This window comes from Buteo buteo, unplaced genomic scaffold (genome assembly GCF_964188355.1).
Source record: "Buteo buteo unplaced genomic scaffold, bButBut1.hap1.1 HAP1_SCAFFOLD_76, whole genome shotgun sequence".
In the NCBI taxonomy this organism is placed as follows: Eukaryota; Metazoa; Chordata; class Aves; order Accipitriformes; family Accipitridae; genus Buteo; species Buteo buteo.
Window position 1 is genome coordinate 132,557 of NW_027439240.1, and position 68,920 is coordinate 201,476.

At 51.0% G+C, this 68,920-nt stretch overlaps 2 protein-coding genes and 1 pseudogene across 2 annotated transcripts; all 3 read left to right on the forward strand.

Moving 5' to 3' along the window:
* Window positions 1-29,079: 29,079 nt before the first annotated feature.
* On the forward strand, window positions 29,080-33,665 carry LOC142027871 (T-cell activation Rho GTPase-activating protein-like). The gene is made up of 9 exons (XM_075022068.1): window positions 29,080-29,089; window positions 29,674-29,758; window positions 29,849-29,902; window positions 30,219-30,882; window positions 31,116-31,277; window positions 31,362-31,471; window positions 31,818-32,013; window positions 32,241-32,358; window positions 33,631-33,665. The coding sequence occupies exons 4-9, from the start codon at window positions 30,733-30,735 to the stop codon at window positions 33,663-33,665; spliced, it is 771 nt and encodes a 256-aa protein (XP_074878169.1). The 5' UTR covers window positions 29,080-29,089; window positions 29,674-29,758; window positions 29,849-29,902; window positions 30,219-30,732.
* A 9,893-nt stretch (window positions 33,666-43,558) lies between these two features.
* Window positions 43,559-55,993, forward strand: LOC142027872 (electroneutral sodium bicarbonate exchanger 1-like). Its single transcript, XM_075022069.1, has 20 exons — window positions 43,559-43,625; window positions 44,533-44,667; window positions 45,136-45,271; window positions 45,487-45,647; window positions 46,582-46,767; window positions 46,876-46,964; window positions 47,097-47,254; window positions 47,633-47,720; window positions 48,226-48,489; window positions 48,608-48,621; window positions 48,955-49,129; window positions 49,266-49,399; window positions 49,942-50,146; window positions 50,230-50,397; window positions 52,221-52,334; window positions 52,490-52,834; window positions 53,453-53,704; window positions 54,511-54,579; window positions 55,122-55,295; window positions 55,395-55,993. The coding sequence occupies exons 1-20, from the start codon at window positions 43,559-43,561 to the stop codon at window positions 55,578-55,580; spliced, it is 3,120 nt and encodes a 1,039-aa protein (XP_074878170.1). The 3' UTR covers window positions 55,581-55,993.
* Window positions 55,994-58,063: 2,070 nt separating this feature from the next.
* LOC142027876 (olfactory receptor 2A2-like) lies at window positions 58,064-61,531 on the forward strand (annotated as a pseudogene).
* Window positions 61,532-68,920: the final 7,389 nt, after the last annotated feature.

Sequence of the window (68,920 nt, forward strand, 5' to 3'; positions counted from 1 at the left end):
GGTCCCTTCTTCTCAGCCTTTTCGTTCTCCTTCAGGGGCCCAGTCGTTAGCAAGGCATGCCTTGTACAGACAAAGGATCTCTTATTTCACAAGACCTCTTCTTAAGTAAATCCCTCCTTCAGTCCATGGCTTCTCTCTCCAGTCCATCCTCTTTTGTTACTGTGAAATATGTTCATCTGATTCGTGTCACTATAAACAATGCTAGGGCCGCATAATAAAATGTGACCCTCACTGTCTATGTAACCTTTAACCATTTTGTGGATCCTTGTCTAACCGCAGGCCGGGAGGAGACAGATGATATGTGCATAGTTCGTTCTCTTTTTGCCAGCCCAGAGCCGGTTTTGTTGTTAACTATCCTGGAGGAGAACTGAGGCATTTGGATGTGTGTTTGGCCTCAGGGATTGCAGTGCTTGGGATCTCGATGGGCCATTTGTGGTGTGCATTTGTTGAGGGGGAGGTGTCTGTTGTGAACTTGTTTGGGTCCTGGTGACCGCAGCCGGTGCTGTGCAAGGTGAGACCAGTTTCTGGGAGAACTACTGCACCCCCACAACCAGGAGGTGGAGAAGAACACTCCTAGTATGAATATGTAACGAGCGTTGGACTACAAAAGAAGCTGTCTTGTTTTTCGCGGCGCGCGTTGTGGTAGAGCAGAAGGTCCCGGCGCGCCCAGCGCTGTTTGCTTGCCTTTATTCATTGAATAAATTGTTAACTTTGATTGGAATCCTGTTTGGGACTAAATTCATTTATAACAGTTACTCCTTTGGAATCCAGTAAGATGGAGGCCTGCTGCCCCTCTGCTGAGAGAAGCCTCTTGACTGAGGTAAGCACCGCTGCAGCCCTTGGCTGCTCTTCTCGGGATCTGCTCCCTCCCTGTTTCGGGGTTGTTTGTGTGTGTGCCGGGTTTTTTTTTTTTTTTTTTCCTTTGTGTGGCGGGGGAGGGTCCGCAGGGCCGTCTCCTGGGAGAAGCTGCTCGAAGCTCCCCCGGCTCGGAGCCGGACCCGCCTCTGGCCCAGGCCGAGCCCCTCAGCGACGGCGGTAGCGCCTCGGGGAGAAGAGATTTCAGAAGGGGAAGGCCCCGTGAGGGAGTCGGGGGAGTGGGACGTGAGAGGAACCCCTCTGCGGATGCCGAGGTCAGGGAAGGAGGAGGGGATGCCCCCGCAGCCCGCGGGGAGGCGGCAGGCTGTCCCCCCCAGCCCGTGGAGGGGAGCGGGGGAGCGGATGTCCCCCAAAATGGCCGCGACTCCCGCGCTGGAGCAGTCTGTGACGGAAGGACTGCACCCTGCCTGTGGAAGGGACCCGCGCTGGAGGAGTCTGTGAGGAACTGCAGCCCGCGGGAAGGACCCACGCTGGAGAAGTTGGTGAAGGGCTGTCTCCCGCGGGAGGGACGGACCCCCCGGCGGAGCAGGGGCCGAGCGCGGAGTCCTCCTCCCCCTGAGGAGGAAGGAGCGGCAGAGACAAGGGGTGAGGAACCGACCCCAGCCCCCGTCCCCGTCCCCTGTTCCCCTGCGCCGCCGGGGGGAGGAGGTGGAGAGAGCGGGGAGTGAGTGGAGTTGAGGCGGGAAGGCGGGAGGGCTCCCCGGGGGGAAGCTGTTCTCAGGCTGGGTTTTGCTTCCTCGTAGCCTTGTTGTGATTTGATGGGTAGCAGGTTACGTTGATTTGGTTTCTTCCTCAGGTTGAGCCTGTCTTGTGACCGTGACCGCAAGCGGGGAGTGATCCCTCCCTGTCCTTGAATTTGAGGAGCTGTAAGTCAGGTCTTCTGTTCTTCAGGGGTGGGGAGGAGATCTGACTGAAGGGTGCTAATTGTACTTTGTCAGTGGAGCTAGGCTTACAGATGAGGATGGGTTCTCTGAATGACATGCAAGAGGCGCCTGGTGACTCTTGGAAGTAAGTGTAAAAAGGCCATCCATAGAAATATTTTGGCATTTGAATGTCTGCTGGGAAAAGTTGCAATTTCAGCAGAAAAGAAGTATGTTTTTTTGATAGGCGCCCTTCAGTGATATCTCAAATCTGTAATTTAAGCACTAAGAAACGCAACGATTACTATTGTATTGATTTGATACTTTGTTTTCTGGTTAGTTCTTTGGCTTCAAATACAGGCACGCCAATACATGCTAAGCTGGAAGTTAATGTGGAGAGGGTGGTTTTTACTGAGATGTGAAAACTCCCTGTTCTGTAACCAAATCTTTTTATGGGAAGCATTGTGGTCTTGGACTTGGAATGAGCTGAAAGTTAGTGCTTATTTCCACTTGGAGCTTTATTTTGGGTTTTCAGGCTTAATCCCAAACTGGTGATGATGCAAAGGTAAAAAGATGAGAGAGCGTCTTTGTTTTGCAGACTGCTGAGAGGCTGGGCAGTAGGCCTATGAATGTATTTTGCTGACTGTCTGGTTTTGCAGGGTTTAAATGACAGAACTGCTTGTGGAACCCCATTATCGGTGGGCTGACCGGCAACCTCAAGGCAAGGCCAAAGCCGACCATCATCAGTGGCCCGAGACCTCCTGAAGAAAGCTTAGCAGATGAACTAGCAGCAGTGGACAGTCCTGAGGCATTGGTGAAAACATCTTTCAGGTCTGGCGGATATGAGCTTACTTTTGTTTATCCTTGAGAGGATATGTTTTTAAGATGAAGTCTGCAGTGTGGGTTTGGTGGGAGAAATCGGTCCCAAAGGATTCCGCAATGCTGCGTATCTGTACTGAACAACAGTGAAAAAAGAGGTCCATAAGTAATACTGGCTGGACTTGTCCTTTACTTCTCTGACCTCGTTAGCCTTCCTAAAAGATGAAGAACTAGACAGATATAAAGTCTGTAACTAGTCAAAATGGTCAGGAGAGACAGCTCACTCTAGGAAGATGTCTTTGAAGGTTGGCACTGTTTCTTCTGAAAGTGGTTTAGTGGTGAAGACTTGCGCTTTAGGTCAGATGATGTGCTTTATTGATGCGAGGGAGAGCTAACCCTTTTCCTGTTGATGTGATGTCTTGAGAACTGTCTAGCATTAATTTATTTTGCCAAGGAGAAGGATTCTGGCCAGGGGCTTGCAAGCAAGCGATCGCTGCTGTTGTAAAGTGTGTGATAGATCTATTGCTGGGTTTTCCTACCTCTTATTTAATCGTGTGGACGTACCGTTGTCCGATGTTTCTTGGAGGCATGTTTTCTGAAAACGATTTTCTCAAAGTGAGGTAAACTGGAGAAGCCGAGTGATCTTTGACCAAAATGTGAAAATTGGCGTGCCCAGCAAAAGCGGAGTGAGTGGCAGAATTTATTTTTTCCAAGTGTTTTTCGAGCCTTTTTTTGGTCGTTGTTGAAAACCTACGCTCTACTTTTCGTTTCTAGTACACATACATGTGTGCAAGCATGAAATGGTTTTTGCTTTGGATAAATTTCTCTTGACTCCAGTGATTTTGATTATACCTCAGTCTGTCAAACTTATTTCAGTCTTCGTAGAATTGTGATTTTGAAGGCGCTGAAGTTCAAGTCATTGTATTAGGTGGTAATTTCAGATACCTTGTTTATGCTGCTTGACATTTAAAAACATGTTACCACAAAGTGAGTTTGTCAGTCTATATAAATGAATCCTGTAATTCCATGGAGCGTTTTCATCCTTTAATATTTCCATTGAAATGATTCAGGACAAGTGTTTCAGAACCTTCTATGGTTTTATGGTTTTATGGTGAGCCCTGGTATTGAATGGCTTTTAAACACTTTGTGTCTCTGGTATTTAAAATGTGTAATTTCAAGAGATCTAACTCTTTTTCAGCTTTCACTTCTGATACCAGATTCTGGGTATCTGCAGTCCTTAGGTTGCCGTCGTCACGATAATTTCAACCTTTTTATATGCCCAAATAATGTCAGAGCGTTTCAAGTGGCATGATTTGATCATGTGAGTAGGGGTGACTCTTGGAAGAAGTGAGCTTGTACATAGCATGAAGGGTTGGAAAATGTCATTAAGCAAAATAGTTTTGCTCATGCAGTTTAAATGGCTTTATAAACATTACCGAACCTTTGTATTTCACCAGTAGAGCAATTACTGTACAGTGTGGCATTTTTGGAGGCTTTTATAGATGGGAATCCAAACAAATTGTTGTTACAAAGTAAATTTTAATTGTCTAGTTTCATAAAGAAAGGAAGCCCTGTGTGCGCTTGAGCTGTGCAGGGGAGTGGAAGAGAAGAGGGTACGTTGCAATTACTGTCTAAAGACACGAGAAAATAAGAACACTGTGGTGTTTTGACTGAGTTTGGGATCTTGTTGATATTATGGTGCAAACTGGGGCTTAGGAGGCAGTAGCATCTTTTGTATGATGGGCTGCATGTTTGATTCATCAAGGTCGTCTGTGGGTGGTGATCTTCAAGTGCTTCCGAGACAGAGTTTGCCTGGTGTGTCTGAGGGTAAGTGATTGCCTGGCAAGCATGGGCTTTCCTTGTTTCTTGTTTACTAGAGGCTAGTGGAAGATCTTGCTACCCTGTTGCCTTTTGGGGACTGAACTGTACTTTCCAAGTTGTCCGGTTCAGCATGTCTTAATTGGGAATCTGGTGGCTGAATCTCAGGGGGTGCGTGGGGCCACGTTGGGCTTGCATGAACTGGTTTTACAGAGAGAAACACCAGGCCTTGCTTTCGAACGTGACTGCTACGAACTGTAAAATGCAGCGACTCCCTTGCTAGTTCTGATTCACTGCTGTTGGAGCAGTGTATGGCGAAACTATCCCTTCCATGCGCAGCTAGAAAGAGAATGCCTCTCCAGTGTCAAAGGAGTGATGCTTGCTTGTGATTGCATATCTGTTTACGTGAATACATACAAGCAGCATGAAATCCCAGCTGCCACCTCTTGTATTAGATCTTGTTTTCTACTGTGCGGTACTTATTGTTCTGTAGCTTGGAAAATTAGGAGGAGATCTATGTTTGATTTTGTTCCGCTTCCAGATATGAGCTTGAAATGCATTTAAACCTTATGGAAGGAGGAATGTGACTATTTCAATCATTTTGGTTGTACTTTTCCTGCGGTAATAATCCATCTTTAAGATGTAAAGCAAAACCCAAATGAAACCGACCCCCTCTCTATACCCGGCATAAGTCTAGTGCACGATCCCTCCCTAATGAAGAAGTGTTCCGAAGGGTCTTGATTGTCTTATACAATTATTTTACTATCTCTTTTCTGAAGATACCAAGAACCAGCCCCAGATTGGTCTATGCAAGGCTGATTACCTTTCTAAAGAGAGAATTGAAAGAGTTTGTAGTATCATCTTGTTTGGAATATTGCAGTGAGGGAGCAGTTGTAAGTAATTTTGTGTCTTGACTAGTTCTACTTCTCCAGTGCTTAAAATGTAGATTTAAAATCCATTCTCACTGGCATTTAGTCTGTTTGCCTAGTAAAGGCAGGGGAGGCCCCAACTGGAATTACGTTTGAAAATACAGTGGACTATGGAGAATGGTGGATTATCCCCTTTTGACAAGGGAAAAAAGTATCATGAGACACATAGAAGTGATTAGCTTCTTGGCCCACACTTTATGCAACAAACCCGATATATCCACTGTCTTTCTTTGCACCAAGATGCAAGTTCACAATTACAGGGGCTGTGATGCCTTTCTTTTTGAATAGCTGTGCGTGGATCAGCATCCATGTACGTACAATGGTTGGCAGTGGCTGTGGACTGATGCCAGTGTGGAATATTAGGTGGTGGGCGTACGGCCTTGTCCGGGCTGCGTGATCTGGTTGTTGGCTGGAGATGTCAGCGGTTGCCGACACTGAAGCCTGTAACTCGGAAACTCTCTTCCCGGATCTGCTTTTTGATCTGCTTGGTCCCTGTAAAGAGTAGTGGTGGTATTGTTCTTGGTAAGAATTAACAGTGGTAATTACTGAGCTCTTTGGGAGACTGTGTAGTAACTTTACAGCCTGCTTTAGCTTCTGTGTGCCGCTGCCTGGCAGCGCTACCCAAGCAGGCATTTTGATAATGCTGGGCTGGCACCCAGCAGAGGGAGCAGAGAAACGAGAGACAGTTTGGGTGCTGTTCTCCCAATACCACCTAGAAGTTTGTGGAAGTGCTTTATATTGGAGGGTAAGAGAGAAACTGCTGCGTTTGTCCCCAGACTGCTGCCTGGAGTGAACCAAGTCACCAGGGTGGCACTGTTCCAGCGGAAAACTCGATGTGTCCAAGATGTCATCATTTCTGCTAGACTTGATTGGTTTTGATGTACGGGAGAGACGGGCTGTTCTTTTGAGTCCGAAGACCCAGGACACTGGATTGGGGTATATGACTGCGGTGGTGCTTATGGGTTGTAATGGCTGTGCTGGATCTTGTGGCAGGAGAGATCCCATGGTACAAGGTGACGGTGACATCCAGGGAGGAGTGGAGATGCTCGCCTGAGACAAAATGTTCAGTGCAACCTGCCATCCTGGTCCAGGGCCTGTGTGACAGCTGAAGTTGGTCTGGAATCATGGAGTAGTCCGGCTGGCTCCATCTAGCACATGGGGGCTTGGGGCAGCAGTGATTCCAAAGTGATCAGCCAGGGTAGCAGGCAGCTGAAGAGTCAGCAGGTGAGGCAAAGACCCTCTGTCCTGTAGCAGACAAGCCTTACGGGATACCTATGTAGCTATACTGAACTAGGAAGTGATATATATCATCTGTTACTGAGGCCATATGTCCTGGGAACCAGAAAGGCAGATTGAGTTCCTTCAAGGTCAGAGTGTTTTTAAGCTCAAGGCTTGCATGGGTTCTTAATTGCTGTCACCTTTCAAAATACTTCTAGCTTGAGACTGGTAACACCCCTGCTTACCTTAATAGCTGCTTTTCCTGTGTCAGCTGCAAAGTTTCTTTATCTTTCCAAGGAGGGTTTGCTTTGCTTCCCTTATCTGCTTCTGTTCTGCTTTGGGAGTCTTAAATGGGCCTGGCAGCTAATCTTCCTGTATTTCGGGTTCGGTTGTGAGTGATGTAAACTGTTGCTCATGCCAGCGACTGGCCATTTGATCGACAGGATAGAGAGGATGCTGCAGCGCTCCAAATGCGAAAACTTCAGTCACAGCACCGCGTGCTGGGAGTCAGCCCACGAGGCTCAATCATGTGGGTCAAGGTGGCATCAGTGGGAATAAGGGGTACGAGCCAGCCTTCCCCCTACCTTGCCTGAGTCCTAGCAAGAGCCCATCTCTAGTGAGCTGGTGGAGAGGGACCTACAGGACTCCTTTAGCACCTCTCACGTTTTGACACTCTCTGGGCAGCACCGAAGCTTGGCTGTAGCTCCCTAAGCTAGTATGTGAGGTCTGAAAATCAGAGAGGGAGGTGATGCTATGCGGGAGAGCTGTGACCATGACCGCAGAAGAACAGGAGTCGAGGGCTAGTCGTGGGGTAGAATAAAGCCCGCCTTCCCTCCCAGGTCTCAGTATTTGTTTATTGCCTTTTTCATTTGGATTTTCTTCTTCTTTTTTTAAAGAACACACAAAAATGAGAGATGACTCTCACTTGCCCTAACTTGTTAAAAAAAAAAAAAAAGACGACATTTTCTCATTGTTTTTTGTACCCATCTACTGCAGATTCAGGTCTCGCTAAACACTAAAATGTAAGCAGTCTCTCTGAAAACCACCCTTCTCAACATCTTTTTCAATCCAGACTTGTAATAAGGCACTTTACTTGCATTAAAGTTAAATTCATCGGTGTTGTATTCAAACCTGTTGCTTGTTCCTGTTATTTACTGGTAGTCATTATGACGAATAAGAAGGGAAAAATGTTCTGTTCCTTAAGGAAATGGCTCCCATATCATTTGTCTCTCTTGTCTCTTCTTTTAATTGTGGCTCCCTTCTAGGTGCATGTCATGCTTTGTGAGAGCTGTGCACTATTTTCTTGGTGGATTGAGATTTATGAGTCAGAGGGAGAATGATCAGAGGAGAAAGATTTATGCCAGTTACTGTTCAAAGGCTGCATTCTCTCTCTCTTTGCGTATATCCACAGGGGTCCATGAGGAAAGTGTTTTTTCAGGCAGTTGAAAGAGAAATGGACTTCTCTGTCATTTGGGTTTGGGGGTTTTTTTGGTGTCCCAGTCTTCTTGTTCTTCATAGGATAGATGTATTATTGATGACAAGCAAAGCCGGAGATTCTGTCCCTGTAAATATCAGACACATGAAAAGACCCAAGTTGAGAAATTCACATGGACTGTGGAGGCATGGAGGCAGCAGTGTTTTGGGATTACCATATTCCCCAGTGGATATCTGCAAGTGTTGCACAAGAAAGAAACAACACAGAGAAAATGTAGGATGTGACTGATGCGCCGCTATCCCACGTGCTGCCGAACAGAGACAGTCTGTGACTTCTGTGTCCAGAGCGACTGTTTATTAAGGAGAAAATGTACAATTGTTTTGTATCTCCTTCAAGTGGCTTGGATTACGCAGTTTTGCATGCTCACAGCAGCATAATTCCTCTGGGAATGTCCACCCAAGGAGAACCGATGTGGATGTGCAGAGCTCTGAGGTGTCCTGAGAGTTGTGGGGTGGCAGGGCTGCAAGGCAGCAGGAGCATTTCTTTGCTCCCACATGATGCAGAGGCTGCATGCAGAAATATAATAGCAAATTATAGATCTTTGTGGGTCCCAAGCAGCGTGAAAAATCTGCCCGTTGTCCTTTTAGGCAGTAGTGGGGTGGAGGAAGAGATCTCCATAGCCATACCTGGTCTATGGGTTTTTTCCATGTGGGCAATGAAAGGATGTGCCTTGGCATTTTTGAAATCAGCATTTTCTACTTGTGTGTTTTTCCATCCAGCCTGAATTTTCAGTGATATTAAAGCATCTTTTTACCTTCCCTGGTAATGGAAAAGAGTCTACACTGGCACATATCGCATTGTACCCACCTCAGGAACATTGCGCTCGGTGAAAGACCTATGATGTAAATGAGCATCAGACTGGTGGATTTACGGGCAAGGAGTTGCACATACAACTGGACTGCTGTAAAACTTAGAGATGTTTTAAAACTAAAAAAGTGTTTTTAAAACCTGAAATCTGTTGTTTGTTTTGAGTGGGCCCATGTTTAGAGGTGGAAATTTTGAGTACAGTGTAAACCAGTTGGAATTACAGAAATGAAGGATCTCACCCAACTGGCTTACCAGTGGTGGAGATGTAAGGATAAAAATGAAACAAATTGCAAGTTAACCTCTTAACACTTTGTTATACGTGTGACAGACAAATCACTGATCTACCTGTGCTGATTCCCATTTCTCTATGATTCATGTGCAAAACCTCCCACTCTGCAGAGTGCGTGAAAGATGGTCAGCCTTTCAAGCCATATCACTGTGTAATCTTTGTATTAATCACAGAACAATAACTTGAAATAACATTCAGGGTAGGTGAAAACAGCATTGGAGTCTAGCCTTTCTGTTGTCATCTTCACCTCTGGAAAGAAACTAAAAGTCTAAGGTGTGTTGCAGTGAAGCTTACAACTTGCAGTTGAGTGAGTAGGTGTATACTTGTTTTCTCACGTTGAGGTATGTTTCTTCAGCTATGACGTAAATAACTGATCATTTGAAATGAACACGTGCATATGTATTTTATAATCTGAGGTGTGTAGTTACAGGACAGTAAGTTCCATGCTGGTGGATAGCAGTATAAAGATAATATACAGCAGGTTTTTCCAATAGCTCACCTAAGTTTATGACTAGAAAACTGGCTTCCAACAATTACAAACTGAGATTCAGAAGAAAAGAAGCCATCACTACAGTGTGAAGTATTTTCAATGCTAAACTGTGTGCCTGTGTTTTTCCTTTGGAGGCAGGGCTACAAACCATGCAGAAACACACAAGCATACTTGAAGAGCTGCTGACATTTACTACTTCCTAGTAATTTCTTCTGGAGAAACAAACAAAACCCCCATCAAGCCAAAACACACCCTAAGGGGCAATACACTTGTATTTGTCAAGTATGTACAAGTGGAGAAGGACTGTTAAGTACTCAGCTCAAAGGAGTCCTCTTAGCTGCAGATTTTTGAAAACAGTTAATAAAAGCGGCAGCTCTTGCTCTTGAGAAGAGTACTGTCCAGTTTCAGAAGGCAAATCCTCTTCCGCTTTCTCCCTTCTCACCCAGTAAATTCACTGTATCGCGTGCATCTTAGTCCTGTGTTTGTCCACGCTGTGGACAGAGGATGCAGCACCCATCCTGGATGCACCAAATGAGACTGTTTTACCCACCTCGTTAGCCTTTGCACAGGCCTTGTCTCACAAGTGCCAGATTCTGTATGTGTGGGTACCTGTGGGAATCCGATGTATACCTAAGGATTGACCAGTTGATGTTGCCAAAATGAGACAGTATTCAAAGCGAGCTGTGATGAAAATAGCCCTACTAAGATAAGTTGCTTTAAATGACTATGCCTATATGAATGAGTGAGTATTGATAAGCAATGCAGGTAATTAAGAAAGTGTATAAGAAAGGTCTCTGTGCCTACAGAGTGTCTGGCACAGGATGCACGTTAGGCACCTATCCATCAGGTAATTTTAGCAGAGCTTGAACTAAAGCAGACTCTTTTTATTTTCTTTAAAACACTGAGCTTTATTTTTGTTAATACATCTGCCAAGGTTTTGATTAATTTTAGAAGTTCTGATCTCTAATTTGCCTAGTTCTTCAAGCTAAAGAGAACAAGCTTAATCTATGAATATTTACCTTCTGCAACGTGGTAATGCTTTCTACGTCAGCTTTTATGGTATGCAATTTAATTATGGAACAGCTGCATAACAGCTTGACTTAAGATCAGTTTTACAGAAACAGGACAACTTTAGGAATACAGATACGTAGAGCGTATCAATGATGGTTTACTAACTGAAGGGGACATGCAAGAGCATGCTGTGAAATATCATTCACAAAGATATTTCTAAGTGTACTAAGGTGAAATCGTACTGTACTCGGTGAGCAACCTCAAGTAGGATCCATGGTTGTAGTGCGAGGCAGAGGGGCATATGTGTAAAAGCGATGAAATCATACCCCAAGAAGTTATAAATAATAGGGAAGTTTGGTTAATGGGTGTAAACGGTGAATATTGGCAAACATAACTGCAATACTCTTTCTTGGGAAACGGAGAATGAAAGTAGCTCTGCTGCTATTTCGTTGCGAGTTTCTTTGACCTGTGAATCAGCCTGTTGAGCCACAAGACAGCTCTGGAGTAAATTATTGGAATTAATTTTTTTCAGTTTTTCCCTGGTGCTGTTCAGAGCAGAAGGGATGAGATATATACATAGGTATGTATGTTCCAGTTTTGATAAAATGCATTTAAATCTTGAGTGTGTTAAAACTTTGGTCTCGTGGGGAGCAAAGCTTGGGTCAGTTAATGGGTTCTTGGGTTAGATGATGTCTGTCTGGCATTTGATAGCATTACTTGAAAACCAAATGCATGATTTATTTATCCGCTTTAGAGAAGCAGACCTATAGGAACATAGGAAGGCCGAGAATTACATGGACTGCGAAGTATTTTATTTGGGCTTTTGTCCAAAAAACCCCTGCCTTTTCAGTAAACTGGTAAGATGTAAGGGCTCAAAAAATCATCGAGAGAGTGAGTCACCCAGACGGAGTGGAATTCTACCAACGATGCGTTCTGTGGTAACTCTAGTAATATGAGAGGTAGTTGTACCCATTTAGCAGTGCTATTTTTATTTCTTTAAAAAGATGCTGTTGCCTCGTACTGGGAGGAATCCAAGTCCCATAATGGCCCAACATTCCGAAAGTCGACGTGGGGAAGATCAGCTAGTGCAAGTAATTAATCAACAGGCAATACCTGGTGAGGGTGTGTTGGTACGGCTGGTGGAAAGCGCTCTCTCTGTGTGCAGTGGACAGTCTCAGCAGTACCCCGCTTCTTTGGAGGCAGAGAATGACACTGTCGCTCTTGGCATCTGTTTTGTCTGGGATGTTTTTAGAGGAAACGCGTTTGAAAGTGTACTGGCCTGCTTGCACGTGCTGGAGAGGTAGCTTATGGCTGTTGCTTCCTTGGTCAGGAGAAGGAGGCAGCAGTGCTGTGCGTGGGGTAGGTGTGTAAGCAGGGGGTGAGCTGGCAGCAGGGCTCCTGCCTGCGTACTCCAGCCCCAAGTGTAGCCCTGGCCACAGGTGTCCAGATGTAAGTGTGGGGGCACAGCACGGAGGGAAAGGCCTTGCCCCTGTTGCCCCGAGCTCCTGATGCACCACTGCCTCGGCAGCCTCTGCTGCTCGCTCAGAGCCCTTCCGCAAACCCCACGTGTCCCCCACGTCCTGTCCCAGACTGCTTCCCACAGGGAGAATCTTCCCGCCCCGCTCCTTCCAGAAGGTGGAAGGGGAGTGATTTCGGAGACTATAGTCGCTAATACAGACTTGCCCAGCGAGTCGTCATCGCAGGCGTCTTTGCGCCTCGCCCTGTTTGGCAGCCCCTCACTGCAGAGCCCCTCGCTCTGCTGCAGAGCCCCTCTTCTGCCCCCTCCCAGGCTCCCGCGCCTTCCAGCTCAAAAATCCTGTCTTCTCTTCCAGCCTCAGCTCCTGGCACCGATTTCCAACACTCATCTACCAGCTGTACTTAGAAAAATGTCATTCAGACAAGAGCCCCGCAGCTTAAAAAAAGAGGACAAGGCTGAGAAAGATGGACCCCTTGTAGACTTTGTCAGGCCCTTTATTCATCCTGTGATTAAGGTTGGGGTGACAGAGGTGTCGAACTCTGCAGAAGAACATTGCTGCTGTGGCAGAAGGTGCTTCCGAGGTAGGAGACATCTGGAGCCCGCACGAGCGCTGTTTGGAGGGGGGGCCAAGGGAAAAGGTGTTGGAGAAAGAAGGATGTGTTTCTGCATCTGGTGACCTCTGTGGGATTGTGCTTGTTGTCACAGGGTCATTTACTGTGTTGTTTCAAGGATGAGGTCTTCGTGCTTTTAGTCGGTTAGGAAAGCAGCGGTACTTTGGCTTACACTTCACCTCTTGTTTTTTCTTTCATACTATCTGCACAGAGAAGGCACAGGCTGGATTTAAACTGGGGCTGCTGTTTTCTCCTGGAGATTGGTGAAACTTTCCTTGAACAGAAAGCAAAAGGAATTTGTTGGAGCTTTTGCAATAGCAGTGATGTGTCAAGGTTAGAAAAAGTCTAACTGCGAGCGGCAGAGGAATGCACTGAAGACGACTCAATATGAGTGATAGAAGTGATTCACTTTATTTGCACAGATAGGTCATATTTATACAGCTTACGATAATTATGCCTACTAGTCCTAATATGATTGGTACATTGCTAATGTTTATTCGTTACTAAAACACACCTACTTGTGGTTTGCAGCTATGTAGGTTCCGCAATTTTCTCATGGGAACTTTCTCAAAGTTGTCTATGAAACCTTGCCAAGGTCACAGTGGATGCAGTTACTTATCTCATTCTTCAGCATCCAGGTGTTGCTTGTCAGGACAGGCTCTTCTTATCTTCTTTTTTCCCAGCGCACAAGGACACAGTATTTTGTAAACTTATGCTTCGTTCCCACATAGCGGCTGGATTGCTCACATGCCTTTGCCCAGCCAAGAAATCCTCAACATCTAACTATGCATCAGGCTCCAGGGTCTGGTGGTACAGGAGAAAAAAGTTTGCCTGAAAATCAAAAATGTTGTCTCTAGAGTGCAGGAATGCGTTTTCCTTTTGACTGTCATGGGAAATGCAAAGCCAGGAACTGGCCCAGCAGTTAACTGATTTGGGGCTTGATTCTTCACCCTTATGCTGAGCACCTTATTTCAGAGGGCCTATTCGTGAAAGCAGCAGTAGTGCTCACAGAGGAGGATGCTGTTCTGTTCAGTAGAGTGGGCAGAACCATCCCTTCTGAGGCTGCCTGAGCTACTGCTTGCTTTGGAAAGCAGCACAGCAACCTTCCTTCCCCTCTGCTATTTTCTTTGTGGGATTTATTTATTAAAAGTGAACCGAAGGATGTGCTGTGAACAGCAGATTAACATGGCTATGCAAATGAAGGCCTCTGGTGTTTGATAACTTACTGAGTGAGTGTGATTGCCTGGTCACCAGCTGTTAGAGTGAATCCTGGCTGAGAACAGGCAAAGGGGAAAGTCATCACTAGATTAAATAAGAAAAAAGCAAATAAACCCATCGATAACTCGCCAACAAAATACTTACCTCCCTGTCATCCTCAGGAATCCATTTCTTGTAGTTCTGCAATTCACTGTTTTCTCTAGCTGAAGAAATGGTGTCATTATATTGAAAAAAAAAATGCTGAAAGGATATATCCATTAAATAAAATTTACATAGAATGTCTTTGTATATAATGTTTTTTTTACCCAGGAATATGAAAGGTACCTTCTTCTAAAACAGCATGGTTGTAGATTAGTTCATGTATTCCTAAATACAGCTAAGTAAGCTGTCAACTTAAAGATTTGTCTAAGTTAGTAGCATTTCTCTTAAATACAGCCTGTTAATGTTAGCATAAATGAACGGAAGGAAGGAGATAAAGAACGCTGTGCGCAACTGTGACACAAGCTATGTTCAAGTGAGACTACTAAAAGAATTAGTAGCCTCAAACAGAAAGGGGGGAACTGATAGCATATTTCCATACATTCTGTATGGTATGTCTAAATATTTTGATGGTTTGAATATTTTGTACCAGCCGTGGAAACTGGTTTGCTGCTAGGTGACTGTAAAAGTGAGATTTGGTAAATAATTGAAGTTTGATTTCACCGGAGCTCTGATTGTTAAAGTCGCTTTCCTTCGCCGTTTTTTTAAATGATGGCTGCATCAGCCGGACGGATGGCACTGTCGAGGGGCTGCAGCTGAGCACCCCTGGTGCTGCTCCAAGCCTGGATGTCTCACCTCTCCAAGGAAGCTGCACCCAGGAGCACTCTGCCACCTGCTCTTCCAGACCCGGTGTTTCTCATTCAAACTGAGATGACCCGTCGCGTTGAGCCGCGTGCAAGTAATTTCTATAGGATTGGCTTAACATGCAGTAGTGCTGTCTGCCTGCGCACGGTTGTCTTCCACCGCTGGTCAATGGGAGTCTCTGCTGACAACTAAAAATGGAATTGAATGGAAGGGAATTGCAAGTCAAAAGGGCCCTGTAATAATTTTAGAGTGCCTGAGGCACCATGCTGAAGCCCTGGCATTATAAATAAGGGTAATGTACTAGAGACTGAATTGCAATCAAAGCAGCTGTAAGAACGTGGAGTGTGCGCTGAGCTTCTTTAAGGTGTGTGGAGTTAGATTATGATCTGTAGGCAGTGCAGGCAAATCCATATTTGCTCACGGACGTATGTAGGGACCCTAAAGCCTGTGATTAGAAAGGCCGAAGGGATGTGGGGAATGTGAGAAGAAGGCTCCAGAGCCAGGAGTGAGAGAGCTGTATTGGAGCAGCCCGACCCTCTGGTTGTCTCAAAGTGTTTCCAGGGGCTGAACGGTGGAAGGGGCTGACTCTGTCCTCCCGGCTCACCGCGTCTCATCTCCTGGACCGTCTGTGTGATGATGCAGTCTGCTGACCTCTTGCTGCATTTCACGGTAATTACATCTACCTAAAATACTCTGTTTAAAAAAAACCAAACCAACCGCTGTTTATGAATAAGGTTGGTGGGAGGATGGGAAGAATCCGAATGTCCTGGGTGAGCTCACTGTTCCTGACATAAACTGGAGTAAATCCAGTACTGTCAGTGGGCCCGTGAGTGTTAACAGCAGCTCATGGCAAATTGCACGGGCTGCCCCAGAAGGGCTGGAGCTGAGTCGGAGGGTCAGGCAGGGGAAGCGTAAGGGTTGGCCTTGGTGCCTGCTGAAGCTGGGCAGATGCTGTGGGCCACCCTTGGGACAGCTGGTACAATGGCACGGCTTGAATAGCTCGATGGTGAGGCGTGATGGCAGGGAGGAGAGCGAGCGCTTCTTGAGTTGGGACTCACTGTCTGATTTCAAGTGCTGGTGGCTGAATTTACCAGCTCAGTGCCTTTATTCCCTTATAACCCTCTCAGCCACCATGGGCTGTGTGTGTCCTGCTTTGTGCCATGTGCAGGATGACAATCCCTTTTTCTGCAAAGGTGAATGGGCTTGGGAAGAACACCAGTTAAAGGGTGCCACGTACTGCTGCGTTTTGGGTGCAGACATACCCACAAATCTTGCTCCCACCAAATTGCATCCTGCAGGGAGAGTTTTGCTGGTAAATGGGTGTAAATGGGTGCAGGCAGACAAGGGGAGGAGGGTCCCTGCCTGGCCCGCAGCTCCCTCCCTCGCCATTCTTGGGGTGATTTGGGGTTATTTTGCTGTGTCAGTGAGGCAAAGCTGGGCTCTCTGGGGCTGAGGTCAGTGGGACCTGAGGAAGGCTGTGATGGTCTTGAGGCTTTGAAGGGCTCTGCAGCGAGCCCCGTCCCCACTGGAGGGGACGCTGGTGGGGTTCAAGATGAAGGCGTTGGAGCCCTTGCTGTCGTGTGTGCCTGTGTCCCCCCCGGCCCCCAAGGTCTGTCGTTGTCGCAGGGGCTGCGTGCTGCTTTCTGTGTGGGGCCGTGCCCGTGAGTCCTGCAGGGACCTGTCTGTCCTGGCTTCCCCACCAAAGGGCTGCTCCCCCTGGGGAAGGGGAGAGGGGAGTCGTCCGTGTGCCGCCCCACCGTTGCCTGCCCCGCTGGTGGTGACTCGGCCCTGGGGGTGGCTCGGTTCCCCTCGGGGCTTTCCCCGGCTCGGATCTGGGGCTCAGCAGGGCTTTTGCACCTCTCGGGTGCTGTTTTTTGGTGCCCCCTGCTCTCCCTCCCCCTCCCACACAGGCAGGGAGCGGTTCTGGAGAATGAGCTTTTAGTTGAAAAGACAAGAGAAAAGGTCCCATCCAAGCTGGTCTAACCCCTCCCTACCCCCCTCCCCGACCTCCCCTTCAACAAATACCCACGCCTCCTCTCCCACCCCCCACTCCCCCCATCTCCATCCCTCTCACCCCTGTCTAATCCCCACCCCCCACACACACCCCCACGTTGGCTGCAAGAGCCCTGCGCTTGCTGGGTGGCGTTGGCAAGGAGCTCTGCGCCTGCCTCTTCCTCCGCTTGCCTGCCGTGGCAGGTGGGGATGGTGGCAGGTCCATCCCGGCATCCTCTCACAGCTCCTGGGGCTCCATCCTGATGATGTTGAATATTTCTAGGCTCAGCATGATGTTGCTGAGCTCGGGGATGCAGTAGTCAGGGGTGAGCAGCTCCTCAGGCAGCGAGAGCGAGCTGAAGTCGCGGTTGGGGGTGGCTGCTCCGGTGCCACCAGTGTCCCCGGGCATAGAGCTCCTGCTGGGAGCATCCTGGTTGACCCCCACTCCATCCGGGGAGCAACCAAAGAGCACTAGGGCCTCTTGGAGAGGCACTTTCTCAGACGCTGCAAGTTCACCTACAGGCTCCCCAAGGGCTTGATTGTGGGGGTCAGCGCAGGGGCTGGGGGGGACGTCACTGCCTGGGGGTGCCCCCACATGGGTGGCCATGCCACAGGTGTTGATCTTGGCCAACGGCCCCTCGATGTCCTTGTGGCCGGGGATGGGTGTTGGCATCGCTGGGGGGGCTGGGGCCATCCCTCTCCCCTCTCCGCTGGTGCCAGCAGGGTCCCCAGGCATGGGGCCGCTGCTGGGACCATCCTGGCTGACCCCCACTCCATCCAGGGAGCAATCGAAGAGCCTTAGGGCCTCTTCCAGGAGCATCTCCTCGGACACTGCAAGGTCGCCTGCGGTGTCCCCAGTGGCTTGATTGTGGGTGGCAGCGCAGGGGCTGGGGGAGACATCGCTGCCCAGGGGTGCCCCCACAGGGGTGGCCGTGCTGGGGATGTTGATCTGTGCCAACTGCCCCTCGATGTGCTGGTAGCCGGGGATGGACACTGGCAGCTCCAGAGGGGCTGGGGCCACCCCACTCCTCTGATTTTTGTAGGGTGCGAGGTATTGTGGTTGGCCCTGGGGGGTCCCTGGGGCTGTCCAGGCCAGGGGGGCCCCGCAGCCCCCGGGACCCCACAGGGCAGCACCCAGCAGAGAAGCGGCGCCTTGGCCGAGCGTGGCGGTGGCCGGTGGAGGCAGGTGGGTGGTTGTCCACTGGATGCCAAAGACCCGGGGATCGAAGAGGCAGCCACATGGAGCCCTCTGCAGACCTGTGTGGGTGAGGGGGAGCCGTGCTGGGCCGGGGGGACTCTCCAGGGGCACCCGCCGAGCCGGCCCCCGATGGCCGACATCCCCCAGCTCTGGGCCAGGGGCGTGGGGAGCTTGTGGCTGGGGCGATCCCCATGGGGTGAGCTGCTGTGCCGGTGGGACGGGGTTGCAAATCAGGGAGGAGGCTCGCGTCTAGGAGGTGAAATGGGAGAGGTGGCCCCAAATATTTGGGGAATTCTCTGCAGATGAGCTTTCCTGGGCACGCACCGCCCAGGCGAGGGCAAGGATGCTCACCGGGGCTTGCTGAACCCCCATGCGAAAAGTGCCGGGGGAACGGGTGTGATGGGGATGGCGAAGGTGCCAGAACAGACTGGGGTGCCATACCTGCTGGTGGTGCCTGGGGGGCCTGGGGTGCCTGGGCTGCAGGGAAGGGCTGCTCCCACGCGGGCAGGCGGCACAGGTTGGCTGAGCCTAAAAGAGAGAGACAGGAGCGATGGCCGGCGGTCACCTCCGCTCTTGGTCCCCAAAAGCATCCCTGGCCTGCAGGGGTTGTGGTCGGTCCCTACCTTGAGGGTAGAAGGTTTTGGGGAGCACGAAGGGCTGGAAAAGCTGGGGCGCCGGGGGGCCCCAGGGCCCACGCGGTGGGAGCTGCACTGGTGGCCGCGCCATGGTCCCTTCTGGCCGTTGGCTGCCAAGGACTCTTTGGCGTCTCCCCGGAAGGAATGCGGGGGCTCCCTGTGTTCCGCCCCACCCCCAAGAGCCTCCCCAGCTCGTCCTGGGGAGGGAAAGGGTTAAGGGAGGCTGGGGTGCCCCTGGGGCCTACAGGCGGCTCCCGGGGTCTGCGGGTGCAAATCCTCTTTGCTTTCAACAGTATTTTTCCGGTGGGGGAAGAAGAGCAAGTTGATGCAGCCGAGCTGAGCGGGGACCAAGCTGCAGCCGCAGCCTCCTTGCGCCAGATGGCAAATGCATTTGTGACTGTTGCCCGTGCTTCTGTTCGCTGCGTTGACCGGAGCGAGGCAGAAATAGGAAAAAGGACCTCGAGGGCGCAAAGGAAGGTCACGCGGTGTCGCTCGGTGGCACGCTTTCCCCCAGCCCTTGCTCCAGTAGTGCTGTCAGGTCTTTTAGTCTCCTGATGGGAAAAGCAGCAGCTCTGGATCCCCCTCGGAGGGGGCGGCGCTTTCCCTGGGTGCGTGACACCCAGGAGGAGACGGTACCCACCGCCGCGTGCTCCCAGAAAAGCACTGGATTCTGCCCAACGTCCGGTGTCGGGGTGCTGGGGCTGTTTGCGCTCTACGGGACCCCAGGGATGGGGCTAGTACATCCCCTCCTCGTGCTTGGAGGATTCGGCACTAGCAAGGACACCCTGGTACCAAGGACACAGGCCTCTCGCTCCCGCTGTGCGAACAGTGTGTGGCCTGGGGAGTCGGGACAACTGCCGTGAACCGGAGGCCAAAGATCTCTCCTGGCCTGTATCCTGTTAATCAAAGAGATTGCACTCTGTTTGTGAGGCACCTCTGGCTGCAAGATTGTGCAAGGCCATCTGCTGCGTAACTTGTGGCAGGGACCGATGCTGGGGGTGTGAAGGCAAGCGCGCTTCTAAAACCATAAAACTCCGTTTCATTTCAGAGCGCAGCTGAGCCGCCCCGCTCCTCAACACTCTGCCATCTGCACCGCTGTGGCTGGGACCGGGCGGTGCTGCACATCCCAAAGGCCACCAAGTCACACCCGCGTCCCTGCTGCTTTGCCGGGAGCTTCTGCGATGCGAGCGATGTTCTGGGGGCTGATCTCTTGGACTGCAGCTACGCCATCCCTGACGGGCAGCTGGTCAGGAGGGTTGTGTCCCAGGTGGAATTCCAGCTCTCTGACGAGAACCTGGCCAAGGATGCTTTCCTCCTGAAACATGTCCAGAAGAACAAGATGGGCTTCGTCAGCATCAAACTGCTGACGTCCTTGAAGAAGGTAGGCAGCCCGTCGCGTTGGCCAGCCGGGGTGGGAAGTGGCCTCCACGTGGAGGATGCCTGGGTGTCTGGGTGTGCTCTGGCTGTCTGCGGTGAGGTGGACGGGGAGGTCCAGGCTCTGCTCAGGCTGCCTGTGTCCCGGCAAAGCGCTGGTGGTGCAGAGCTGGGCCCTGCTCTCTGCCTTCAACGTGCTGCAGCAGTTTGCCACCCAGGGAGGGTGGCTGGGGAAGCGGTGAGCAGTCCTCAAACCCCAAGCCCAGGGCTGGCTTCACCTCTTCTGCCCGTGGTTCCCCCAGGCTGCTGTGAGAGAGGAGAGCTCGTCCTCCGGCGGTGAGGCTCCTTTACGTTTGGGTTTGGGGCTTTCTCTTTTCTTTTGTTTTTCATCACGACTAGATGAATGAGCAGCGCAGTTTATTAAAGCAACGGTACAGGTGCTTTTGGATTGCCCGTGATAAATAGACTGTCTGCAAAGCACGTGCAGGTGGCAATACAGTTGCCTACAAGCGCATGAAATGATGAAAGAAAAGAGCTCTAAAGAATTCTAAGTTTCCCGGGGAAGCACTCGGTACAGCCGAGTGTTTGAATCTCATGCAATAGGCATCCCTGTGGCGGGGGGGGAGAGAGGCTCAGCTCATCGACTGATCCCAGAAGTCAGCGATGTCCTCCCGACTTGTCTGTGATGGTGTCTTCCCTGACATTTCTCCTCTCTTAAGCCCTTTTATGTTTTCTGAGTTTTTCGGTGGAGCTTGAGTGACTCTAGTCATACATACCTTTCCTTTGATTGGTATAAAGTTCTCTCGGTTTGCTTTTAAAGGTATACGCTGGAGAAAATTCAGAGCATGTGCTCAGTGGGGGGGTGGTCGCACCTTGGAGGTGGGTACCTTTGGGGGTGGAGGTGTGTTTTGGTATTATAATGAGCAGAGTTCACCCAAAAGACCTGCTGTTGTGTGTGAGTACCCCAGAAGTGGGCACGTGTGATAGAAACCAGAAGTGTAGGGCGTTAGCTCGACAGAACCGCCGTTATTTTACCTCCTTGCTTCAGTGGATTCAATGCAGGGACCAAGCGCTCTCATTCCGATCGTTCCGGTTGCCTACCCCTGCGATCACAGAGCCTGGCCGCGGGGTCTCGGCTCCGCTCCACCCTCCGTGTTACTTTTCAGAGTCAGCGTACCAAGCTTCCCCGGTGTTGCTGACGTCCAAAGTTGCAGGTCACGTTGCTTAGGGAGCCACCATGGAACCGATCCTTTACGTGTGCACTGCGTTCCTCCCCGGAGGTTCACCTTCCCTTGAGGGGCGGCGGGGGGCGTGCGTCGTACCGACAAGTCACCTCCAGCAATCATTGCACGGGCTGTCGCTGTGCCCAGGAGGCCCGGGGGTCTCTCCCTGCCCTTGGCGGCCATGCCCTGGGCCCAGCTGCTGGGTGTCCCTGGCGCCTCCTCTGCCACTCGGCTCGCAAGGAGACGCCTGGTGCTGTTCCTCTTCTGTCGGGTCATGGCAGGAACCAAGCGTGCAGCGCAGAGACCGCCCTTATTCGCTGTCCCCTCTCTGCGCCAGAGCTACAGCCTATGTGGCCCCGCAGCCAGGAGGAGCAGGGACTTGATGTGGCTGGACACAACCCCTTTTCGTGGGGCGTAAGGGGGGTGATTTCGGCAGCCGCAGCCTGGTGGCAAGCCAAAGCGTAACCAGAGCCATAGGTTGGGATGGTGGGTGCCAACAGCCCGCCACGGAAGTAAGTCAGGCTTTGAGAAACAAGTGCGCGGAGGTGACCCCGGTGTGGTGGAAGGAAAGGTTGGTGGTATTCAGACGTGGACCATTTGGATCCGTGACCAAAGGCCAGCCAGGCAAAGGACAGACAGCTCTTCCAAACTGTCAAAATAGCCCATTGCTGCTATTGCCATCACAACCCCTTGTCCCACTGAAACCCAGCTGTGCAGCCTTTCTATTAAACACACCCGTTGGCCGTGTTTATAGGGGATACCAAAGGCGCTTCAGCCATGGGTGAAACTTCCACAGCTCACCTGTGACTTGAACCTTTCCGAGAGTTCTTTGCCTACCTCGGTTTGTGGGAAGATGTTCAGATCTTATCTGAAACCCTGGCAAGTCTCCTTTTCCTTTAGGATTTAGTATTTTGAGTACTGAGAGATTAAGAGAGGTACTCTCCTTGCCATTTTGTGCGTTGGTGCCAAAATGGATCTGTACCTTCAGACTCTGTAAATGAGGGCATCTAGGCCACAGACGTTCCTTTGGTTGTGGTGCTGCCAGAGGTGAAAGACAGGGGTTTGGTTCCCTCTGCAGGAACTCTGCAGAGATGTAGAGAGCATGCACGGTTTCCTCACCGTTCCTTACCAAGGCACCAAGGGACATTTGCTACCACACTGTCAGGGGAGGTTTGGACTTGACGTGAGGAGACATTTCTTTCCCAAGAGGGTGGTCACACCCTGAAACAGGCTTCCTGGAGAGGTGGTGGGTGCCCCATGCCTGTCAGTGTTGAAGAGGCTTTTGGACAATGCCCTTAATACCATGCTTGAACTTTTGGTCAGCCATGAAGCGGTCAGGCAGGAGGACTAGTAGGGACTTGTAGGTCCCTTCCAGCTGAACTATGTTACTCTCATTCAGAACGTGAAAAGAGAAAAAGAAACAGGTTTTTCCCACTTTGTTGGAATTTGACAGAAAGTAAATTAAAGATGCCTTGTCCAAAGTTGCACAGCAGTTTAGCAATTGCATTTCAAACCCGTGTTTTGGTAGTTGAAGAAATTACACTGCCAATAGAGCTGTTTAGGAAGAAAAAGGAGTAGTTTTGCGGAGGATGTGTGAAGGGCTCTAGAAAAATATCTTTAAAGAGTCTGTGGGTGTTTCCCATGGAAAGCACTGATTTTGTTTGAAAGCTAAGGCTCTTTCAGCTTGGGCATCTTTTAGTTTTAGAGCAAAACCTTAGTATTTCTCAGAGGAAACAGGAACTTGTACAAATTGAGTCGAATCCTCAGCTTCCTATTTAAAAATGTCTTTAAGGGAAATGTACTATCAGGCCACAACTGTGCAATGGCATTAGTCCCTAAATTAATCCCAGATGCATACCAGTTCACAAGGAAGCCATCTACTTGGTTGTCTGATTTATGAAATCTCCCCTGGCCTGTAAGGCTCACATTGAATCCCATCCTACCATCACCTTTAACACACTTGTTTTACCCATGATTTATGCTTCATAAAATGACCTTCCATAAGTGTTAGCAACTCCAAGTCAGCACCAATTCTTTTGATAAAAATAACCTGCTACGATTGTCTGAGCAATCATAGTTAAATTATACCACCACTTCCATACAGTTCTGTAACAATATTCCTCTAGTGGTTCTGATACAACAGAGCTTCTTTATCTAAACAGTTAATGGCAACACCCATCGATAAGTAAGGAACACATAGATCAATATACTTTTCCAGGGGAAAATATTTTAAAGACTGTCCATTAGTAGAAATCAAAAGGCAAAACCCCTCAAAGTCTGGAGGAAGATGCAAAAGTGCTTCTTTGCAAGAGGGTTTTCGTCCACTCTTACTGAAGTCAACTGAAGGGAAGATCTGAATAAAGCCACGGTGCCTTCTCCCACCCGACTCTGACCATTCACCGAGATCCAGTGCTTAGCGCTGTTCCCAAACAGTTTCCACTGAGACTGGATGAACTGTCAGATGCTACCAAGATTTATAAGCTTAAGCTCCCAGTCTCTCCTGCCCTTTCCACATCCACTTCTTCCCTTTCTGATAAGGCATGAATCATCATCAGAAATCACTCTCCAGCCCATTAACAAACTAAACATTGCACAGGCTCGTAGAAGTACACGGGTGACTATTGTTACATCTGCCTCCATATTAGAGGGATCAGCACTGTAAAAATACCTGCAGTCAGCAAATATTCACGTTGCATTTATGAGCATCTTCATTCCAGTACACCCATTATGAAACAATATTATCGTGGTAGGAAGGCTAGGTAGGTATTCCAGCAAGGAAGACTGCTTTGCTGCTATATTAATACCTTATATTATAGTGCAATAATCCTGTGCTCTACAGAGTCTCAGACTGGTTCATTGGAGCGGGGCGGGGGGGAAGTGTATGGCTTTAAACAGCTTGCAGTATTGGGTCAAAAAAGGCACAGATGTTGCAGCAAATCCTTGAAACAACATAAACTCACTGTGCTCATCTGAGCCTATCCAAAAAAGTATTCACCGTGGCCAGACCAAGGGTTCTGTGCTGTGCCTGGCTAATTCAACAGCAGGGCACCCTGTTTGGGAGAACCACTAATCCTCAAACGTAGCATTAAAGAAGATGAGACCAAGGCTACAGAGACTTTTGTGAAACTGAGCATAAGAAAAGAATCATACCTTCCTGAGCCTCAAAAGAATTTCTGCGAAATCTTAGATATTTCTGCGATGACTTCAGGAGATAATCTTACAGCAAGTGACTCCTAACAGAGTTTTCAGATGCCTTTAGGAATAAGGAAGGACTTTAGTAATCTCTCACCCTCATATGCAGTCTCGAGAAAGCATATGCCTGAGAAACAGAGGAAAACCAGAGTGAGGAGATGGGGAAGTCGAGAACGTTATTCGCAGTAGCTGCTCTCATTTGACCGGATCAAGACTGGCAGAGTGTTAGCAGAGGTATGGAACAGATGTGAAAGCCTCAGACGTTTCTGCCCAGCGGGTAACACTGTGGGATGTAAACGGTAAGGCTGCGTGCATTTTTTTCGCAACACAGTAAAAAGTGAAGTTAAAAATACCAAATCCACCAGACCGAAAAGATTTCCATCCTACTCAGGTGATGAGAGGAAAAAATCCTCTCAGGAGATTGAAAGAGAGGTACTCCATAAACACGCGCATCTGTGGTTCCCAAGCCCATCGTTCAAAACTTCTGTCATCAGTTTATTTTCTCCCATGGGTCTTCTCCAATTCAGTAGCTGTCACTCCAGTGAAAACCGCAACGCAAAGCTGACATTTATTGAAGGTGGGCAGGGCCCTGTGAAGTCTACTGTGGCACTGCAGACAAATCTAAACATCATCTTTACTCACAAATTTCCATTCAGATCAGTGAAAGCAGAATTGCCTCTGAGGTGTGGGAATAATAAAGAGAAAATTCTCCTTTCGGTTGCACTTAAGAACAGGCTTGCAGAGGCACTGGTGGGAAGCCTGCTGGAAACCGAGGGGCCATGTGGAAGTCAAGGAAAGCAGAATATGCTTTCCACCACCTAGAGAAGGAGCATCTGGATGGGGGAGGAGGAGCAAGCAAGAGAGGAGGAGCTGAGACTTTGCCAGAAGAAATAGGAGGCCCCTGTGGTGCTGACCGCCCAGGAGTGCTCCGGGATGTCACGGGGAGGCTGGCACGCTGGTTCGAAGCACAGACCGCTTTCCCCTGCTCCTTTTCCACGCGGGCACCAGGACACGGTAAAGCAAAACCCGGGCAAGGTCAAGCAGGACTCGAGTGGCACGAGTGAAAGGGACAGGTGCCCGAGTGATCTTCTCTTCTGTCCTGCCAGTCAGAGGTAGGGGTGTGTAACCGAAAAAGCCAGTCGAAGAAACTCTCTGAGGCTCAATTTTGGAGTTTTAGAAAGCAGGCATTCTTTATTGCAGCGCTGGATGCATGGGAGATCGTTCTGCCTATCGTGCATATCGTTACCTACAGCAAGGCAAGCTTATATTGTTCTAATCGTATACTTATTTATGTTATCCTTGACATAGTGTCCGCCCTTTGGGCATGCGCAGTGTGGCTCATCTCTTTTTCCTAGTTAGCTGACCTCGGCAGGTTTTAATGGCTGGATGCACCAATGTCTGTCCCAACGGCAGGTGGGGGACAGGGCTCTGCCCTTCGTGAGACCCCCAGCCCCTGGAGTGGTGGCTGGAAGATGGGTAGGTCAAAGGACCCTGATGGGAGCCCTGCAGGGCCTCATCCATTGGACCGACGGGCACCTTCCCTTGTCACACAGAGCATCTCATGGGCTGGAAAAGGGATGCTCTGGAGAGTTTCTGGCAAATCTCTGGAGAAAAGCTTCTTCCCGCCCCTCTCCCAGGGGCTTTCTTGGTTCTGGTGCCCTTCCCAAGGACAGCCCCACAGGTGGGTGCAGCCAGCATGGCAGGAAAGAACAGGCAGCAGCCACAGCGGTCAGCACGGCGGGAAAGCCAAGGATAAAGCCTTATCACCCAAGTGTGATAAAGCCTTAATAACCAAGCGTGCTGCTCCTCGGACAGGAGTATTCCTGCCTAAGCTCACCACACATTGCATTTCCCTGTGGCTTTCGGCAGGATATGAATGGCTCTTCAGTGCCGGTGGTCGCTCCCCTCTTTCAGTGAAAATTGCAGATTTTCTTCCTGTTGGACCCGCCTCAGTTCCAGTCTCTTGGGGGTTGAAAGCTGGCACAGCATGGGTGCCAGAGACGTTCCCACAGCTTGGCTGGCGTCCACAAGGAGGAGTCTGTCTTTAGCCACGATGGTCATTTCCAGGGAAAACAGCTTGTGGTATTGACCAGGACCCTACGCGGACAACAGAAGAGCAAGGATGCGGCCGTTTGCCACAAGTCCAGTGGAGCAGGCTGCTCAAACACAGCCCACGGTGACTTTCTGTGCCGCTGGGCCTGTGGGGACAAAGGATTAAGCCTGAATTACCTGCATGAAATAGAGCTATCGCTAGCCTCGTGCAACGGCACCCAGGAGCTGGTCCTGAAAACCACCAATCCAGGACACGGAAAGCTTTTAACCGCTGTGGCTATTCTGGAATAGACTGTGCCGTGTGCATCCATTTCTATTAACAACCCTTCTCCTGCAGCCGCAAAGGAGTTTGAGAGCTTGCTTATGGCTAAAGGGGGTTGGTGACCTGGGACGGTGGCTGAGGCTTGGGGCTTGCATTGCCTGTGACCAGCTATGAGCACAGAGTGACAGAGGAAAGACTTTCCCTGGGGAAGAGGCACCAGGGAGTGGCTGAGGTGGAGGAAAGCTTCGCCCCGGTTTTGGCTGTAGGTGGAAAGCTCTGGATCAGCACGAAATTCTACGTCTCCTCTAGCATGGCACAGGTACCGAGTCTTCTGTTGGTACCAAGTAGAGGCAGAATGTAAGGCAAAGTGGCTCATCGAATGGGAATGATCTAGGGAAATTTACTTGGCTATTAAAAGCCCCATTGCTCCAGAAGTTGAATCTTTTTTCTCTAGTCCTTTTTTTTTTTGGAAGGGGGTGGCGGGAGGGGCATGGATAATTTATCTTCATACCTACAAAACCACGCATTGTAGCAGTCAAGATGGAATACGCCTTTCTCACGTACCTTTTCTTTTTTGAACACGGTGAGTTCAATCTGCTGATCAATAGCCCACTGCGTTCAATAGACGCCTTGGATTTCTATCCTTCGGCTCAAGAGCTAGACACAACCTTCTGTCGTTGGTGTTAGCACAATTAATGCAGATAATCTGCTATCTTCTCCCTAATAATCTAGGCTACATACTACCTAACAATCTATGCGAGAGTACAACCTGATCCAGTGTTACACGCAACATCAGCACTGTGAAGAGCTGTGACATTCAAATGAAAAAGGAGACATTTTGAACACCTTGTAATAGCTTGCAGGAATACAAAGGGGAAGCACTGTGTAAATAATACCCAAACCAATATGGATTTTTCCCCTAAATTTCTGAACCTCCTGTGACAAGTGATGGCCTATCAAAGTGCATGTCTGCCCCCCCCTGCGCTGCACCACGTGGGATCTGTTCACATTCCCTGGTCTGGGAGATGGGGCAGAGCGGACCCTCCGGCAGCTTGCAGCTTGTGGCACAGAAGCGGGAGGAGAGGCTCATGCGCCGGAGGGTCCTGCTGTCAACCTGGAGGATCTTGACAGGCTGGAGAAAGGGGCTGACAGGAACCTCCTGTAGTTCCCCAAGGGGAAGAGCAAAGTCCTGGAGACCTGGGGACGAAGAAGCCCTTGCGCCAGTAAATGCTGGGGGACACCCAGCTGGAAAGCAGCTGTGCAGACACCTGGGGTGATGGTGGACGCCAAGTGGAGCGATTTCGAGCCAGAAAAGTGCCCCTGGGGCAAAGGCGGCTCCCTGCCTCCTGGGCTGCAGGAGGCAAAGCGTTGGCAAGAGGTGGAGGGAGACGGTCCTTCCCCTCTGCTGGGTCCGTCCAGCCCGCCCGGGGCTCCCCAGTGCCAGGCAGAGACGGCCATACTGGAGAGAACTCTCACCCACTGGGTGGGTGCCCCTCCCACTTTCCGTTGGGCTCAGAATGTTGGTCGTTGGGCTTAGAATGTTGGTCGTTGGGCTCAGAATGTTGGTCAGTTGGAGCCCACAGCCACCAGAGACAGCAGCACGGAGCTGTGCTGGCACACAGGAGCGCTGGGAGGAGGCAGGATCCGGCCGAGCAGCACCTCGCCGGCACCGGCACCTCGCCTCCCATCCCCGCTGTCGCCGAGTGGCCCGCGTCCTTGGTCCACGGCGAGGGTCCTCCTCTCCCGGGCAGGATGGGCCAGGCCAACTGCTGCTGCGGCTCCAGGTGGGCTCTCCCTGTGCCTCGGGGGCACGGCCGGGACCCGCGGTGGCAGCGGCCTTTCTCATGCCCGCCGCTCTCTGCTCTGCAGGGAGGCTCTCGCCGACGCCGAGCTGGTGCTGAGCGCGGACGTGCGGCTGACCCGGGGCCGCAAGAGGAGCGAGAGACGCCTTCTCCTCCTCCAGGAGGAACTGGTGATCGCCAAGTTGCAGTAAGACCCTCAGAGCCCAGCTGCCTTTCCCCCAGCCGCCTTTCCCCCAGCCCTGGCCCTGGCCCCGGGGCAGGGACACCCCGGCACCAGCCCCAGGCCCCGGCACCTTGGTGGGTGCTGGAGGCGCCCATCGCTGTCCGTCCGTCTGTCCCAAGGGCAAGTGGGGGACGGGGCTCTGCCCGGGGGGATCCCCAGGAGGTCACCTCCAGCTCACCGCCTGCCTCTCCTGTCTGCTCTCTGCAGACGCGGCACCAGCGTGCGCCCACAGCTCCGCCTGGCCCTGGACCAGCTGTGGGTGCTGAGCGGCGGAAAGGAGGCAGCGGGGGACGAGGAAGAGGAGGAAGGCGGCGATGAGGACAGGACCTCCGTCATCCTCGTCTGGTCCACCGGCTCCTGTGTTGCCGCTTTTGGGTGAGTCGTGGTGCCACGTCCCATGGTCGGGCAGGAGAGGTTCACAACCGTGCCCACGCCATCCTGTGAATGGCCTCTGCCCTGCGTGCAGAGCCTGGGCAGGGAGCGGGAAGCACGCTGGCAGGGAGGGATGGGGGCATTGCCAGGTCCTGCATCCCTTGGTGCCCTTTGGGTCCCCAGAAGAGAAGGGCAAAAGCAGCTGCTCTGGCAGGACACGGGGAGCCAGGGCTTGGGCAGCGTCTCTGTCCTGCCCCACGGGGCTTTGTCCCACTCCGGCGTCCTTCCCCACGGGGCAGGGCTGCACAGGCGCCCGCCTCTGCCCACGGGCTGGGGGGCAGCGGGTCCTGACGCTGGTTCTCCTCTCTTTCTGCAGCTCCTGGGCGCTGAAGGAGCTGTGGGTGGGCACGCTGCTGGGGTAAGCCGCGGGGATGCTGCAGGCACAGCCGGACGGGGGAACACAGCTCCCCAGCTGGGGAGAGGTGCCCTCGCGGCTGCGGGCAGCTCTCGGGCAGAGCTGCCTCACAGGAGAGAAGGGGCAGCTTGGGGCTCAGCCTGCTCTCTCCCTGTCCCTTGCCGGTGCACAGGACACCAGGAGGAGCCAAGAGAGCCCGCGTGACCCGTCTCCCCTCCCTCAGACCCCTGGAGAAGGAGCTGAGCTGCCGCCACACCGTGAGTGTCTCCCCGGTCTGGGCTCTGTCCCCGAGCCCTGGTCCTGAGGCATTGCTGCTCACCTTCCTCCGCTCCTTCTCTCTTGCCCAGTGGAGGACATTCAGCACCAGGAGCCTGGAGAGGCTGATGGAGGGCCAGGCAGAGGTGAGAATGGCTGCCTTTCACCCGTCTCTGGCTGTGCCGGCGTCTGCGGCCAGCGGGGTGAGCTTGTAAGGCAGAGATGGAGGGAGGGAGCGTCCCACGGTGCCACTCGGGGAGCGTAGAGGGTTGGGGAGCCACCAGGCATGCCAGCACATCCTCGCTGGCGGCGCTGGGGGGAAGCCTGCCGTGTGGGGCAGAGAGCCCAGGAGGGCAGAGGGTCCCAGCTCTGCCGCGCTCAGGCTGCTGGTGCCGGGTGGCAGCTCGCCGGTGGCCCTTTCTGCTGCGGGGCTGCTCTCTAAGCGCAGCCTGCTTCTTGCAGGATCGTCCCAAGCAAGGGCAAAGGCCACCGACAGCCCCATCTATCAAAGCTGGGGGACTTTGCGGCTCACCAGGTGAGTTCTGGAAAGAAGCACATTGTCCTGCAAATGGTTGAGCTGTGCTCACTTGTCCTTTGAGTGTCTCCATGCAGGTGCGGCACCCCAAGGGAGGACGTCACCTGGACGAGCAAGGACACCTGCTGGGCAGCAGCCGCTGGATGTGGTTCTGCGGGGACCCAGAGCCTCTCCTGCTGCCCACAGTTTGGAGGAGGGCAGGGCGAGGGCTGGGACAGGTTGTCCCGGTGGCATGCCGGCTCTCAAGAGCTTCCGAGCTGGAGCCGCTGAGCTGGAGCTGTGGTTCCAGCTGCTGGCTCCCTGCCCATCCTGCCTCAGCCCTCAGCACCGTGCTGCAGGCAGGGCAGGCTCCGGGAGTGCTGGCCCAGCTGTCTCCATTGACACGCTCTTGCTCCATTTTCCTTTTCGGAAGGAGGGAACACCATCAGGAGGAGGAAGAGGATGGGGCTGCCCTGGCCCTTTGCTCATCGGAGGACCCTGGCCGCTGCCCAGGCGCCAGGGCAGGTGGGCTCCGGCTGCAGCAGGGCGCTCTTTGGCCAGCCCCTGGCAGCCCTCTGCGGGGAGGACGGCTCCCTGCCCCGGCCCATCCAGGTAAGCCAGCCTGGGCAGGGGGTCCCCAGCCCTCCCTCCCGCTGCTCCAGAGGGGAGGTGGGTGTCCCCAGGAGCTCCGGGGATGGGGGATTGGGCCCTTCACCCCCAGAAGACGCTTCTGGTGCCAGCCCCCTTTGCGGGGGGCAAGGAGCAGGATCTGGGGCAGTGCTTTGGTCACTGCTGTTGGAAGGCAGCTTCTCAGCCAAGCAACTGTCCTCCTGCCCCTCCTGCAGGAGATGCTGGCTGTCCTGCACAAGGAAGGACCGTCGACAGAAGGGATATTCCGAAGAGCTGCCGGCAGGACAGAGTTTCGTGAGCTGCGGGAGGCCCTGGACCACGGTGCGGATGTCGACCTGGGCAGCCAGCCTGCGCTGCTGCTGGCCGTCATCTTGAAGGTGAGCGCTTCTGACCTGCAGCTGGAAGAGCTCCTGGCTGGCCTGGAGTGTTTAGAGGCTCACCTGGAGCCCCTGGCATTGCAGGACTTCCTCCGAAGCATCCCCGCCAAGCTCCTCGTGACAGACCTCTACGAGGACTGGATGGCAGCGATGCAGAAGAGCGGCAAGGAGGAGAAGGTTGAAGAGCTGAAAGCGTAAGTGTGGGCAGCAGCCTGCCTGTTGAGGAGGGACTGGTAGAGGCCTGGGACTTGCCTGAAAAGGGACGGTCTCCTTAAAAAGCTGTGTCTTCTGACAGCTTGCTTTTGCTGCGGTGGGCTTAGATTTCGGGGGAAAGGGCACGGAGAGGGAGCCTTCCCTTGCCTGGGCTTGGGTGAAATGAGGAGCTGGGAAGCAACGCCGTGCTTCCTTCCTGAAGCGCAGGAGCACTGGCCGCTGGCTGAGAGCACCCGGAAAGCTGCGCAACCCACCTGTGTTGGGCAAGCTTTGGGGACAGCTGTGGGCAACATCTGCTCTATTAACGTTGAGTTCCTGTTCCCTCAGGGTGGCCAAGAAGTTGCCTGGAGCCAATCTCGTCCTCCTCAAGCGGCTGCTGGCCCTCCTCCAGCACATCGGCCACAACGCCTCCAGCAGCAGAATGACCGCCAGCAACCTGGCCATCTGCCTTGGGCCAAATCTGCTGAGCCCACCTAACGAGGACGTGCTCCCCCTTGAGGCCATGCTGGCGGTGACTGAGAAGGTGCGCTGTACTGAGCAGCCGGCTGCAGCCTTGCCGGCCCATCCGAGCTTGGCTGCTCAGAGGTCCCTGGCTGCCTCTTCTCTTGAGCGAATGCTGGTGGGGTGGCTGCCTGCAAGAGCAGCCCCACAACCACAGCCTCCTGCGCAGAGGCAAGGGTCGGGAGTGGGAAAGGCTGTGTGATACATTTTCAGGCACCTGGGTTGAGACTGAGGGTTTGATGTGTGCAGGTGAACGTGCTGGTGGCGTTTCTCATTGAAAACTGCGGTGACATCTTTGTGGAGGAGATGGCTGGCCGCTCCTGTCCATCAGCCGGGGAGTCGGCAGCCCCCATGGACAGAGCCACAGGTATGAGGAGGAACTGAGGGCTGTCCCAGGCTGGGGCTTGGGCTACCAGAAACCTCAATGTCGAGAAGACAGCTGGTGTAGGGCTTTGGGTGGGTTTTGCTTTAGGTGTGCTTTACTTCCAAGGAGTCACTTTGCTGCACGTGCTTTTCCTTTCTAGACCTGCATTTGGAAGAGCAAAGTGGCCCTGCAGGCAGAGCAGACAAGGACCACCAGGCAGAAGCCTTGCTGCACACACCACCCGCTTCTCTGCTGGATGTCCTCAAAGAAGCTGGGGGAGACGCGGTGGTGGAGTCCGAAATGTCAGAGGTATGGCAGCTCCATCAGGGGCTACCCTCCTACCCGAGACACGGTATCCCCGTGTTTGCTGAGCTGCCAGAAACGAACTGAGTGTCACACACCCGTGTGAACCCTGTGTTCCAAAGTGAGGCCCTTGGAAGAACGGGCTAATGCAAACCAGCCAGAGGGATCTTCTCTGTAGGGCTAAGGCAGCATTTTGCCAAACAGTCGCCTGCTACTCCAGGGTGTCCCTTGCCACCTGCTGACTCTGACATTTCTGTTGTAGGCACCCGTTGCTTTGGCTCCAGCCACCCCAGGGAGCACAGTAGACTCCCTGGGATGCACAGAAGGACTAAAGAGCGTTTCAGAGGAAAGAAGGTGAAATGAGTCAGCTTTGGGTAAATCAAGAACTGATTCTAGTTGATCCTGGCTTTACCTACCTAATCATACTGTGGGATGGAAAGGTTTGCAGGCTCCCCCCAGGAGAAGGAAAACAGAAAGAAAAGAAAGAGAAAACAGGCCTGGGCAGAGGAGAAGGAATGCCAACGAGAAAAGAAAAGAAGGAAGAGAGAAGGAGATGGGGACTTAAAAGAAGCAGGAAGGTCCAGCAGGTCAGGAAGCCCAGGTGTGTACCAGGCTCTGCTGCCCATCTTTCCCAACTCTCAGCGCTGCTCCAAGTCAGTCCGACCCGCTGGCAAGGGACGGTGCTGCGCGGGGCTTGGAAATAACTCCATGGCCACTCCCCAGGGGCTCCCCATCGAGCCCTGCTGCGTGGCACAGGGGCCCTGTGCATCTGTGCACGCATGCAGGTCTCCAAGTGCATTACCCGTGGGGATAAGGTGCCAGAGCCATCCCCTGGTTGATGCCAGCCATAGCTCTCTCTTCTGGGCTATGAACAATTCCTCGTCAACGGTGTTCCCCAAAGAAAGGGGAACCAAGTCATGCCTATTCCTGCCTTCATGGGTTTATCAGTGCTCTCTGACTCTGTCGTTGTAGGTGCCGTTTCCCTGTTACGGGCTGAAGCCCTGTGACTCCCGGGCCCGCCCCCCGCCGCAGTTGATGTTTGCAATAAAAGGATCTTTTCTCTCTTCTGAGTGTGTCTGCCATACGATATTCTGGACTAGGTAGATGGGGTTTTGTGGTGAGTCCTCGGGGAGGAGTCTGGGATCTTGCCTTGTCCCAGCATCCTTTCCCGCAGGCATCAGGGTTGAGTTCAGGTGCTTTAGGAGTGAAACCAAAGCACAGACTCACACAGGAGGGTGGAGGTTGGAAGGGACCTGTAGAGTTCCTCTGGTCCAACCCGCCTGCTCAAGCAGGCTCACCTAGAGCAGCTTGCCCTGGACAACGTGCCCTTGGGTTTTGAACATCGCCAAGGACGGAGACTCCGCAAACTCCCTGGGCAACCTGTGCCAGTGTTTGACCACCCAGACAGGAAAAAGTTGTTTTCTCATGTGCAGCTGGAGCATATCATGTGTTTTCATTTGTGCCTGTTGCCTCTGGTGCTCTCAGTGGGCACTCTTGAGAAGAGCCTGGCTCCCTCGTCTTCATTCCCTCCCAGCAGATTTAGAGAGATAGATAGATAGCTAAGACACCCCCCCACACACCCCCAGGCTTTCTCTTCTCCCCACGGAAGTGTGCCAGCTTAAAAGCAGCAGGGAAAAGTCGGCTTCCTTGAGGCTCCTTGTTTTGCAGGTGACCTGGAGACGTGAGGTTCCCCTGCCAAGCTGGCCCAGGGAAGAGAGGCGGAGGGCTGGAGGGCACAGCTGGACTCCTGCTCCTGCAACAGCAGGGACTCGCTGGCCAGAAATGGCCCCGAGGACCCCGGCAAGGGGCTGTGCTCAGTGCTGCAGAGGAAGGCGAACCCCCCCGGGACCTGTGCCAATCTGCCCGGGGGAAAAACTCCTTCCTGAGCCCAGCCCTGGTGCCCCGAGCAGGGTCCGGGGAGCTCCTGCGGGGGAGCGCGTTTGGGGTCGGCAGCCAGGGACCTAGAGAGTGGTTTTATGAGTGTGAGTGAATTTGCTTTTGCAATGAGATGTGTACAGGCATTGCCAGGGCCTGGCTTTACTCTGGAAGTGACTGTTGTTAGCTGCTGCAGAATTGAAGAGACTGTGCTATGAACACCACGCCAATTAGGCTGTCTCCAGACCTGAAGCTGCATTAAATCTCGTGCCACACTAGTCTCCTTTTTCCTTTGGAGAAGTAGGCCGAGTCTTTGAAATTCTGCCACATGACTTTATTTTGGGATGAATTGAAATGCAGTTGTTTCTTTAGCTTTGCTTATTAGCATTCTGCTGGAATAGTGTCAGATCCAGGAGGATTAACCTTCCTCCTTGTTTTGTTCTCTGAGTTGATTTTGGAGAGGAAGGCGTGTTGTCTGTCTTGTGGTGTCGTGTGGTGTTCAGAAGATGCTTGAAACGTTGCTCTTGTCTGTGACCGAGCTCTTTCCCTCAGCGTAATCCCTTTGGACAGCACTGCCAGTAGTGTGCGTACGTTTCTGAGCAGCCTGCAGGTGTTTGATCTCCCGATGGTAGAGAGAGCACTGCATTTGTTTGAGTTTGGCAGCCTGTCATCGCGCCTTGCTTTCTTCCATTCTTTCCACCCTCTTCCCCTCATCGCCGCTTCAGCGTCCCTTCCTGAATCGTACTTTTGTGTCCCTGCTGATTCCTGAAGACTTCATGACCACAGCGTAAGTCTTGGGTGGGTGATATCTGTCCTTCTGCTGTGGCGCGCTGTGTAACTCCTTTCATTAACTTCTTCCATATTAAGCAAGGAGAGGGCCTTTCTGAAGAGGAAGGAAAGTTCTCATCTCTGACCGAGTTCTGGCTGGGGCCCCTGAATGTGGAGGATATGAGAGTGGCTGCCTGCCAGACCATATACCAGCGAATACTTGCATGCCGTAATTCCTTACACTCCACCCTATTTCCTTATTTCCAAGTGACACTTGTGCGACATTTGTTTACTTCTTAATGGGTTCAGCTTTTCTTTGAGACCTTCTCTCTCCCTGTGCATTGTATTGTGGGCCGATACCTGGCAATGAACAACTTTTGAGAAGCTGGCTTACAAAAGATGTCGTTAATAGGTGCGAACACAGTTTGATGCAGGCAGTACCCAACTCCCAGCATCACAGGGCCTAGCTCCAATGCTGTGAAGGCCCGTTCCTCTGCAGGTTTGCACTGTGGAGGGGATTGAGAGACACGTCCTGCCGGTTCCTTCTTTTAGTCCCTTGAGCAGAATGGCATTGCGATAGGCTGGAAGAGAGAGGTGCTGGTTTGAGGGCACCTTGTCAAAAACCCCAGTCCTAAAGGTTAGTGAGGACTGACTGAAAAGATCTGATCTCTCATCCTTTGTATCCTCAGATGCACAAAATACAAATGGGCAGAAAATTGAAAAGGAACAGTCCTTGTGGAAGACTGGATGTTTTTTAAGAACAATAAACTGGGAATTCATCTGCCTGCTAAGTATTTTCTCTGTGCAATGGGAATGATGTTTTGTTGTTGTTTAAACTCTTACAAGGAACGTAGCTCTGTTGCTTTTTGGCTGGGGTGGGACTAACTCTCTGTTTGTTTCACAGCGGTCTGGATCTCGACACCACTGAAAGTGCTGTCAAGGAGTTAGAGGTAGGAGATGAAGCAGGTCCACGGGAGCTTAGCTGAATGTTAGGCTGAGCAAATCTTTTGTTTGTTATGGGACGGAGGACGTTTTGTCAAATGCAGCATTTCAAGTGCGAGTAATGGGGAACTTCTCTAGAGAGTACGAGGGTGAAAAAAATGACGTAAATGAAAAGTGTCATCAACAGGCAGCATTAGCGCGAGTAATGCTTTTATCAGAAATACTTCAAAGAAGCTACTGCCTGTTGAAATTGGACAAATGAAAACTCCTATTTGTGGAGCTCGTTGCACTCCGTGCCTTGCTGGTTCCTGTTCAGATTCGTTCTGCAGTAGCACTTTCCCGTGGTTTCGCTCTCAGCCCCAGACCTGACCACTGCTTTGAACTTCTCAGGCTTGACTAGCTGTCAGACCCTCCTAGTTTTTCAGGAGCTGTGGCAGTACTGGTGAGCTAGCTTGATAGCAGCTAATCTAATGCTCAATTGCATGTGCTTTCCTCATAGCTGTGGGAGCCAGGGGACGTTCTTTTAATGACGCCATTACTTTGTGGCCAAGCTCGGTGACAGCTGATGAGTTCTGTTGTTGTCATCTTCTTCCTGAGACAGAAGAAAGCCCCTGCCATTCCCGAGGAAATGAGACCAATATACTGCCTGCTTAAAAATGCTCCTGTTAGTTAAGTTTAAACAAATCTTCAGAGTACAGTAGTAGCATTGTAAATAGTATTGAAGAAAGTGTGCTGATCTTAACTGATACAGAAAATTATTGGTTCTTTTTTTTTTTTCTTTTTCACTTTTGAAAATACTGAAAGGTATTCCTAGAAAAAGTTTCCCCTTTATAAAGCAGGAGTTTGTTGGAGCTGAATTACAGTTCCTTTGTAACTGAATTGGGTCAATATTCTGAAAAAGGGGAATATGTTTATTTTTGAAACAGGTCAATAGTGCATGTGTTGTGCTGGCAAGGAGGAGGCTTCTTAAATGTAGAACTTCTTAAATTTAAAAGCACACCTCCACTCTCCATAGTAATGCTTCCATGTTAATTCAGGGTTAAGATATTCATTCACTTCAGTTTCTGTGAATCTGTTAGGGCAGCATGCTCTGAGGTGATGGGAGGGAGCAGGGGGAAGAAGGGGAAGAGGAAAAGCAAAATATCTGGAACCTGCTCTTCCATGACTCCTGCAAACTGCAATGTTATTTTTTTCCCAAGCCTGAAAACTGTACTTGACAGTGGAATTGTGGCTATCTTGTTAATATTCTTCCTTCCTTTCTTATTTTGGCCTCTCCAGGAAGCAATTCGAGTAATCCTCGGAAATCTTGATGATTTACATCCATTTTCTACAGACCACTTCACTATCTTTCTGTGTACCCTTTCTTTCCTACTTGTAAAAGAAAAGATCCAATGACTTGTATCTGTTGGGCATTGCTTAATTTGACATTCCTGCCTAGTAGTGCGCAGATCTTTAGCTGGAGTACAAGTCCTTTGAGCTTTGCAGTTTTACACTAGCTGAAGATCCTCCTCAGTTGTTGCCTTCACCAGAGAACTGATGTACGTAAAAAGAATGTTTTGCAGTGTTTTCAGATGGCCACCCCTGCGTTCCAAATCTGATTTAGCCAGAGAAAACAAACGTGTATATGTAAAGTCCCAGGAAGCCCACGTAATGCGATTGCAAGGAAAGCTAGTGCGTTGTTTCAAAAGGTTAATAAAACGTAAAGCGCTCCTTACAGGCGCAGCAGTGTTGGCCCACTAGTAGAGAAGACCGCAGTAGTTTTCTTGTAAGGTACATTAGGATTAAACATTGTAGTTGCTGTAGTGTAAAGGGTTAAGAAGAAGTTACTCTCCTGAGGCTGTTGTTGCAGAGAAAAGTAAGTTAGTTGAAGGAGAAGCCTTTTCAGTCCTAAGGTGTGTCAGTTTGTGAATCGGATCAGGCCCTTTGGCATCATCACCTCCCGTGATTCCGAGTGCCCAGGAGTAATGAACACCCACGTGTTTCCGCCTCCAAGGCATTCCCTTCCAGTCTCGGCAGACTGCGTTATTGCCACCCCTGGTCCTAGCAGGCAAGAACGAGATCATCCTCTTTCCCTGTCAGAAGCTGGTATGTATGAGAGCAACTTATTCCTCTTACTGCCAGGAAGAGAAAGTAGCCCACAGCATTGTCAGAGAGGAGGCACCCAAACAAACGAAGCCTCGTTGTTGGTTTGCTTCGCTAAAGCGCAGCCAGTTTTGCCTGCGTGCTTGAGGAGGGTTTGATTCCCGAGCTTGTATTTCTAGAACTGGGAAGTCCATCCACCTGCTCAGCCAGCACCGGGCCCTGCGGAGAACTGCAAGCTCAGAGGCCTGACGTGATGAGTTGTCCTGCAATCTGTGTGTCGGGCTCCTCGCTGTAGCATACCTCTTAGTTAATCACCAGCTGTGGGAGTCCTTGAAGCCAAACTCAAACGAACAATTTCATCCCTTAAAGGAACTGATTGCGTCAGCGTTTCATCTAGGCAAATCTTGGGCTCCATCTCTGGTCCTCAGGATGTTAGTTTCTGCTAGCAAATGGAGTAAAAGTATTCATGTTACCTGTTTCTTCCTGAGATCAGAGGCACGTAAGGAGACTGCTGCCTGGCGTCACCCATTCTTGCACGCATGAGCTCCTAGGTGTGCGAACTGCACCCCCAGGAAGGAACGTCTGTAACTGTGGCGTTTGTCATGTCAATTATCTTTTGTCCTCCCATTTTGAACTGTGAAGTGAATGTAATGACGCTACTCCTGTGAATCCTAGTCCTTTTCAGTTTTTAAAAAAATTACTTTTTAGTTAGGAAAGCTGATGAGGTTTTATTCACAGGGTTGGGAGCGCCTGGCATGTTGTTTCTTGCGGGAAGATGTCAGGACTGAAGCCAGATACAGTTAAGGAAAGACAATGCTATTAATGCAAGCAACTGATGGGAGAGTGTCACCTGGGTGTGTTTCTTGTAATGTGTTACTAGCGCTTTTTCACCAAGTTCATACGGACAGATTGTAGGTGCTCCCTTCTGCATATACGTTCAGTGTGGTATGACTTTTGAAGCTTTACAAGAGGACTCCTGCTCCTTTGAAATGTTAGTGCTATGTTCTTAAGTCTTATTGTTGTTCTCAGATGTCAGTAAATGGGAGAGAGTATCGAAGATGAGATTCAAACATGAGAATGTCCACCTCGTGCCTTATCCCTACATTTGCACGATGTATCTAGAACTCGGCTCTATTTCAGCACGGCGTATCTTGTGGTAATTCACTATGGTTATGTTTGGATAATGTCTGGAAACATCTATGATCTATGTCTTGCTTTTCCCTTTCCCTTCCTCCACTGTGTCTTTGAATGAGAGGGAGCAAAACTGCGTGCGGTATGGCTGTACCATGGATTTGAAATAGAGCATAGCAATGTGTTCTCTTTTGTCCTGTATTGCTTTTTTTGAAAATGTCTGGAATTTCTCTTTGCCTTTTCACCCACTGCTGACTCTTCAGCTAGTATTTTTATGAAGCAATGCCCAGTGGCTCCCAGCCTTCATTCTTGAATGTCGGTAACTAGGCTGGAGCCAGCACATATATATATGGAACATGTGTTTTTCTTCCTTATGCTTGACTACATTTGTTGACGTTGAATTTCACGCTCTTTGTTTCTGTTTTCCTAAAGAAAGAATGCATTTGTTTTTCTAAATAATGATAGTAATAATGGTAATAATGTCTTTTGTATAATTAGCAAATGTTGTCACCTCCCTAGTGTCTCATTTTCCAGGTTTTCTATGAATTCCCTGAAGAGCCTCAGGCCCCAGCTGAGACCTCTGTGGGACTCTGCATTGAACCTCCTCTGTTGTGAAAACTGAGGTTTTTTTCTTACTGTTTCCTGTTCTGATGATTGGTCCCTGGGAAAGGCTGCTGCTGGTCTGTCTTGTGAGCACTTAGTAGATATTCTGGTCTCCCTTATCAAATGGACAAGTAGTCCAAAGCAATTGTCCCCATCCCACTGGCTTGTGTTATTCACAGCCAGGAATTCTGAAAGAGCTGTATTTGCAGTTCTTCGGTTTCAAGATATCATATGCAAGTCCAGCATTGTTTCTAAGTCATTTATCTTGTTCTCAGGACGTGTGGTGCAATGCAAAAATGTACTATAAAGTTGGTTAAAGAAAGTCCAGTCACCAAATATTCACCAGATTTTACAATACCTCTGTTACAGGTAAAGAAGTAAACAAGGGCAGTGATGAGCTTTTAAGTTGCGTGTGTGGTTCTCTTTTGTGTGTTGTTTTTTTTTTTAAAAAAAAGTGATATTCCAAGTAGTCTGGAGAAGCAGAAGATATATCTAGGCAATGCTGTAGTTGTCCTGTTTCTGGGTGTCAGTCAGGCAGTGTAAGGTGGGAGTGAATTCTCACCTAGAACCATCCAAGTTGAGGGAAACCTTCCTGTCAATTCCAGCGGACTTTGAATGAAGTCCTGCCTGAGGACGTGAGAGCCGTGCTGGCTTCAGTTAAATGTGTTTTCGCCAAGTCTGAGCTGAGCTGTCAAATGGTTTCTTCGCTGTGAGAGTCTGTATGAGGTCAATAGTGCTGAATAATGAAGTAGTTTCCTAAGTGCTGCATGTGTCGAAAACAACCAAGTTAAGCTTCTTTGGAAAGTAATTGTTTAGTGAGATCTCAGGGTGGGTTTGTTTTCAATACAGGTAAGTGTCTGAAGATGGAGTGAATTAGTGAAGGTGTCCTGTCCAAATTCCCCCCGAGGAAATCCCGCTCTCTCTGCTAGCATTACGTTCCTGCTAATGATGTTCCTAGGCCCTCCTCTAAAAATGGAGCCAATAGGATGTCCTGGGAAGCAGTAGTTCTTCTTTAAAACTGTTGAGCATAATTCTCTGGATGGCCTCTCAGTGCTTACCTTCTGTTTGAATAAGGCAGCTAATCTTTTATTCCTGAGTCATTTTTTGGTTTTGGTTGTATAAGCCTGGACAATGTTGCGAAACACAGATGTATATTAAGTCTGACTTTTGTTCTAAAATAGAAAAGTCAAAATCAAATTTTATCAATACCAAGTTTGCAATGTTTTGAAGGTCAAGAGAAGAAAAGAAGTGTCAGATAGTGCTGCAGTGGAAGAAATGGTGAAGAGGAGAAGAGTGGAAGTCGGAGCGGAGGCCTCATGCCCACAGTCGGGTGTGGGCAGGTCAGTTGACTACAAAATAGTCTTCTGGGGCACATATCGATGTTTTTGATGTCTCTTGCACCTTCCTTGTATTTCATTCCTGTGTAACCCTTTGGCCCATTTGTCGTCTTCCTTCTCTTCCCTAGGTGACAGAATCTAAGCAGCATTGCCCACGTTTGGGGAAAAGTTGTCCTGTGCTTTCAGGTTCCCATGCCGTTAACTAAAGCTCTTCCCCTCTCACTCCTTTGTGTTAACGTTACCTGCAGAATCACAGCGGGATGAGAACTGGGCGGCTCAACAAAGCGGTGCACTGGCTTGCACACCTGAGGCAGGGATGACAAGGGAGGAACTGGGAAGAGTTTCCTAGCTGCCTCCCAGCCTGCTCCTCTGAGTCGGCTGATGACTGCTGCCTCTCGGCTTGAGGCAGAGATCTCTGTCTGTGGCTTTCACAGAACCGTTGAGGTTTTCGGGACCTTTGATATCATTGAGTCCAAGCCCTCCTGCTCAAGCAGGGTCACCCAGAGCAGGTTGCCCAGGACGTGTCCCCTCAGGTTTTGAGTGGACTCCAAGGGTGGAGACACCACAACTTCTGTGGGCAACCGGTTGCAGTGCTCGACCACAGTTGCAGTCAGAAAGTTTTTCTTGTGTTCAGCTTTAATTTCATGTTTTGCAGTTTGTGCCCTTTGCCTCTTGTCCTGCCAGAAGGCGCTGCTGAGAAGAGCCCGGTTCCCTCTTCTTCATTCCCTCCCATCAGATGTACATGGATAAGAGCTCCCTGAGCCTTCTCCAGGCTGAAGGGTCCCAGCTCTCCCAGCCTCTCCGCATATGAAAAGTGCTCCAGTCCCTTCGTCACCTTTGTGGCCCTTTGCTGGGCTCGCCCCAGTGAGTCCCAGTCTTGTCCTGGGGAGCCCAGTCTGGACAGAGCACACAGACTGGCCCCAGCAGCCCTGAGCAGAGGGGAAATGATCCCCCCAGGCCTTGCTTTCTCATTCAGTGCTGTCTGTAGGTACATGCATAAATTTGCATGTCTGAGCAGCCTCTCAGGCTGTTGTTGCTGGAAGGGTCTTTCATTCCGTCTAGCTGGCGCTCTAGGCTTTCACCTGTCTCCTGCCTTGCTGCTCTTTCTTCTTGAGCTCTTGGGGTATTTCTCACGGAATGTTAAGTGGTTAAAACGTAACACAAGACATGGTTATTCAAATGCATTTGTCTCTTGTTTCTCTGTGCAGCCTGATGAATATCATGGCACTAAATGACTCATTGTTATTCCTTGTATTGCAGATAACTAATTCTTGTTCCTCAGATGCAGCTGTCCTAGGCGGGTAGTATGTTTCACCGGAACTGTTGACCCAGGTGGAAAAAACAGTCTTCTCGGTTCTAGCTAGCAGCCAGGATAAACTACTGTGTAGCAGGGTTTTTTTCTGAATCTACCCATTGATCCAATAAGATATTCTTTTTCCCTACCGTATTTGTGCCTCCTGTTATCCTCAGGATGCTAGAGCTTCAGCTCTACTGTTAGAAAGAAAAAGAGAGAAAACATGATGCTGCTAGTGGGCTTTGCTTCTCAGGAGGGTGAACGAGCCTGTGAAGGGTTTTCCTTCTGCACACTTTTGAGCCTGACACCTCTCATGCAGGAAGTTTCTCTGTTCTGGAGAGTTTTTGCTCCAAGCAGAGCTGGCTTCTCCCCAGGCACTAAGTTTTCCAAGCGGGAAGGCTCTAGGGGTGCATGGCTTTAAGTAGCTGCCTGGATCCGCATCATAGCTTGTGATTTCACAATGGTCCCTATTGTGTCTCTGGAGTTGGTGCACACTGGGTGCCACTTAGCTCCTCCCGTGAGGGCTACTCCATCAGTCCCTGGGGAATCGGGCCCCCTGACTGACCTGGAGGTTCAGTTGTCCCCGAAACCCAGTGACTGACGTGAGGATGAACCCAAACGGGGGTTACAAAATGACACTTCTGGAAGAGTTACAGGTAGCACGGCCGGGGCTCAAAAGTGCAGTTTTGTGGGTTGGGGTTGTTTTTTTTCCAGTTTGGAAATCACTTTTTTAGACAGGAACCTCAAGAACAAAGCAGGAGGTGGGTTTTTTTGGTCTGAAACACTCATCCCTCTCCTGCTGTATTAAAGACGTCCAGACTCTCGTGGTATACAGTAGAGGTGATGTTATGGGCTGTTTTATTTGCGTATGGGAAGGAAAACCTCCTACAAGTCCGTGGTTTTAGGGCTGTGCCTGAAGGAGGAGGAGGCGGCACGTAGAGGCGTGATGGCTCGTGGACTCGCGTGGACGCAGGGGTGGGTGATGGCTGGGAGGACGTAAGGGAGCTCTCCACCCCCAGCCCCAACTTTTCCCTTCTTGTCGTTGCTAAACAGAGACATGACGAGGAGGCAGTGATTGACCGGGGAAGAAGGAGCAACACTGTCAGTGTTCGCTATGAGGAGGAGGAGTTGGAAGGTGAGTCTCTGCTGAGATCCTGGTAGAGGAGCCACCAGCCCAGCGCGTTTTCCCATTGCACAAAGTCTCTCCTGTGTGCCTTGTCGGGTGTCACATCATGTGCAGCAAAACGTGCCGCGCTTCTCAATGAAGCAGCACAGTTATTGTCACGTTTTTTACTATTACGGCTTTTTAAACGGAGGGAAAAAGCCCCCCGGGAGGCCACGGTGTGAGTTGTAGCCACAGGGCTCGATAATTCACGGCTTTTTTTCTCGCAGAGGCTGCTCCTGGCTTGGAGAGGTCAGGAGAATCATTTCAGGGCTGCAGACGCGGGGCTGTGATTTTCTTTTTTTGTTCTGGAGTTCATTACGATGGGACTGATTTGATCGTCTCTTGTCGCCTCGTGCCATACAGAGATTTTGAAAATAATTAGCTTGTGTTGCTGCTTAATGAGCAAGTCTGAGTGTTGTCCAGCCGAAGCTGGAATTTGAGAAGAGGTCCAATACTTTGGGGGCACTTTTAGATGACCCAGAGCCAACACTTGTTGTTGCTGTGTTGTTGCAAAGCTCGAGTAAAATAGGCTTGGAAAAAAGGAGGTCCAGTGAAAATAACATTCAGGGAAGCTGGCGTTGCTCCTGGGATATATAACCGTGGCTTAGCAAGGCACCGGCCACCTCAACCATTGCCGCAATGCCGAGAGTGCTGCAAAAACCGCTGCTTTTTCGCAGGCCACCGGACCCTGTACGTGGGCGCGCGGATGCCACTGGTTAGGCAGAGCCACCGGCATCACCGACGCCACAGCCAGAAGCATCGGGAAGGGGAACGGGAGAAGGACTCTGCCCCGATGGAGCAGGGCTACCACTGTAAGTCCCACCGCGGCATTTGCTAAACTCCTGGGGGCAACGTGGGCGCTGGGGCCTTCTGCAAGCAGGTCCCCGTGGCTAGTTTGAGTGAGTTGCTGTTCTTCCGAGGGAAAGTGGCCGTATTGAGCAACACCCTCTTTTTCCCAAGTTTTCTTTTTTTTTGTTGTTTTTTTTTGTTTGTGTTTTTTTTAATGCAGTTAAATGCATAATGGGTTTAGGCTCGTCTTCCTTAGAGGGATCCTGGCTTTAAAAATGGCAATGTGGGGAAGGAAAGCAGCCCATCATCATGCAGAGGTGGACTAGATGCTTCTCCTTCTCCACGGCTCTGTGCAAGCCCAGACAGATGCAGAGGAGAGGGGCCAGCCCAGTGTTTATGGCTGCACTGGTGCTGATGGCCACTTTGCACGTGAGCGTGACGAGCTGTGTTCAGGCGCAGTAACGGGATGGGTCTTTGCCTTCTGCCCCCAGGCTCCCCGTCCCAGCGGGTGCAGTTCATTCTCAGGAGCAAGGAGGACGAGCAGCACCTCTCTCACCACTTGTTCTCCGAGCTGGATGAGATCTGTGTAAAAGAGGGCCGAGATGGCGAGTGGAAGGAAACGGCAAGGTAAATCCCTGCTGCTTGGCTGCGGTGGGAGAGGAGTCCCTGCACCGGCAGCGCCCGTGGGCTCTGCTTTCTCCTCTCCAGGATGCGAAGCTTTTGCAGCTGCAGGTGGCGGCACGAGGAGCCTTCTCCTCTTGCCACCCCGTGGCTCTGTCAAAGGGGTTGCAGAGCTGGGGCTGTTTTCTTGCAATGGGGCTGATCGCACCCGATGTCCGCAGGTGGCTGAAGTTTGAGGAGGACGTGGAAGATGGCGGCGAGCGCTGGAGCAAGCCCTACGTTGGCACGCTGTCCTTGCACAGCCTCTCCGAGCTGAGGAGCTGCATCAGCAACGGGTCGGTGCTGCTGGACATTTGTGCCAACAGCATCGAAGAGATTGCAGGTACCATGGGCGCTGCATCCCTCCGGGAACGGCCGAGCTCAGCTCGCCACGGTGCTCTTCACTCCCAAATCAAACCCTGCCCCAATGGCACGTCCTTTTCCAGAAGTGCCACTGTGTTTTTCTCATGAGCTGTTTTTGGATGTAGACTGGGCATGCAACAGTCGCACCGTTTTTTTATTCCAATGCGGGGTCCTTTTGAAAGCAGTTTGTGGGGTTGGAGAAGCCACTAGAGAATATTCTGCAGCCAAAAAGGAGCGTGTGTCAGGGCTTAGCAGGCTGCTCTTAGAAATACAGAGTCTGCGTAAGAGCTGAACCTCCTTAAAGGAACTATTTCTTACAAGCTGTTTCCTCGCATTCTTTTTTTTGCTTTTGCCTTAAGATCCAGCATGTAAGAGTTTTAAGGCAGAGTTTATCTGGCGATGACCAAGCAGTGTATTTCTGTGGGGAAGATACTTGAAGTTAATTGCAAAAGCCGCTTTGGAGAAGTTATCTTTGACTGGCGGCAGGTCTCCATTCAGCCCTTTCAAGGGCTGGAGAAGTCGGAGCCGTTCTTAGCACGTTTCTCCCTGGGCTCGGCAAATTGCACTCCATCAGCACGGGAAGCTCTGGGAACGTCTGTGCTATAGATCGCTTATAATTTGGGTGAACGTGTAGAGTCAGAAAGGCCAGGTCGGGCAAGAAAATTGCGTCATTTAGAATGGGAAATATTTATCTTAGCGGAATGATGAATAAGCACTTGGATGCCATGTTTCTTAGCAGAAGAAAATTCTCGTTTTGGCTGCAAAGGCTGAACATTATTAAAAGGCCTTGCTATGCAAGGCTGAGCCGGCATTAGGGTGCAGCCTGTGTGGCACAGCCTTCCCTGGGGGCTTTGGGGGTCGGGACTTGTTGGGGTTTCTGCTCTGATGGCTTTGTTTCCCTTTGCCATCCTCAGATACGATCCTGGCCCAGCAAGAACAGTCCACGGAGTTTGACGAGCACGTGCGGGCGCAAGTTCGAGAAGTCCTTTTGAGGAAGCACCACCATCAGAACGAGAAGACAACCAACCTTCTGCCCGCTGTCTGCTCGTTTGCTGATGTGAGCAAGAGGCAGTCAGACCTGCACCTCCTCTACAAGCCAGGTGAGGCTTTCTGCAGGGCTGTGGCCCCATTAGACTTGTCCGGGCAAAGGAGAAGCGTCCCAGTTGCTCCTCGTCCATCTTTCTGAGTGTCTTTCTTTTTCCTACCAGCCCAAACAATCACCTCTTGTCCTTCTCCCACCGCTGCAGAAGCTAAAGATGGGGTGAACCCTGAGAGCAGAGCAACGGATTTAAGCAAGGTGAGACACTCGTAGCTTTCTCACGCCTTTAGGGCCAGATTTGCTCTTGCAAACTTGGCTGGAGAGTGTGCTGCAGAGCGCTGTGGGCTTTGCTTTTGGGGTAATTGCCTGAAAATCGCTTGTCGTGCCCAGGCGGAGCTGCACTTCATGAAGAAAATTCCCACCGGGGCTGAAGCATCCAACGTGCTCGTAGGAGAGCTGGATTTCCTTCACCAGCCCATCGTGGCATTTGTCCGCCTGAGCCCGGCTGTCCGCCTCTCGGGCATGACGGAAGTTCCCATCCCAACAAGGTGCGAATGAGAAGCGCAAATTTTTTCCGTAAAAAAGACACCCAACCAAAGATCGAGTTGCAGGCATCAGTTTGGTGTCCCAAGGGAACAAGGCGAGTGGGAGGGGGAGCAAGCACGTTTCCCCCACCCACATCTCCTCGCCTTCGTTTCTCCATTCCCTGCTGTAGCTTTTAAACCCATCGGCCAATTGTAATGAAAGTTGGCCCCCAAATGAAATTTGCCGTCGGTTTTGAAGAATTTCAAATTCATCGTGGCGTCGCTGAGCCTACGTGTCCCGTCTTGAGCCACGCTCCGGGCTGGGAGCTGCCAGGGCTTTCCTTGGGTGCTCTTGGAGCAAGGACACCTTCTTCTCTCTCTCATTTTGTTTTTCTTGCCCAGGTTCCTGTTTGTTTTGCTTGGACCAGAAGGAAAAGCCCATCAGTACCATGAGATCGGCAGGTCCATGGCCACTATCATGACAGATGAGGTGCGACAAGATGAGATAGCTCCGGGTCATTTTTGCCTTTCTTCAGCTCTCCCTGTCTCTGAAGTAGTGAGGAAGAGGATTTGCTGTCCCAGCTGCCCGCAGCTCTCCAAATAGCCCAGCCCTCTTTCTCACCCCGAAGCGAACACGCAGATTTGCATCACCCCACATCCTGGAGGCTGAAATCCCACCCGGGGTGCATCCTGCATCTCATCCTTCTTGCCGGGGTCCCCAGCACGCTGTCCCCAGTGGTGGCATTGCCAGGGCCAGTCAAACTTCTCTTGCTCTTTAAGCAGAAGGGTATGGTGTGCCATGGGGGACGGGGGCCTCGTGGGGGAGATGATTACAAATGCCCTGACGCACAGATTTTTCCTTTTGGGGGAGTATTTCCTGCCCTTTCCAGCAGGAAATTTTGGGGAAAAAGCCTTGCGTTTAGCCAAGAGCTTATTGCACTGGTTAGGACCTCCGAGCTGGGTTGTCCTCTCACCAGGTTGTCTTCTCTTGGCAGGTTTTCCGTGACGTTGCCTATAAAGCCAAGAACGGGGCTGACCTCGTGGCTGGCATCGACGAGTTTCTGGATCAGGTCACGGTCTTGCCGCCAGGAGAGTGGGATCCATCGATCCGAATCGAGCCCCCGAAAAACGTCCCTTCGCAGGTGGGAGGCGCGAGGGGGATGGGCAGGACGGCTGGGGATGCTGTTCAGGGGCCCAAATTCACAAGGTCCCACTCTGACACAGTCACAGAGCCAGACCAGAAGCAAAACAAGCCAGCGGTTACAAGTCCATAGCTTTATCTTACTTCCATTTTAACAGGAAAAAAGGAAGATGCCAGGAGCTCTTGACGACAGTGCTTCTCACAGCACGCTGGAGAAACACAGTGGCCCTGAACTGCAGCGGACGGGAAGGTGGGAGCTTTAATAGTTTGGGTTTTTTTTCTGTTTGCTTCTCAAATCTGAGCATGCACCCTCCCTTCTAGCAGGTCTTTGGGGTTAGCTGGTTCAACGAAGGGGCTCCGCATTGCCAGCTTGGTCCCCTGGGCTGGGCAGGGGGGAGATCTGGGCAGCTGGGCTCAGCCCCAGCCATCACCATTGCACGCAGGTTTCCTTGATTTGGGAGGAAGGAGAGTGCTTCTTTTTAGCCACGAAAGTGACTCCGTGCTTCTGATTGCCCTTCTGCAGCAAAGCAAAGTCACCGTGTTCCTCCAAGAGAACAGACTCTCTTCTTTTTCCTTCCTGCAGGCTCTTTGGAGGTTTGACCCTGGACGTGAAGCGGAAAGCCCCGTGGTTCTGGAGCGACTTCCGGGATGGTCTGAGCCTGCAGTGCCTGGCGTCCTTCCTCTTCCTCTACTGTGCCTGCATGTCCCCTGTCATCACCTTTGGGGGACTGCTGGGGGAGGCGACCAATGGCCAGATAGTGAGCACGTCTCTCTGTTGGGGAGCATGGGGGAGGATAAAAGTCAGGCCAAAGTCCTCGCTGCAGTGAATCGGCTTTGGTTTTTGTTTCTCCCTAACGATTTATTTACTCACGGCTGCCTCTCTTCCCCGGACAGAGTGCCATGGAGTCGCTGCTGGGCGCGTCCATGGCCGGCGTGGTGTATTGCCTCTTTGCCGGCCAACCTCTCACCATCCTCGGCAGCACCGGACCCGTCCTCGTGTTTGAGAAGATCCTCTACAAATTCTGCAAGTAAGGCTGGCTGCCGCAGCTGGGTGCTGCGAGAGCCTTCAGAAGGGGGCAGTGATGGAGAAAAGATGCTTTGCTTTGCTTTTCTGTTTCTTAGGGGTAGTTGCTAGATTTTAGTGACAGTCCTTTTGTTGCTATGGCTTTGATGGGAGATAAACCACCCTTATTGCCATAAGGTTTATCATTAAGCCCCAGCTTGCTGGCAGCAGGTGACTGGGTGCAAACCCAGCTGGTTTCAGTGTCAGGGCATCAGGGTGATGTGGGAGAACACCACCTGGCCCAAGAGGGACCTGACCTCAAGCAGCCTCCAAGGTGTTAACACAAGATCCTTGTTCAACAGTGGTAACTAAATAATTGGCCTCTCCTCCTGTGGGTCTACACCCTGCACCACAGCCCCGAGGCTCTCTGTAGTAGTACATGGAAACTGCATTTCCCATCCGCAGCCTTGACACGCTCCAGAATTGCTCCCTGTTTTCCCCGAAGGCAGGCATGTCTCAGGGCCTCTTGCTGGCCTTTGCAGCCTTTGTTTCATTTTGCTTTCCCAGGGAGTACACGCTCTCCTATCTGTCTCTGCGGGCGTGCATTGGGCTGTGGACCGCCTTCTTGTGCATAGTGCTGGTGGCCACCGATGCCAGCTGTTTGGTGTGCTACGTCACCCGCTTCACGGAAGAAGCCTTTGCCTCCCTCATCTGCATCATCTTCATCTACGAGGCTCTGGAGAAGCTGAGTCACCTGCGAGACACCTACCCTGTGCACATGCACAGCAAGCTGGACTTCCTCACCAGCTACTAGTGGGTTTTTTTCCCCCTGAGAAAGCTGCTGCCCCTTGGCAGGAGCTGCGGGCTGCACCTCCATCGCCTTTCCCTTACCCCTGTCTTGGCTTCTCTCCTCCCAGCTGTAAGTGTGAGGCACCGACCCATCCCAGCAACGAAACGCTGCGTTTCTGGGCGAGCAACGGGATCAACGTGTCTGGCATCGCCTGGGAAAACCTCACGGTGACCGTAAGTGCCCCGAGCCACTGCTTCCTCGCGCCGCGGCCACGGGGTCCAGGGGCATTTGCATGGTGCAAAAGTCAGAGCCCTTCAGGGAATGATGGGCTTCAAACTGTGCTAGTGCTGCTCGGAAAAGTCCTTGCTTAAATCTAGCGTGTGGTTTGTTAAAACCGCTTGGTCCTCGGGAGGAGAGTCCACCTTGTCCCAGTCTACCTGGTCCCCAACGTTGTGGGTAGGTAGCAAGTGTCCCCCTCAAGCCTGTTGCCGGACAGTATTTCTGACTGGGAGGAAGGTTAAGTAGTGGGTGGTTTGATTATTGTAGAAGTTGTAGGTAGGACTTAAGTTCATGCTTGAAAGGTAGTAATTGGCCTCCTTAATGGGTTCCTAGTAACTCTGGGCCTTGCTTTCTCGTTCAGTGCTGTCTGTAGGTACATGCATAAATTTGCATGTCTGAGCAGCCTCTCAGGCTGTTGTTGCTGGAAGCAGAGCCCGGGCCTAGGGCGGCAGGCTCTTATGGTGGCCTTCATCCCCTCTTGGCCAGGTTCTGCGAGCCCTCCCCTGGGAAGGGACGATTTGTCTCTTCTCCTCCTTTCCTACCATGGTTGTCTTTAGCCCTCCTTCCCTCTTCCCTCTCTCTCTCTCCCCAAGAGTTTCCAGTGTTTCCTTCCCCTCTGGTGTCTTCTTTAGCCACGATTGCTCGAATGGCAGGCAGAGGATGTGCCGAGGGTGCGTGGTATGGTGTCCCCTCACATCTCGTTTCTCCGCTCTATAGTTCGATGTGTCACTTGTTCAGCTGCTGCTGCTCATTACATATAAATCTCCATTGGCAGGAGCAGTTAGAGGGTCGTGGATCTTGGACCAAGATCCTCAAAACCCCCTAGCTACGCGAGGTTTCCCTGCCGCACGTGCACTGCCTTTGTGTCCTGACGCTCTGTTTCTCCAGGAATGTCGGCATTTGCGTGGGGAGTTTCAAGGACCTGCCTGTGGACGCGACGGCCCCTACACGCCTGATGTGTTCCTCTGGTGCTGCATCCTCTTCTTCGCCACCTTTGCCCTGTCAAGCTTCTTGAAGAAGTTTAAAACCAGCCGCTACTTTCCAACCAGAGTAAGTAGAAGATGGTGGCCAGCGTCCATCTCCACACTCGTTTCCCAAAATGGCTTTCCTGGAGCACTAAGCAGTATTAGCCCCGCCATGGTCAAGCTGGGAAACGTTGGCCTTGCAGGCCAAGCTCTCCAAGAGCTTGGATGTCCCGCACTCATTTCCGTGAGTGCAAAATCATCGTAGCATTTCCCACCTGCCTCGCGATCTGCCCCAGATTGAAGATTTTTGGGGTTTGATTTTTTTTAATTTTTTTTTTTTTCCCCCTCCTCAGGTAGTAGGAAGTCAGGTTTCCCAAAGTTTTGGGGGTTGGGGTTGTGGGTTTTTTTCCCTACCTTCTGCGCATTATGTGCTCGAGCGGAAAGTAGATTCGAATGAGGAGGTTCCTTTTGAGGACTAAAGGATGCCTCAGTGCCTTGTTGCCGTTGTAGCTGTGAGTGTAGCTGTAGTGGCAGACATCTCTTTTCTTATTTTTAATATTATTATTATTATTTTTAGGTTTTGACTTAAACCAACCCTTGTCCGCCTAATTAAGCTTTTTTTATTATCTGACGCCAGATCTCACGGGGACAAACACAGCAACAGTATCTAAGCAAGGGATCAGGCTGCATGTGCTCAGAGGGGTGGTGGGATTTGGTTAACCAGCCTGAATGTTGTGGATGTCCGCAACTCTTGCATCTCACGTTACGGCCCTGTTTGCCATGCCCCTTTCACCTCTGGTTTCTCGCCCCAGGTACGGTCCACGGTGAGCGACTTTGCTGTTTTCCTCACCATCGCCATCATGGTGCTCCTTGACTTTGTGGTTGGGATCCCATCGCCAAAGCTCCAGGTCCCCCACACGTTCAAGGTAATGGGGTGTTTTGGCACGTGGGGGTGCCACAAGGTGATGCCGGGGCAGGGCAGGGCTGAGTCTGGAGGAGATGCTGGTGGTGTGACCATCTCCTCTTCCACCTCCAAGTGCCTTGCTTCCTCCTGGCAACGAGAAGATGGCCCCAAAACTAGATACCTACAGGAGAAGTACCTAGAGGTGCTTGCAAAGAGGAGACTGGCACTGCTGAAGCCCACGGGAGAGGGGGACATGAAGCCAGGGCTGGGAGGTGCTCTGACACAGGGAGGGAGGGGAAAAGGAAAGCCAGTGGAGTGCCTGGGCTGGGAGACGATGCTGATGTGTGGGCTTTGTTGCAGCCTACCAGAGACGACCGCGGGTGGTTCATCAACCCCATAGGACCCAACCCTTGGTGGACGGTGTTGGCTGCGCTCGTCCCAGCTCTGCTCTGCACCATCTTGATATTCATGGACCAGCAGATCAGTGCCGTTATTGTGAACAGGAAGGAGCACAAGCTGAAGGTAAGGGCCTGCGAGAGATGACCCCGGCCCCAGCCCCTTCTGGGCTGCAGGTCTGGGGAGAAGCTCTTATTGCCGATGCTTTCTGAAGGCATTGGTTTGGGACAAGGTCAGGCTGCGTGGCAGGATGCTCTCCTGGATTAACGATGATGCAGGGAGCAAGTGACAGGGCAGTTCAGATGAGCAACCTTTTGGAGGAGCAAATTAATCTTGGAGCAATATGGAAGCACGTTTTTGTTTTGAAACGGCAGCGGCAGCAGGTGCGGGGAATGCATTGTTTTGATGCGCTGCCAGGGATAACTCAGAGTCACACCTTCCTCGCAAGTGGTAGAATTTTCTTTGTGAGTGAAAACAACGGTTTGGTGGTTTTGGGTTGTGGGTGGGTTTTTTTTGGAGAAGTATGTATCGCACAAGCTCCCCATATCCCTTGTGTCTGAACTCCTGCCAGATTTTCATGCCAGGTGCTTGTGCAAAGCCTGCGTACACCCTTACTTGTTTCCATTTCTTGTTTTAAATTCTGAAGAAGTTGACCTGTGCTCGAGCAGGGTTTGAGTCTGACTTGCGACGTTATCCTTGCTCTTGTGCTATGGGATGCTCTGTTTCTTGTTTTCCTGCCTGCAGAAAGGATGCGGGTACCACCTGGACCTTTTCGTGGTGGCCGTGATGCTGGGGGTGTGCTCGGTGATGGGGCTGCCCTGGTTTGTGGCTGCGACCGTCCTGTCCATCACCCACGTGAATAGCCTCAAAGTAGAGTCTGACTGCTCAGCTCCAGGAGAACAACCCAAGTTTCTGGGGATACGAGAGCAGAGAGTCACTGGCTTGCTGATCTTTGGGCTCATGGGCTGCTCCGTCTTCTTCACTTCCGTGTTAAAGGTGAGAGGAAAATGCAAACCACCCGACAACCGCGAGCTTGTTGGAGGTTACAGAAAAACAGTCCCCTCTCTGCAGGCCTGAGTAGTTAGTTGTGGAGCGGAGGAGGAGGGGGTGATCCCAACCCTTGGGGCTTGACCCACGGTGGGAACCAGCCTCGGTTAGGCTTTGCAGCCCTTCGGGCCCCCGTTTGGTGTGCTCGAGGCAAGCGAGCAACGCAACTGCTTGAATTTTCGGGTGTCTTTCAGGCCCGCCCATGTTTATGGGTTACAGCTGAGCATATTCAGACCAGCACGTCTGCTCTCTTTCAAACAGGCAGCCCTTTACTGGCTGCAATTTGCTCCCCAAATGCCCCGGAGCAGCTGTTCCCAGGAGCTAAACACACTGAGGTCATCCCCGTGGGCTTCCTTGCACGTTCCTCCCACAAAGTAATCTCGTCTCTAGGCTAAAAGGAGGCCTGTGGCCTTTGCCTGTTGCCCCAAGATTAGGCAGAAGTGTTTTTCTACCGCCACAGAATGCGGCATAGGGTAGCACGGGTGAAATCGCCTATTTTCCTCCAACCTTTCTGGAAAATAGGAGTATTCTGAGGAGAGGTAACTCCAAAGTTCAGCCTAAAGCAGAGCCTTAGCTCACTCGTGCGCACAAAATCTTTAATGGTTAAAACCTGACCCATCTGTAAGCCTGAATGGAAGCTGGAAGGCTTCAAGCAATTTTAGGCAGTGCCTGTGGAAGAGGGTGGTAATACTGAAAATGCAATATGGAGAAAGAAACGATTGCATTCTTTTTTTTTTTTCTCTTTTCCCCCCCAGTTTATACCAATGCCTGTGCTTTATGGCGTCTTTCTCTACATGGGTGTGTCGTCGCTCAGAGGAATTCAGGTACGGACTCTTTTACAGCGTGCGGCATGTCGTTTCCCTGGTATTTTGTCTCCGTAGCAGCAGGGAAAAAAGCAGTGGCATGGGAAAAACTTCTTGCAGAGCAAGCAATGAAACTCTTTTGTGTAAGAAAAAGATTGGTGGAGGCACAGGAGGTATATAGGGCTGGGAGGACCAGGCAAGTTCAGCGCTCTCTGTTTCAGGGTTTAGGGCAGGTCAGTGTTTGGTTACGTGAAAGCGGGGGAATTCAGTGCAAAGGGAAGGCAGTTTCTGCCACTGGTGGAAATCCTCGCTGGGGGATTCAGTGGGCCGAGAAATGCTAATAATGGAATGGCACGGAATAGTTGCCGTTTGGTGGGCAGCTCTCAGGGGCAAGCCGGTTGATAGATGGAGCGAAGGGAAAATGGGTGCTGCTCCCAGGAGGAACGCGGTGGGATCCAGGATTTCTGACGGCAAGCGAGATGCTGCAAACCGCCTCCACGTCTCGAGAGGGCCAGAAACTTGCCGCAGTCCCAAGGCGGCAACCTTTCCCTTTTATTTTGCAGTTCTTTGATCGCTTGAAGCTGTTTTGGATGCCAGCAAAACACCAGCCGGATTTCATCTACCTGCGGCACGTGCCCTTGCAAAAGGTGCATTTGTTCACGGTGATCCAGCTGACCTGCCTCGTCCTGCTCTGGACCATCAAGGTGTCCCGTGCCGCCATCATCTTTCCCATGATGGTAAGAGCTGCCGCCGCTCAGCAGCGGGGTGTTTGCAGCGTTGGAGTGAGAGGTGGCATCGTCTCTGAGCTCACCGCATCTTCCCTCTTATTCGTGAAGGTTTTGGCTCTCGTCTTTGTCCGGAAAGCGATGGATTTCTGCTTCTCAAAGCGCGAGCTCAGCTTTCTGGATGACCTTATGCCAGAAAGGAAGAAGAAGTTGGACAATGCCAGAAATGAAGCCAGAGAAGAAGAAGAGGTAAGGCTTGCTGGGTCCTCGGGGCTGGACACCTCCGTCGGGCTGTGAGGTTGCCTGTTTCTCTTACAGCTTGTCTGGAAACGTTGGGGGAAGATCAGCACTCAATCGAAATAGATCCCAATAGCCTGGATCCCACGTTGTAACCTTTGTTTCCTCAAGTAGCAGTGAGCTGAACGCTTGAATACAGGTGTAATTTTTAAAACGAGTCGTTTTTCACAAAGGTCATTATCATTACGATGATTATTATTAGAAGGTGCTGCTGCTGCTGCTGGCAAGATTTGCTCATAATCGTGTTTTGAACACCCAATCCCCCTGCCCCAAAACCTTTGGAGTGAACGGTTTCTACCCTGCTGCACTAATACCTATAGCTGCCAAGGGGCAGAAGGGGAGGGCAGACTGCTAAGTTTGTGCTGGGCATTCAGCTTATCTCCACTTTGACCAAAGACAGAGAACGTGATTTGTCCCTTTTTTACCTCAGGAGTCCAGGAGGGCGATGGAAGCTGCTGCTGCTGCAAGTTCAGTTCAGCTGAACGTGGGGAAGACCAGTGACATGGATATCCCAAAGCAAGGCAGTGACAGGTAAAGCCCCACCAAGCGCTAGGACCCCTGGCAAGATTAGCTTGAAGGGGTTTGGCAGAGTTTTCTCCACTTGCCTCTTTGTGGGGCATCCCACAGAAACCAGCAGGCAGCTTGGTGGGAAAATCAAATTCGGGGGCAGGGCTGCAGGAGGTGATCGCAGGGCTCTGACCCCAAGCAGAGTGGCTGCAGCACTCGCGTTTGACCCCCAAACCTTGCATCATCAGCGCCTTTACGGTAGCTGGAGTTCCTCATACTTACACATGAGGAGTTGCAGGCGTGATCTGTACCAGCAGTGGCTTAGGAACCCGGACCAGGGCTAAACCCCAGCAAGAGCCTTTGCACAGAGCTGTTGCTCTGCAGCTCCCCAGCTTGCCTCCCAAAACTCCTCATCCAGCAAAACCTCCCATGCTTATGCGCAGCTTTGATTCTCGGGGCTCCGCTGTTCCTCTTGCTGATGCTAATGCCCTTGGTGGCATCAGTTCCCATAATCACGGATTGCTGTGTAAAATATTTATTGCAGGACTGATCCTTCTGAGATTATTATCCTGGATGAAATGTCACAAACGACCGTATGGAAGGCTCTCACTTTGAAGACAGAAACCCTTTGAATCCAGGGAGGAAAAAGGTAAAGGATTGCACACGAACGTGTCCGTGCTCCTCTGCAGGCGACGGTGCACGCCTACGCTTTTCCCACGCTTTGGCCGGCAAGGCTGAGCAAACAGCCTGTCCCTGGGAACAGGCAGTGAGGACCGTGGCATGCAAACCAGCTCCTCTCTGCTGGGGTGGTCCCCCAAACAGGGCTGAATCAGCAGCAGCTGGCAGGTCTTCCACTGATGATGCTCTCCCTCTTTTTCTCTTCCCTTTGCCTTTCCCCACTCCCGCTTTTCACGTTTAGGAATCTTGACTTGGAAGGAGAGGAGCGAGAGCGTGACTCGGGGATGTGCCAACGCAGACAGAGGGAGAAAGCGCTTTGTTTCAGTTGGAGGATTCCCATTAAAGCCATGCAGATGTTTTCAGTTATCCTTGGTGTGCTTCAGGCATTCAGTATCTCTAGACCAGCAAGCTGAGGTGAACGTCACAGTCAATGGGAGTTTGGTGGTGTTAAGTCTGTGTGCGTACGTGTGCGTGTGGGGGTGTGGGTTTGTAGTGGTAGAGGGACTGCTACTGCTTTATCATTCAGTGCTCTTCTTTTAATACCTAATTCCTCCGCTTTTTTTTTTTTCCTCTTTTTTCCAAATGTAAACTGGGAATGTCCAAAATAATTTTCTGTTATATTTGATGCATTCTCCACTTTCTTCTTCATCACGACCGGGTTTTTGGTCTGGTTTGGGGTCCTGGCTTTAATTCACTCTTCTGTCTCTTACTGGTACGAGAGGGATGCCCTCTGTGGCAGGGCAGCATAGAGAGCGTCCGAGCAGTTGGCCTAAGGTGAAAGAGAAGCATTTGCTCCCTGCGCTTCAGTTTTACCTCTCTTGCTTGGTTTGGTTTTGGTTTTGGTTTTTTTGCTTTGGCTCTGCCATCAGCCTGGGAGCTGCAAAATGCAGAACTGCCACCTTCTTGTCCCCTGGCTGTACACTGCATCTAAGGGAGCACTTCAGGTATTTGATTTTGAGTACACCGTATGGTCACAGGAGCGGCCAGATGAGACCTGGGGGGGGCTCTGTGTCCCTGGGCTGCCCCCTCTGTTGTTCCTCCACTTTCCTTCTGTATTGGGTCTGGCTGAGTTGGAGTTCTTTTACCCCATAGCAGCCCTCGTAGTGCTGTGCTCTGTACTGGTAGCTAGAAAGCTGTTGATAACACAGCAGTGTTTTGGCCATGGCTGAGCAGTGCTGGCACAGCATCAAGGCTGTCTCTCTAACATTCCCCCCCCTCCCCAGTAGGCTGGGGGTGGGCAAGATCTTGGGAGGCAACGTAGCCAGGAAGAAGGCATACAGGCAGCAAGAAGAGGCATCTCGGTAGCAAGTAAATCTTAGGTCCCTTCAGATGCTGGGGACCCTGCGTTCATGCAGCATTGGGCAGACCCCAGATGGATTTTCCCTTGGCACACTGTACAGATCCTGCCTGTGGAGAAGTTCCTCCTTTTGGTCATTCACGGTGTTATACAACTTTTCTTAGAAGAAAACAACTCTATGCGTAAAGGATGTTCACGCGCGGACTTCTTGCTGCACTTTAGATAACGGCAGGGCCGCGCAGGTGGCGTAATCGCTGGTACCAAGCAGGAGCTGCCTGGAGGCTCCTCTGTCACAGTCAACCAGCTCCGTTTATCCTGCGGCCAAGGGCCATGTGTAGGGACACAGCCTGAAGGCCACGCCGTACGTACGGTGCAGCACAGACCTGCACCCGCTCCGGTGAACTGTTAGGTGGATCCCCAACTCCTGGAGGTACAGTGATCTCCCAGTCAGGATCTCTGCAGCAGGCTGTTAAACTGCACGGTAACTTGGGAACCAGAGAAGATCCAGATCTGGAGGGGATGGTTAACCACAGGGCCTCACGTTGAACCTCCTCTAAGCTCGTCCTGTGCTTCCAGGGTTCTCGAGCCTCTCGGGGGGCATCTCCCAGACTGGCCGGTGACTCCCAGCTCCCTCGTTCCTGCCTTCCCCTCCCTGCCTGCCTGCCCCACTGTGGCCCCTGCAGCAGCACTCAGCTGAGCACCCTCCGTTGCTCCTGGGGAAAGAGCGTCCTCCTTGCTCTCCGTGGCATTCCCCCAGCACACGGTGCTGTAGCGAGGACAAGGCAGTCAGATACAGACACAGCCTGTTGAACAGAGCGTCCTGCACGCAGTGCTTCCGATAGAGCAGCTCAGGAGCAAGGAGGTGAGCTGGGTGTGCTGCCTCTCACAAAGAGCATTTGACATCGGCGACCTTCCCCGCTGGACCCTCTGCAGCCTCTCTTTTTCCCGATGTTGTAGGTGTTAGGTTGTGTGGTTAAAGGTTCATCTCCACAAACACAGAGGAGGACAAAGGAGCAATGGCAGGCAGGGGAACCCCAGGGACCTAGGCAGAGGCAAGGGAGCACCCTGCTGTGGCTTTTCCCAGGGCTGTCGCAGGAGAGGGATCGCCCAGCTTGTCTGGGTATGAGGCTCACCAGACAAGTATTGACTCTCCCTTGCTCACCTCACAGACTGACGGGGGGAATGCGCTTCTGTGGCCATGCCCTGCCTCTGAAGCCCGGCCGTAGACAAAAAACTGGCTCAAACTGTGAAGGTTACCAGGCGAGACGTGACTGGGTGCACGTGTGTGGCAAGGTCTGTGCATGTGAATGTCTGAAACTGGATTCTGAGCTGTCAAGCAGAAGCCTGCTTCTCGCTACACGCAGCCAGCGTGGGCTGGTTGTAAATTTGGGTAACACCTGGAATAAGCAAAAGTGGCATGTCCCGAATCCTACAGTTAATAACGAGCTAGGAGAGAGAAGCCTTAATTCGGAGGCTGATCAGGCATTGTACTGCTCCCATAGACAACTTAGATTGGGAACACTGGGGGCGTGGGGTTCCAGAAAGAAGAGGTGGTGGCAAAAAGAAGGGTTCCCAGAAAGAAGAAGGGATCTTGAAGAGAAGGAGGGGACCCAGGAAGGAAAAGGTGAAGATCCTGGCTGGAGGAAGTATCCTGGAAGTGGCGGAAGATCTTGGAGACCAGAGAGCTGCGTGGAGACAAGTGCCAGGGGATGCCCAGGGACCTTGACCAGCACCCTGCGAAACTGGTAACGGCGAGCAGCTGCACAGCAGGAACCAAGGTGATGTTCTGCCTGACCTTCCTGGACCTGCAGTAGCCTCCCTGCTGGGATAGGGGAGTTGGCTCAAGCAACTGCAGGATTCAATAGGAATGCATTTCACCAAGGTAAAGAGGACACAGCAGTGGCTTGGAAATGCTGGTTGGTTTAATGGTAAAACTGGAATTATTCTGTCAACTGTGCATTCCTTTTAATATGGACTTAATTTAAAACGGCTGCTTTGAAGTTGTTCTGGCTTCACCTTAATCGACACCTGCAATCTTCATCATCTTATCTTCTCCAACAGCGACACCACACCCTGCCCCTCCCCACCCCCTGCAAAAAAACCCCAAAACCAACCCAGGAAAAGAAAGACTTCAAGGGCAAGCTAGGCAGCAAAGTTGTGCGAGATTGGTCAAACTGCTCAAAGTTTGCAGGGAGATTGGAGCTTGCAATTCAGATGTACGTCGCTCAGCGTGGGGAGGGTAGTACGCACCTTTCACTGGAGTCAGAGGGAAAAACAGGGAGAAGGGAGCTGCAGCGTAAAGAGTAAAGGACACAACATTCTTAGGAAAACTCTCCTTTTTCTTTCCTTTTCCTTGCTCCTTCGCTTCCAGATCTCCGTGGTCGCAGTTTGTGCTGCCTCACCTCCAGCACAGCGTGCAGAATGAAAAGACTGTCACAGAATTCGTCTTCCTGGGGTTCTGCAGCACCCCAGCCCTGCAGCGCTGCCTCTTTGGCCTTTTCTCTGCCCTCTGCTCTGCCACTCGGATGGGAAACACACTTGTCTTTCTGCGTATCTGCCTGGACTACTGCCTCCACAGCCCCAGGTACTTCTTCCTCTGCCACCTCTCCATCGCGGACATCTGCTACGCCTCCAGCAATGTCCCCGTATGCTAAGGAGCCTCCTTGGACAAGGCAGAACCCTCTCCGTTGCTGGGTGTGGGGCACAGATCCATCTTTATTTAATCTTTGCACTTACAGCGTGCGTGCTGCTGGCCGTGATGTCTCATGTTCGCTACGTGGCAATCTGCCGTCCCCTCTGCTGTGCCCTCATCATGATCTGGAGGCTGCGCCTCACCCTTGCCACAGTTTTGTGGGCTTTGGCGTTCGTATTTGGTACACTGCAAGCCTCTCTGGCTTTACACCTGCCTTTCTGTGGCCCCTGCGAGGCTGTCCACTTCTCCTGTGAAATTCTTGCTGTCTTAAAGCTGGCCTGCACTGCCGCTCCTGCCAATAAAGTCCTGATCTTTGCTGTTTGTGTGTGCTTCTTCCTCTTCCCTTTAGCCTTAATCCTGATTTCCTCCCTGGACATCCCGGCCACCGATCTGCGCATCCGCTCTGTGCCAGGATGGCACGAAACCTTGTCCACATGTGGCTCTCACCCGACCGTGGTGGGTGTCTTTTATGGAAACGCCATCTTCATGTACGCGGGGCCCGGGAGCGGTAAGTCCTCTGGGAGGGAGACAGTTCTTTCCCTTTTCTACACTCTCGTCAGCCCCAGTTTGAAGCCCGTCATTTACAGTCGGAGGAACAAGCAGGTGAAGGAAGCCTTGCTGAAGCTTCAGAGAAGGAAGAGGGTCTTTCATTCCGTCTAGCTGGCGCTCTAGGCTTTCACCTGTCTCCTGTCTTTCTGCTCTTTCTTCTTGAGCTCTTGGGGAATTTCTCAGGGAATGTTAAGTGGTTAAAAGTGTCCTGGTTTCAGCTGGGATAGAGTTCACTGTCTTCCTAGTAGCTGGTACAGTGCTATGTTTTGAGTTCAGTTTGCAAAGAACCTTGATAACACTGATGTTTGCAGTTGTTGCTAAGTAGCGTTTAGACTAAAGTCAAGGATTTTTCAGCTTCTCCTGCCCAGCCAGGGCACAAGAAGTTGGCACAGGACACAGCCAGGGCAGCTGACCCAAACTGGCCAACAGGGTATTCCATACCATGCGACGTCCCATCTACTATAGGAACTGGGGAGTGGGGGGCGGGAAATCGCTGCTCGGGGACTAGCTGGGTGTCGATGGGCGGGTGGTGAGCAATTGCACTGCGCATCATTTGTACATTCCAATCCTTTTATTATTGCTGTTGTCATTTTAGTAGTGTTATCATTATCATTATTAGTTTCTCCTTTTCTGTTCTATTAAACCGTTCTTATCTCAACCCAGGAGTTTTACTTCTTTTTCCCGATTTTCTCCCCCATCCCACTGGAGGGGGGGGAGTGAGTGAGCGGCTGCGTGGTGCTTAGTTGCTGGCTGGGGTTAAACCACGACGGAGACAGAGTCACAGCAGCACAGAATGGATGCTGAAAGGGACCTCTAGAGATCATCCAGCCCACCTCGGCTGCTCAAGCAGGGTCAGCTGCAGCAGGTTGTGAGTCTGGTTCTCAAAGATGCCGTTGGCTGCGTTGCTCCCAGGTCGTGGAGCTCGCTTGGGAAATGGGCAATAAAGAGGGATGAAGTTTCCAGGCACTTTCTGGCCGGTGCAGTGATTTGGGGTTTTTTGGGGGGTTGGTTGGGGTTTTTTTCCTTCTGATTTCCGCTCCCCCCGCCACTTCCCGGTCTTGTGGCTGCCCAAGGTGCAGCCAGAGAAGGGGAGGAGGGTCCCTGCCTGGCCTGCAGCTCCCTCCCTCGCCATTCTTGGGGTGATTTGGGGTTATTTTGCTGTGTCAGTGAGGCAAAGCTGGGCTCTCCGGGGCTGAGGTCAGTGGGACCCGAGGAAGGCCGTGACGGTCTTGAGGCTTTGAAGGGCTTTGCACCGAGCCCCGTCCCCGCTGGAGGGGACGCTGGTGGTGTTCAAGACGAAGGCCTTGCAGCCCTTGCTGTCGTGTGTGCCCGCGTCCCCCCCGGCCCCCAAGGTCTGTCGTTGTCGCAGGGGCTCTGTGCTGCTTTCTGCGTGGGGCCGTGTCCGTGAGTCCTGCAGGGACCTGTCTGTCCTGGCTTCCCCACCAAAGGGCTGCTCCCCCTGGGGAAGGGGAGAGGGGAGTCGTCCGCGTCCCGCCCCACCGTTGCCTGCCCCGCTGGTGGTGACTCGGCCCTGGGGGGATGCTCCCGCGGGCTTGCTGAACCCCCATGCGAAAAGTGCCGGGGGAACGGGTGTGATGGGGATGGCGAAGGTGCCAGAGCAGACTGGGGTGCCATACCTGCTGGTGGGGCCTGGGGTGCCTGGGCTGCAGGGAAGGGCTTATCTTTTATAGGTTATCTTTTGTGATGGTAACTTGTAACCTTCCTTCTTGTCTTTTCCCAGAGAGACCTGGCCACCATGCATTGTCTGGATGTCCTTTACCATATTGTGGATTGTTAAATAATGATACATTTATTGGCAGTGGCACCCCTATCAAGGGTAGGACTTAGCTTTGTCCAGAGGCTGGCATTTGGGTAGAAATCCAACAATCACTTTTGCGGAATATTCGAGCTATATTCTGTGTTAAGATTAAATGGAGGTTCCGATCCCAAGATGGTATCTGGCACACTTGACTCATTGCTACCGTAATTGATACAAACAAATCATAAAAATCAGTCGTAACTTTATCAATTTCAGTTTAAGGGGAGACTCTTGTTCAACTGTCCATGAGGTTGGAGCCCTTTTAATCTTGGAATAATGAATCCACGGGCCTTTCCCTTGGACCTTGACAGCTGTATGAGTAGTCAGGAACACCTGGAATGGCCCCTTCCACTTCTCAGTTAGCTGCTCCAAATTCCACGACTTGATGTAGACCAAGTTTCCAGGTTGAAATGGATGGGCTGGTGTATCCAGTTCCAAGGGCCTGCTTGTCGTCACGTACTTGTGCAATTCCTGTACAGTCTTTCCCAAGGACATTAAGTAATTAAAGTCCATTTCCCCTTTAATGTGAATTGTTCCTGGTATATGTGGGGCCTGGTAAGGCCTTCCAGAAAGTAAGTTGCAAGGGCTCAAGCTGGTTTTACCACGAGGTTATATTCCAATTCTTAACAGCGCTCAAGGTAGCGCTTGTATCCAAGTCATTGATGCTTCCTGACATATTTTCCCGATCTGCAATGTAAGTGTATGGTTCATTCTTTCTACTTTTCCACTTCATTGTGGCCTATAAGGGGTATGGAGATCTCATGTTATGGCTAAGTTTTTACTCAACTGTTTTATAACTTCAGCAACAAAATGTATCCCTTTAGGAATGTCCTCAGGCAGAGGACCACATGAACCTTGGGATAATTTCTTTCAACAAGATTTTAGTTACTTCTCTAGCTTAATTGGTGTGACAGGGAAAAGCTTCTGGCCATCCAGTAAAAGTATCAACTAGAAGAAGAATGTATCCATATCCCCCTTTTCTAGGCAGTTCTGTAAAATCCATTTGCCAATAGTCTCCTGGGGAATTTCCTCCTTTTGTAACCCCCAATATTAATTTATTACTGGTATTTGGGTTATTTTTACAACAAATTTCACATTTTCCCATGATAGATCGGATAATTTCTGTCATCGCTCGGCTTATAACTATCTTTTGAAGATGTTTTACTAAATTTTCAGTTCCCCAATGTTCTTTATTTAGCAATGTTCTGGTTTAGCAATTTCTCTTATTAATGAGGGTGGGATTATTATTTGCCCTGTGGGCGTGACAGCCCACCCATCTGTTTGTTCTTGTGCCTGTAAGGCCTTTATTAAGCTAGCATCTTTACTATCATATGTAGGTGGTGTTTCTGGTAAAGTTATTTCTTTTTCTGGTAATAATGCCATGATGCCTGTTTCTGCAGCCTCTTTGGCAGCTTCGTGTGCCAATTGGTTACCTATTTCTGGTGGGTTTTTTCCTGTTTGGTGGGCTTTGCAATGCATTATTGCTACTGCCGTCGGCTTTTGAATGCTCTGTAATAGTTCTTGAATTTGTGCAGCATGCTTGATTTCAGTTCCTTGTGCTGATAGTAGTCCTCTCTCTTTCCAGATGGCTCCATGGGCATGTACAACTCCAAAAGCATACTTAGACTCTGTCCAGATATTAACCTTTCTCCCTTCACTCAGTTCAATGCTTGAGTTAAGGCTATTAGTTCTGCCTTTCGGGCTGATGTTTTGGGAGGTAAGGCTCGTGCCTCTACTATGCCATCTAAGGTCATCACAGCGTATCCTGACAGTCTCTTCCCATCGTGAACAAAACCACCGCCGTCAGTATATAACTCCCAGTCTGGATTTTCTAACAGAACCTCTTTAAGATCCGGACGGCTAGCATATATTTCCTCTACAGTTTGTAAGCAATTGTGTTCTGGTGAACTCTCCGCTCAATCAGTGGAGAGGAACACTGCAGGATTTGTAACTGAAGTGGTCTTGAGATCGATGTCATCTTGTTCTAGTAGTACTACTTGGTATTTCAGTGTACGGCTGAGGGACAACCAATGCCCCCCTTTTTGTTCCGAAACTGTGACTACCGTATGTGGTACACACACAGTAATTTCCCGAGATCCCGCTGCAATTAAGATGTCATCTACATATTGTAATACAGTTCCCTGTCCATTTTCTTTTCTCCAAATCTCTAATTCATTCACCAGCTGATTTCCAAAAATAGTTGGGCTATTCTTGAAGCCTTGTGGTAGAACTGTCCAAGTATATTGTGTCTTTTGCCCTGGTTCAGGATTTTCCCACTCAAAAGCAAAAAGTTTTGTTCACTGGTGAGGGTAGTTAGTAACGTACACAGGTTTGCAACAACTGGATGTATATCTTGTACTCTCTGATTTATTGCTCTAAGATCCTGGACTAAACGGTAATCTTTTCCGTTAGCTTTCTTTACTGGTGAGATAGGTGTATTATATTTTGACTCACATTCTGTTAGCAACTTATATTTTCAGAATTTTTGAACTATTGGTACCAAGCCAGTTCTCGCTTCTAATTTTAAAGGGTATTGTTTAATTCTTACCGGTGACGATCCTAGATTTAGATCAATTCTTACTGGTTCCGCTCTCTTAGACCTTCTTGGACCTTCTCCTGCCCAAACGATGGGGATCGCTGCATCTTCTATTTCTCAAGGTATCTTGTCCCTTTTGGGGTTTGTATCCTGTAACAACAAGGCTATGGCTTCGACATATTTAGATTCTGGGATTAAAATTTCAACTTCCCCATCCTTGAATCTGATTTCAGCTTCTACCTTTTCAAGTAAATCTCTACCCAGTAAAGTTTTCAGAGAATTTGGCAAATATAAAACCGGTGAGTAACCCATTGTTTTCCAAGTTTAAATTTCAGGGATTTGAAAAATGGCCAGGTCTCACGAGTCCCTGTCGCACCAATGACATTTATGCTTTTGTTACTTAAATTTCCTTCTAGTGTATTTAAGACTGAATACGTAGCCCCAGTGTTGACTAAAAATTCTGTTTCCTCATCTCCCAGCTTTGCTTTAACCAGAGGTTCTGCTGGGAGAGGTTGCTCTGGTCCCCATCAGTCCTCTCCCCCTGCTTACTCCAAAGGCTTCTCTCAGCACAGCCACAAATACACTTGATTCCTCTTTCCTTTAACATCCCTCTTCCTTAACCCTTTCCTCTTCTTGACCACTGTAGCCAAACACACTACCTCATCCATTAACTTCCCTGGTCATTCAGGGACATGTTTAGAAAAATATTTTTATTGGTGCACATATCCCAGATTTCCACAAGAGTAACATTTTCTTCTAGTGTTCCTTCACATTCTCCTTCTCTTTTTCTAGGTCTTAGTTCAGACCCTGCACCTGATCATCTTTCTTCCTAATCCTTATCTCACTTGTAAACTCTTTGCAAAAGCGACTGCCAATAAATCAGCCTCTTGTTGCTTTGCTCCTCTTCTTTTTTCTCTCTTTCTTTTTCTTTTTTTTTTGTTTTTTTGTTTGTTTTTTTGTTTGTTTTGTTTCTGCTATCAGGGGCCATTTGACCCACAAGGACACTAATTGCAAGTGCATCATTAAAATTTTGTTAGCAGAGCTTGTCTGAGTCCCCCAAAATCACTGGGACACTCATCAGGTCTCTGCCTGCATTCTTGTACTTTTAGTTCAGTTTACCAATTTACCCCTAGTTCTCCACATGCCCTAATGGCTTCTATTAAATTTCAGAGCCCTGTCTGACAAACAGCTCAGTCTCCTACACCATTATAGTCCCAGTTTTGATTTTTTTTTTTTCCCCCTAAACTGTTGTGCTAGTTCTGCTCAGGGAAATTTAACATTCACCCTTCTCCTTTTCTTACAGGGACATCAGATCCTAGGTAGCAGCCGCAGCCTCCTCCAAGGAAGATATCCTTGAGATTTTTTTTTCTTTTTCGGAGGAAGCTCTCCCCTCCAGGATCCACCTGTGACTCCTCCCAGCAACCACGAGAGGCTTTTAACCTCCCTTTTAGGCACCTGAGATCCCGGGTAGCAGCCCCAGACTTCCCCAAGGCACCCACCCAAGATGATTTTTCTCCTTTGGAGGAAGCTCTTTCCTCCAGGGTCCACCTGAGGCTCCCCGGAGGCATCTCCCAGAGTCTTTTGGCCTTTTCTTATAGGGACCTCAGATCCCAGGTAGCAGCCCTGGATTCTCCAAGGCAGGTACACAAGATGATTTTTCTCTTTTGCAGGAAACTGTCTCCTCTGGGATCAACCCAAGACTCCTCCCAGTTCTCTCTCAGAGTCTTCCGACCTCTGCTTTCAGTACCGGAGATTGCAGCTACCTGCCTCAGACTCCTCCAAGTAAGTTACTCGAAATATTTTTTTCTCCTTTAGATAAATCTCTCAACTCTGCCAGCCACCTGAGACTTCTCCCAGGTATCTCCCAGAGTCTTTTGACCTCTGCTTTCAGGACCAGAGATCCCAGGTAGCAGCCCCAGACTCCTCCAAGTACGTTACTCCAGGTATTTTTTTTCTCCTTTAGATACAGCTCAGCTCCGGCAGCTGCCTGAGCCTCCTCCCAGTCATCTCCCAGAGGCTTTTGTCCTCTGCTTTACCTACCTAAGATCTCAGGTATCAGCCCCAGAATCCTCCAAGTAAGCTACCCTTGAGGATTTTTTCTTTTTTGGAGGAAGCTCTCCCCTCCGGGATCCACCTGTGACTCCCAGGCATCTCCCAGTCTTTTGACCTCTGCTTTCAGTACCGGAGATCACAGATCAGATTCAACAAGGGTGTAAAGAGGGTCCCGCCGGAGGACATTTTGGAATCAGTCCTCCCAAGAGCAGCGGATCTGCAGTCAGGGACTCCCCCTTGGGTCGGGACGCCGCCCGAGGTAACTCCTCAAGGTAGAGAGCCCTCAACTTTTAGGTGAGTGATACGTGCATTTTGAGTCATCATTTTAAATTCTTAAGTCGGCTGTGTAGTATTAATTCCCCTTACATCACTGAGCCTGTGGTTTACAAAATGTTACTGGAGTTCTAACTAACTTTTTACGAAAGAATAAAGCTGAGCTTTAACACCTGTTGGATTTGACTGTGTGTGCCTCCATAACATCCCTTCGAGTGTAGGTTAAAGCTCTGCCAATGAGCCCCGTTAGCTCGTGAGCCAAGACCCCCTTCCCCCTTTGAGAAAGGCGAATCCCATCTGACACCAGCAGGCCTGGGGCCGTGCCGGCCACCCCATTATTGAAAAACCCAAAACTCTGGCAGTGACACCAGCCGCGACCCACGTATTAACAGACCGGGTCCGTCTCTTTCTTCCAGTGTTGCTGCCCGCAGCTGGAAGGAGAGAGGGAAAAATAAGCCGTGTTCCAGATTCCCCTCCCAACCATCCCAAGGCCCCGAAGTCTCTTTCGATCGCCCTTGGACCACGCATTGCAGCTTCGTCGCCACCCAGACGGAAGAGCAGTAGTGGGCAATAGCCCGTGGGCTGTCCCAGGCTGGGAAGTTTCCCAGTGCTGCCCTGAACCTGGGCCCCTGGGAGGCAGCAGGCTTCCCTAAGAGGAGGCTCTGTCCGGCATCTCGGCCCCTCTGTTCCCCTCAGAAGGGAGTCACCCACACCCCTAAGCTGTCTTGGCTTCCTCGGGGAGGCGGTCGTGATACGGGGGTAGGCCTTTCTGACCGTGGCAACACCTCTGGCGCAGCTGGCCCGAGCTCCACATCCTCCCTGGACTGGCCTTCCACCTCCGGAGCCTCACAGCTCTTGTTGAGAGGCACCTGGGAAGGTGAGGAGGGGGTTTGCCTGCTGCCCCCAGCCTGGCCTCCTTTTTCTTTTTTCCTTTTTC

Excerpts from the sequence above, each read along its gene's own strand:
- LOC142027871 (XM_075022068.1), top strand. The coding sequence starts at position 30,733 with ATGGGGCTGCCCTGGCCCTTTGCTCATCGGAGGACCCTGGCCGCTGCC. Across the intron at positions 30,883-31,115 it reads CCCTGCCCCGGCCCATCCAG|GAGATGCTGGCTGTCCTGCA; the intron begins GTAAGCCAGCCT and ends CCCCTCCTGCAG. Across the intron at positions 31,278-31,361 it reads TGCTGGCCGTCATCTTGAAG|GACTTCCTCCGAAGCATCCC; the intron begins GTGAGCGCTTCT and ends CTGGCATTGCAG.
- LOC142027872 (XM_075022069.1), top strand. The coding sequence starts at position 43,559 with ATGGGAAGGAAAACCTCCTACAAGTCCGTGGTTTTAGGGCTGTGCCTG. Across the intron at positions 43,626-44,532 it reads GAAGGAGGAGGAGGCGGCAC|GCCACCGGACCCTGTACGTG; the intron begins GTAGAGGCGTGA and ends GCTTTTTCGCAG. Across the intron at positions 52,335-52,489 it reads AGGTCCCCCACACGTTCAAG|ATACCTACAGGAGAAGTACC; the intron begins GTAATGGGGTGT and ends CCCCAAAACTAG.